Genomic DNA, 72,089 nt, shown 5'->3' with positions numbered 1-72,089 from the left:
TGGCCCATCACACAGCTGACCTACATAATCTGATAGCTACTGAACACTAAGCACTAGTCTATTTCTCCTATTTCAATGGCCACAAAATACTAAAAAGCGTGGAAAATTCCATTGCTCAAATATTACTCAGTTTCTCAGAGTGAGTACGACACAGTGTGTGGGTGGTACTTGTGCTAAGTTACCATGGGGGAGAAACAAGCCTGTATCCTAAGTAACCATGAACATTACATAAATGTGTTTCACTAGTGATCTCCAGAGCTGCAGGTCTCACTCTCCAGTCCTGGTTCTTGGGGGTGAGGGTGGGGAGGAGTAAAGTTGCTATTCAGAACAGAGTCATAATGAAGCAGTCTCTCTTGCCGTCCCTCTCTGTACTCCATTATCTCTTTCTCCCTGTTGTGGTCATTCAAGGCCAGATGGAGCCTTTAGGCTCTGCCCTGCATACAGGATCGAGAACGGTGAGTAGCTGTGTCACCCCAAGAGGCGTCCTGGGAAGGAACTGTGAGTCAGAGTCACAATTCCTCCCTTCTTGTGGGGGAAGGAATTTACTAAACCCTGGGGGGAAAGAGATGCTGCTCACTTCCCTCTCATGCCCAGCCAGCAAGGTGTGGAATCAGGAGGAAGGTGCCCAGGTTCTGCCCTCACCCTCCCTGCCCCACTCCGCCAAATAGCTTGCCAGAGGAGCAATGACTATGCAGGGTCTGTCCGCCACAGTGGACCCAGATCTGTACCCCTGAGTGCCCTCACACAATGGCACGGGAGAGTGGGGGAGCCGTATTGGTGCAAATGACAATCTAGCCCTTAAAGAACATGTGCTTTTACCCTGGTGCTTTGCTAACAGATATGGAATCTCCTACCTGGCTGCAAGTGCCTGGGGTGGATTCTAAAAACGCACAGGGACTCAGCTGCTCTTTCTGCCATTTATTCAAGACCTCAGCACCCAACAGTTCAAATATGGCTAGTTTGTGGCAGAAATGTGTAAAAGGGCACATGGGTGTGTTCAGGAACATTTAGGAGGAAATGGGTCTCATTTCCTATTTATCTCCGACACTTACATGGACTCCATGACTATAGCATCTGAAGGCTGAACAATCTTTAATGCATTTATCCTCAACACCCCTGTGAGGCAGCCCTATTATCCCCATTGTACAGAGGGGAAATGGGGCACTGAGCATCCAAGTATCTTGCTCAAGGTTACAAAGTACATTTGTGGGAGAGCAGGGATTTGAACTTGGGTCTCATAAATCTGAAGCTAAGGCCCTATCTTCTGGGTCCTTCTTCCTTTCGCTCCCCAATGTCTGCTTTCTGTCTCCCCTTTCCCACCACTCTTAACTTCCCTCTTCCTTCAGCACCAAAGTTCGACCCGCTGATTATTTAATGGTCATCACTTCCTTCCTTCCTAGAAAATGTATATGATCCACCGACCTCACTGGGTACAGCTACACAGCCAATGATGGTCAGCCTCCAAGACCAGGTCAACAGACTCAGGCTCGTTCTACTAAGCTAAAACCAGCTGTGGAGACATTGCCTTTCAGTTGTGGGTCGGGATGGAGCTCAGGCTCTGAAGCCCAATCACCTGCCCAAGCCACAACATGTACAGAGCTATTTTTTAAGCAGGGCAGCACAAGCCCCACCAGCCAGGGTCAGCTGACTCAGAGGCTCGCTGCCACAGGCGGTGTAGACGCACCCCCTAACACTTCCACTGCGATTCAGTTTCCATTTCTGTCTAGACACCAAACAATAGCAGCGGCTGCTTTAAATTGGAAACTGAATGCTGCCCTGGAATCCTTCAGCATAACATGCCACGGAGTTATGTGTCCCAGTTCTATTGAAGGGCAATGCCACGGGAGCTACATTGCCCAGCACTAGAATTTTGATTGCATTTTATTTCTTCTGCATGCCCCCCCCCACAAAAAAAGAACAAGAAGAAAGGTTTTGTGCTTAATAAAAAGCTGCCTGTCATCTCCTGTTTTGCATGGTTTCACTGGTTTATATCGCCTCTGTTATTATGTATGAATAATGAAAGATCATGTTAGAGAACACAGACAAGGTGGTAATGCAGTTTCCACCTTGTCTGTGTTCTCCAGCATGATCTTATTAGATGTTCTCTAACATGATCTTATTAGCACAGTGTGATGCTACCATATGCAAGCTTTCAGAGTTTCCTTATTTATTTATTTTTTTGGTCCAAAAGCAGAGCCAACACCTTGTCAGAGGGCAGTGTTGGAGAATTAGCCAGTGGAAGGGCAATGAGTCTGAGGGCTTGTCTACATTACCTGCTGGATTGACGGGCAGCGATCGATCCAGCGGGGGTCGACCGCCGAGCGCTCTCCCGTTGACTCCGGAACTCCACCAGAGCGAGAGGCGCAGGCGGAATCACTGGGGGAGCGTCAGCTGTCGACTTACCACAGTGAAGACACCGCGATAAGTAGATCTAAGTACGTCGACTTCAGCTACGTTATTCACATAGCTGAAGTTGCGTAACTAAGGGCTTGGCTACACTTGCACGTTATACCGCAATAAAGCCGCCCAAAGCGCTCTACCTCACTCCCCGCCCACACTGGCAAGGCACGTAGAGTGCTCGGACTCCCTGGCTGGAGCGCTGCTGGTACTCCACCTCCCCGAGAGGGATACCGTTTGCTGCTGCGTATTGGGTGAGACGCTGCAGCGTCAGGGTGAACGAGGAGTTATGTTTCAGCGCCCTGAGTGACCTCCGGAAACGTCCCATCATCCCCTTCAATCAAGCGGCCTCTCTTCTCATTGTTGTGAAATCGGCAGGAATGCGGAAGTGCCCTTTCAAAGCTCTGTTTCAGACAGCCGGCTGCTTATCTGGTCCGAGAAAAAACGAACAGTTACTGTTTGCTTTGAGTGAGTGAGAGAGGCGGGGAGTGGGGGTCTAAACTTACAAGACAGCATGCTGACACACTCTCAGCACCCCAAAAACCCACTCTCTCTCCCCCCACATACACACAACACACTCCACCCCACCCACTCCCCATTTGAAAAGCATGTTGCGGCCACTTGAACGCTGGGTAGCTGCCCATCATGCACCGCTCCCAATGCAGCTGCAAGTGCTGCAAATGTGGCCATGCCACTGTGCTGTCAGCTGTCAGTGTGGACAGACTGCAGCGCTTTCCCTACTGCGCTGTACAAAGGCTGGTTTAACCCAACACGCTCTACATCTGCAAGTGTAGCCATGCCCTTAGATCAGTAGCCCCCCCACACTGTAGACCAGGCCTGAGTGCAAGTTACAACCCTGTAAAAGTCAGGGTGTGGTTTGGTTTTGGGTTTTTTTTTTTTTATGTGCTGAAGAAATTTCCCCTGACTAAATTACTTACTGGGGACAGCCTTTTTAAAATAAAATTCCTACTAAATATATTAATCACCTCCAGCTAATATTACCAACATTATTTAACATCTCTGGATATTGTTACTAACGTTATTTATCACCAGTGGATATAACACTGCCCCTAGATTCATGTCTTCGGCCTTGGTTTATGCCGTGCCTCCTCATCACACAATGCAAATGCAATGAACTGGGAATCAAGAAATGTAGGTTGTAGTCCAGGCTCAGCTGTCACCTAGTTGTGTGAATTCAGGCCAGTCAGCACCGACAACACATGTTGAATGGCCTGTCAAAGAACACTTAACTCATGATGGACCATGGGAGATGCCTATCTACACTTAAGGGACTTTCCTGTGATGGCCTCCACTATGACTAAGCAAAACATGCATAGACATGTGACTTCATGTCACTCCAAACACCATCTTGTTCCACAGTGAGAACAATGGGTTTCCCTTCACCTGGCAGAAGCTATAAAAGGCCCTGGAAACATCTCCATTTTGCCTCTGTCCTGCTCAAACCTCTGGACTATGGACTTATATTAATAGGAGCATTCTAACCAAAGGACTGAGGACCTTCCAATGATTTGGAAGCATCCAGAGACTTAACAAGCCAGCAGTTTATTCCATCACTGCTACAATCCTGATCTAAGAACTTTGCAATTATTGTATGTATTTTATTCCTTTAAACCAATTTTAACTCTCACCTTTCTTTCTTCCTATTTATAAATAAACCTTTAGATTTTAGATACTAAAGGATTGGCAACAGTGTGGTTATTGGGTAAGATCTGAGTTGTATATTGACCTTGGTAGGTGGCTGGTCCTTTGGGATCAGAAGAACCCTTATATATGTATAAGGCAGTTTCCACGGTATACATCTGATGAAGTGAGCTGTAGCTCACGAAAGCTCATGCTCAAATAAATTGGTTAGTCTCTAAGGTGCCACAAGTCCTCCTTTTCTTTTTGCGAATACAGACTAACATGGCTGTTCCTCTAAGAACCCTTTTGTTTGATGAAATTGGTTTTAAATAACCACTCAACATTAAGTCTAGTGTCTGGGTGTTGAATCCACAACTGGAATACCTAAGGAGGCTGCATTTCTGACTTCTTGTTAGCCAGTGCAGTGAGACAGAAGTTTACTTTTGTTGCTGGGTTTGTCATATCTCATGGAAGAATAATCACCAGTTTTGGGGTGCGTCTTCCTTTTTTGTAGTAGCTTGTCCTGAATTTGGTATTCTCAGCCATGACCCATGGAGGCCTGGTGACAACATCCATAAGGCATAAACATACAGAGAGTTGATAATATCAGACAGAATCCATACATTGTATCTACGACTCCCAAACTGTCACAGGTAGGTTTTAATTTCCAAGTGCAGCAGAACTGAGTGATCTTAAGAATCAGGCTGCTACCTGAGATGCATGCAGTTGCAGAGAGGAAAGTCTCAAGCAACTCTGAAGAGGGATGTTCTCCTGGGCACAACCTTTCTCTTGCTCAATTTTTTTTAACTAGATGATTTTAGCTGCATTTGAACGGATGGCACAGTAATTGCAGCAATTTGACTATGGTCTTGTTCCGCTCATAACAGGGGATATGCCTCATTACTCTTCGGAGTGGGTTTTAGTGAGCCAGCATGCTAAGTGAGCCGTCAGAGTGAGCTTTCTGCAAAAAAGAATCTCATGAAGACAGTTCTATAGCAGTATTTGGGCCACTCTTTTCAGTGCAGCAGTATGTTACAGTGGCTCTGTCTTATCATTTCATTACAAACACATAATCCTGTCACATCAAATCTTCCCACATGCAGAGACTAACCATAACACACATGTTCCCAAGGCAGAGCTGTCTCTCTCACTCTTCTTCTGCTTTCACTGATAGCTTGACTGTATGAAGGCAGCAGAAGAGATGGCTCTTTAAAAGAGCCAGATCCAGGGAGGCTGCTGTTCTATTACAAATTCCCTAGCCATCTTTGACACATTTTTAGATGCAATAAGAATGTAACTGATTGTGGCAAGGACAATTTGACAAAAGGAATTATTTCTTGAGCTCTGATGAGTTTCCAGTGAAGTATATGAGAAAGCACAATATCTTGATCAGAACCTTTCCCTCTCAAATGTTCTTGATGTGTCTGGATATAGCCTGAAATGATGAAATACACCAAATACTCATGGTTGGTATGAAGGGATTACATAGGGATTTCCATACCAGAGGAGACCAGCAGTCCATCTAATCCAGTGGCCAATACTAGATGTTTCAAAGGAAGGTGCAAGAAATCCCATTGTGCACAATTATAAAATAGTCTGCCTACAGGGAAGTTACTTTCTAACTCCCCTAAAGATTGATTTATTCCTGACAACGTGAGGGGGTTATATTTCTTATATTCATAGATTCATAGATATTTAGGTCAGAAGGGACCATTATGATCATCTAGTCTGACCTCTTGCACAACACAGGGGGTTATATTTCTTATATTAAATGAAATGCATTTTTATAACTATGGATATTTTAATTAGTCACATAAAGAACTATTTTTTAAAATCTTACTAAGTACTGGGATTCATTGTGGCAATGAGTTCCTCAGGCTAATGATGCATTGTGTAAAATACCTTTTCTTTGTAGCCATTTTGTATTGCTGCCTGTCAGTTTCATTTCTTCCTGTTCTTTCATTATAAAAGTAAGTAAATCCATTTATTCATGTCAGAATATTGGTGGCATCACAGCAGAATTTCTGGATGTCTTCACGAGCTATCGCTAACTTCCAGTACTTATCAGCTGACCTTCCAATGATCTGCTGCACATCATCCATCCGTCTCCTCACTGGCTGTCCCCTACTGCAATGAACCCTCTAACATTGTTTCCATAATAACTTTCTCCAAGTTATTTCCATCTCTACGACGAATGTGATCAAAGTACCTAAGTTTGTGTCTCTTGATTTCTGACATCAGGGTCTGCTTCTCTCCAATAATATTTCTAACTGGCATTTGGTCCTTTTCTCCCCTTAAATACTTATTTTTTATGTAGTCAGACTGCTAACTAAATATACAAAAATAAATAAATAAATAAAAGGTGCCCAACTAATACTCAGGTGGCTTTAACACAAGTTAAGCAAAACAACTCATCAAACCTAGAATCACAGTCAACCCACCAGCAACTGCAACAAATCTATCCACCACCATAAAGATAATGCCCTCCCTCCCCGGAGACCAAATAAATAGATATTGCAGTGTTCCCTGAATGTTGAGCTACGTAGGAATGCTTCATTTAGTGTCTCAGACCCATTCATTATTTTGTACCCTTCTGTCCTCTCTCCCTCATTCATCTTCCGTCTAGACAGTCCCACTCTTTTCAGTCCTTCTGTGTGCAAATGTCGTTTTCATGCTGTGACGAAGTGGGACTGTTCTTAATGTTTCCTCTGAATAGTGTGGGGGTGCCTCAGTTTCCCCTAGGCAGTTCTTAAGTATCTAGGGGGTGGAGTAAGGGTGTATGATCATTGCAGAGCCCTAGAGGGCAGGTGTGTGCAGGAGTCTGGACACAGAGAATGGCCGACACCCTGTTTCCTGGCAACTGATGGCCTGGGCCCTTCCCCCCCTGCAAGGTGAGAGCTGAAGGGTTGGAGAACAAAGGAATCAGGTGACCTCCTGGCCCGGGAAAGGAACAAAGCCCAGAGGAGGAGGGGCTGGAGGGAGTTTCAGTTTGGGGCTGGCTGGGACATGGAGTGAAGTGCAGACGTGGTTGTCTGGCTCACTGCCCCCCAAAATGGACCCAGCTGAGGGGTCCCGTTCTCTGCACCTGCAAGCTCTGTTTTAGACCATGTTCCTGTCGTCTAATAAACCTTCTGTTTTACTGGCTGGCTGAGAGTCACGTCTGACTGCGAAGTTGGGGTGCAGGACCCTCTGGCTTCCCCAGGAGCCCCGCCTGAGCGGACTCGCTGTGGGAAGCGCACGGAGGGGCAGAGGATGCTGAATGCTCCGAGGTCAGACCCAGGAAGGTGGAAGCTGAGTGAGCTGTGTGTCCTGAAGACAGGCTGCTCACAGAAAGGCGACTGCCCCAGAGTCCTGACTGGCTTCATGGGGAGCAGTTCCAGAGCATCGCCCAGGGACTCCGTGACAACTGGTGGCAGCGGTGGGATGTACTACACCCCGTGGATGGTGCTTCCTGCAGTAAGTGACTGGGGAGCAGTAACACGAAGGGGGATTGCCGAGGACCAGGCCTGCTGATGGCTCAGAGAGGAGCGGTTTCGGGGGGCGGTTAACCCCTGGGAGTGTGTGACCAGCGAGAAGGACTGTGCAGTAACAGGGTTACAGCGAGCAGTCCAAGGGGCGGAGGAGTCTGCAGCTCGACCCTGGCAAAGAGGTGGTGACCTCGAGAAGGGCTGGCACACTAGGGGTTCTCCCTGGAAACCGTGGGGAGCTGAGAACACATGGGCCTGTGAGTCCACAACAACTTGGGAGGAGCGGAGTGATGGCCTGTCACCGTCTCCTTAAGAAGGACATTGTAACCCTGTGCAAAAAGAGAGGGTTGAGCGTTGGAAAGTTCACCAAAGCAGAGTTAATCGTGCAGCTGGAGGAGGATGACCGCTCTAAGGAACAGATTCCTGACCCCAACTGGGGCTATAGCAGGATCTGGGAGCAGCTGAAGCGGGAGCCAGGCATCGCCAAGACTCCTGTCCCCGACCAGACGAGGGTCTTCACGATGTCGAGACAGACGGGATTGGAGCTGAGTCTGAGAGAGCAAGAGGACCCTGGGAGACAGCGAGAGCCCGAGAAAGAGCTGCAGAAGCAGCAGCAGCATGAACTGGCGGTGGGGGAGCGGAGAGGCCTAGGGGACCTCCCCGGGGTGAGTGGGGATAGACCCCGGGGGGCCAGTTCCGCAGGGAACCTCGAGACTAAATTGCTGCCCCTGGTTAAGGAGGGGGGGGTGTGGATGCCCACCTCACTGCCTTTGAGCAGGCTGGCGATTTGAACCAAGGGGACCCTGCGGAAAAGCCCCGGTGTCTAGCTCCCTTGCTGGGTCCCAAGGCCATAGACTCCGTCAGCCAGATGGTTGGGGATGTGGACAGGCTCCCACTCCTGACCCCAACCTATATGTCTGTGTGGAGTTTCCTGGGGCCAGGCCCCCCGGACCTCCAGTGGGAGCAGAAGGTGATGGTCAATGGGGAGACATTCTTGGGGTGGCCAAAGGGCATGGGCTGCATAAACCTTCCCACATGAGGGCGTGAAACTGGAAGGGCCTGGTGTAACTCCTACCAAGGAATGGGAGAGATGCTGGGGCATCCATGGGAACGTTGGTGGCTTCGAACTTCCCCAGGTCACCGGCTAAAGTGACCCCGCTCAGTTCGATCTCGAAGGGGGGAGAGATGTGACGAAGTGGGACTGTTCTTAATGTTTCCTCTGAATAGTGTGGGGGTGCCTCAGTTTCCCCTAGGCAGTTCTTAAGTATCTAGGGGGTGGAGTAAGGGTGTATGATCATTGCAGAGCCCTAGAGGGCAGGTGTGTGCAGGAGTCTGGACACAGAGAATGGCCGACACCCTGTTTCCTGGCAACTGATGGCCTGGGCCCTTCCCCCCCTGCAAGGTGAGAGCTGAAGGGTTGGAGAACAAAGGAATCAGGTGACCTCCTGGCCCGGGAAAGGAACAAAGCCCAGAGGAGGAGGGGCTGGAGGGAGTTTCAGTTTGGGGCTGGCTGGGACATGGAGTGAAGTGCAGACGTGGTTGTCTGGCTCACTGCCCCCCAAAATGGACCCAGCTGAGGGGTCCCGTTCTCTGCACCTGCAAGCTCTGTTTTAGACCATGTTCCTGTCGTCTAATAAACCTTCTGTTTTACTGGCTGGCTGAGAGTCACGTCTGACTGCGAAGTTGGGGTGCAGGACCCTCTGGCTTCCCCAGGAGCCCCGCCTGAGCGGACTCGCTGTGGGAAGCGCACGGAGGGGCAGAGGATGCTGAATGCTCCGAGGTCAGACCCAGGAAGGTGGAAGCTGAGTGAGCTGTGTGTCCTGAAGACAGGCTGCTCACAGAAAGGCGACTGCCCCAGAGTCCTGACTGGCTTCATGGGGAGCAGTTCCAGAGCATCGCCCAGGGACTCCGTGACACATGCCTCAAATCATTGCTGTTGTCCATCTCTAGATTCCTGCTCTTTCTGCTATGACTTTGTAGAGCTCAGGTGACTAAACTGAACATCCAAGTGGAATCCCCAACCACCCTGCTACAGCAGCTTCCCCTCCCCTTTGTGCCACTGCAGGGTGTACGGAGGAGCCACGATGTGGCCCCTCTAAATCATCTCTGTGCTGACCCCCTGTAGCCAACTGATGGGGTACAGAGGAAGTTGCATCCAGTCTTTCTCAGTTGCAGGGTGAGTTGCCATTACTCAGGTTTCTGAGGGGAGTAGAAATGAAGAAAGGAAGAAAAAATGAGGGTATTGTGGGAAGATGAATATTCTAGAGACTTTTAAGAGGGGCGATACAGAGCAGGATACCCACAGTCATGGATACCTGAGCCCTCCCTGAGTCCTTTCCACATCTTTCCCCGGAAACTGACACCCAAAACTTTCCTAAACTTTCAAGTAACTGATTTCAGCCTTGTGCACTCACACTGTGCAAAGGGCCATAAACACCTCCAGACTATCTAACGGTTCATCTCCACAGAGGGATGGCGCAGGGGGAACCATCATCAGCTGAAATGGAGACACGGCCCAAACTTTAACAGGCAGGTAATTTCTCCCAAACCGGTGCTCTGTTCCATCAAACAATATCTTCAGTGGCTGTTTAAATACGACAGTATTGATTTGGCCAGTGCTAATCCCCCAAGTGTCTTTTGCAATTGAATATCACTTGGTAGCTCAGCAGTTCCTAGTCATTTATCAGCTTGGCAAATAATGGCTCTGGCGCGGAAGCAAGATCAAAGATACTGAATTATTCATGAATGTATTTATTTCAAGCCAACTTATTTCTGGAAATGCCCAGAGCTCCTATGAAGCAAGCCCTTCCCCTCCCCTACTCATGCCACATCCGCCTGGAAACCCATTGCAATTGTGGCATCGTTAAATGATAAATGGGCTAGACTGTTACAACCCTTACAGGGTGTTTGTTGGCGGTTCACATCCCACTCGCTCCCCTGGCTCAGAGTACAACTCCAGCCCTACTGGGGAGAGCACAGGCTGCTCACTCAATACATCCCGCTGTGAGCAAGTGAAGGAGGGAATGGGCAGATCCTTGTCTCCAAGCCCCACCCACTCATCAGTCAAATCAGCTGATGGGACATGGGGGGGATTGTAAGCTTCCATAAAAAGGAGTGAACTACTTTTTCCCCCGCCCCCAGCACTGAGCCAGGAGAAACGGAGGCAGGATTGTGGCTGAGTCATAGTGGGTTCTCTGGTTCGCTTATGGGTTGATGCAACTATACGCGGGCCCTTGCTCGGGGCAGGTTGTAAAGTTCCAGCCTAGCACTCAGTGGGCCATTTAAATCCCATGTAAATCAAACTATACTCTATAGTCTGTCTGTCTACATAGGGAAGTTATTCTGAAATAAGGGAGGGTGTGAGTTTAAAGCACTGTAGTTATTCTGAAATAAGTGTCCACCCAAGGAACTATTCTGCCATAGGTATTCTGGTCAATTTCTCCCCACAGACAAGCCCTAGCTAATCGAGTAAGATGCTACTCAGCATGATAAGACCCTCAGCATTTGGTCCATTGACGTCGCTGGATCTGCTCACAGTTGTAAGCATACCAGGCTCTGAGTGTTTACATGGATGGGAACTATTATGCCTATATTATGAATTCCTGGTTAATATTTCTTGAAAAGTTATGCATAGCATGCAGAGTAGCATACGTGCAAATCTATGCAAATGCTACCAAATCGTATTTTTCTATGCCTGCCTGGCCCCCTGAGATACAGATTTGACCCCTGCTGTATTCCAGGGGCATGCCTCTTCAAACTGGGAGCCAGATGTAGATTTCTTCGCATTCCATTCATTCCCCTTGTTGCCAAACATTTGCAAGAGAGACCTAAAACCTTCTTTCATTGTGATTTCATAGAAAACAGTGAATAAAGAATATTTTAGGCATTAATTTTAATCTCCAAATAGCATAAGGCAAGATATTCAAGTGCACTGGAGCAGTGGAGCTGTTCTCCCACATTTCCCTTCCTCAGCCCCCATCCCTAGGGCTGCCAGGAGTTGCTCGACCCACCCACTGCAATTTAGAGCAGCCCCAGGGCTGTTCTTAAACTATGCTGACTGGAAGCAGCTCCCAAGGGGCTATTACACTTGAAGAGGTTGCTAGACCATAGTATGCTGTGGTCACTCCCCATCATGTGCTCAGTAGTCCCTACACTGATGAGAGGTATAATAGGAGTGATATCATAGAGCTAACAGGCACTCTACCCTAATCAGGGAGTTGCCCAGGCTGGGGGAATCTTCAGGTGTCCATTTAAGGAAACATTAAGTCCATTTTATACCACTGGAGTAGCATAGAGGGGAATTAGTGGAGCCCACCATCAGGCCAGTAATGTTTGAAAACCATTAGCAGGGGTAATCGTGATACATTTGGATTTTTTAAAAATGGACCCCATGACAGTTTTGCTGTTTCGCAGATTGCTCTGAGTTCTGTCATTCTTTCTGCGAGCTACCAAAAAGCCATCCGTGAAGCATTCAAGCAGAACACGGAACTTTAAATTACCCTATATGAGTCTGTGTAATGTAAAAATGAATCAGCTTAATCAATCATCAGTGTTGTTGCTAGCAAAGAAGGTCAGTTTAGCTACTTACTTTGGTTCAGAAATGGCCCCCTGGCAACACTGCTGGGTTTTATATGGACTGGTTATTATGAATTCTGTCAGCATGCGTGACACATTAGGATGATTTGCAGGGCTGGCTCACTCATGCAAGCAGCTATTTAATTACATGCAACAGCCAGTAGCCACTGGAAAAAAGAGGGATTAAGAATCAGGTTTAGAAAGTGTTTCTATTTTTTTCAGTTATTGTTTTTCATTCTTTTTTTGGCCAAAACTATTTGCCAAACTCTACCTGAATTCAAGGATTGTTTCAGTTGACCCAAAACTATGAATAAATTATTTGTTTGAAAACAATTGCCCAGCTGTACTAATAACAGGCATTTGATACCATTAGAAAAGAGAGATGTCCTGCACTCCAGTGTTGGATGCTGCTTCTATCCCTAAAGGAGCCCACAGTATCTGACTTTAAAACTACGATACTTCTGTGTGCAGAAAAGCTATATTAGAGCAATTATTGAAGGTATCTAAAATGTGTAGTGAAACTCCACTGGCCGTCAGGACCCGTCAATTTCAAGGCCACAGAACTGGCTGAAGAATCTATGTCAGCTTTCATAGAAAAAGATACTAAGTTTTCAGTCATTGGAATAAAGGGGCAGATTTGGGTGTCTGGTGCATGAGAAGGGTATGTGTGTGTATCAGTAAGCGTGTATGCAGGGGATGAAGATTCTTCAGAGCATAAGAGGCTTCACCACCACCGTGGAAGGGGAGATTTCCTTTCAATCCATAGCAGTGCGCCACAGGTTAAGAACATTGAGCACACAACATTGAGCGTCATGTTTCATGGCTGCCTGGAGATGAAAATAAAAGTGCCTTTGAAAGTCACAGACAAAAACAACCAACATTCTGGCCTGACACAGATTGGCAAAAATGCAGGAAATTGACAATTCAGCCAGACACTTGATGCTTGTCTCATGTTATTGCAAAAGCGGGGTGCAGGGGGGGCGGGGGGGAATGGCTGTGGGGCTTTGTGGCTCAATGGGTTAATGCATTTCCAGCTGTGGAGATATAGGTGCAGATTATTATTTCACTTCCAGTGGTGGAAATCAGGAGTAACTCCATCATAATTAATAAGTATTACATGTAATTTAAAAGTCATTAAACCATTTTTATGGGTGGTGGGAAGAGCATGGGCTTGAATAGGGTCTGAGAGTGGCTGGCTCACTACAAAAGCAATTTGCCCTCTCTTGGTATTGACATCTTTGCATCAATTAGTGGGAATGGACCACATCCACCCTGACTGAATTGGCTTGTCAACACTGGTTCTCCACTTGTAAGGTAACTCCCTTCTCTTCATGGGCCATTATACGTATGCCTGTATTTGTAATTTTCACTCCATGCATCTGAAGAAGTGGGGTTTTTTACCCATGAAAGCTTATGCCCAGATAAATCTGTTAGTCTTTAAGGTGCCATGGGACTCCTCAGTGTAGATCTACTAAGCTTTCATATATATTTTCCTAATTTCACCCTTGCTAATTATGGTAATTGTCAAAGTCACTGATCATATTAAAAAATCATAATAATGTCTTTGGGGGTAATTTCTGTCCTCAGTTGTGTGCAACCCGAGTGAAATCAGCAGACACATGTAACTCTGGACATAATTTGGTACTCTGAACATACGTTTCTCATGCAAAGGTTACTTTCCCCTCAGTCAACAGATCCATAGCCTCTATTTTATATGACCCACAATCTTATTTCAAAGACAATTTATGTCAAACCTCAAACCAAGGTTAAGGGCATGAGTCAACCCATCTGCATACCTACTTTTCCCAGCAGTGAAGTCGTAAGGTTGAATTAGCGTCATCATCCTAGTTTTCATGACAAGAGACCGATATCAACGCAGGACTACGGGTTCATTTCAGAACCAAATACAAGATGAAACATGCTCTGTATGTGTTGGGGAGGGGAGGGACCCCTGTTATTTAACCGCTTTGAACCAACATGACTGCCACTTTGTAAACAAAGTTTCAGCACTCCAGGGAAATTACAACCCTTTGGTCCTACAAATCCCTCCAGCTAGGAGCTCCGTCCATGCCTCGACACTGCTTCTCCCGCTCGTTCCACTTTTTCTCCTGGTTACTTCCCTTCCCCCCCACCCCCCGCCTTGTCCGGTGGGGAAAATGGGGGGTGGGGGTGGGGAAAAAAACGAAACAAAACAAAAATCCAAACCCCAATTTTTTTCAGTTTTTGAAAACAAATGGAAATTTCAACATGCAGCAAAACAAAATGAAAATGTTTGTTTCGGGTGTTTTCTTTGAAAAATCTAATTGAAATCAAGCTTTTGTGTAAAAATTAAATGGTTCCCCCATTGCATGTTTAAAGGGATATTTTTTCATTCCAAAGCTCTATCCTGGCCCCATTGTATGAACAGCGCGCCATTCTAGCTTCTCCGCTGCAACCGGTGCTCTGCATGAAGTTGCAGCTGTCTTGGCTAGCGCCCTCCTCATTGCCCTTATCTGGCTACCTGGCATCTCTGCCTCTCCACCCCGTCACCGTCAGCTTCTGCTCCCTGGTCCCTGACTAAAACTCTTTGTAACCCGTCCCTTCCATGCCTTCCCAGTGCTCTGGGCCCCGACTCCTACCACTGATTCTCCCCGGTAGAGGTCTCCTCACTAGAGTCCACCTGTAACTGGTCACTCATCCTCTGCTTGTGGATTACAACTCCTATTGGTGCAACCACCCCTTCTGCCCTTGAATTCCCATCCCTGCTTCTTCTCACCCTCACCACCCAAGGAACTAGGGAGGTGAATACTACGTGCTGCAGTTAAAGCATAGAAAACAGCTCTTTACCAGCAAAGTGAATACTGTAGATTTTACATACATGTTTTCTTTTTGCAAGTTTCCCCAAAGGGAAAGTCTCCCTTTCATGCTGGTGCAGAAACTTTTGAACAATTTGTGCTTTGAAGAAAGTAAATTCATTATCTTGGGAAGGTATAACCCCCCCAACTTCAACATGTTAGTTCACATTTTCTCCAAATTTTTGTTTTTGGAGGCCTGGCTCATGATTTTTGAACATTTGGGGTTGGCAATGCTGTTATAGTCCTCCTGGCGGGGTCTCTGTGGTTTGCTTTGGAGAATTTTAACCATAGATACCCTGTCTAGAGTGTCCCACAACCATAGAGATGCAGCCTAGATAACCTCCCTCACTCTCTGAATAAGGAGATTGAAGCAAGCACACATGGTGTTAGAAGGTGCAGGGTGGAGGTGGTGGCATTGCTCCCTTAGAGCCTGCATGCTCCTGAAATGAGCCTAGCAGTCACAAGTGGAAAGCCCTGTGTCCTCCTCACTCTTGTGACTCTCATCGGAGGTCAAATGGAGGGGAAAAGGCGGTGTATCTCTTCCAAGCTCCGCCCACAAAACAAACTCCACCCATACGAGTCACCAAAATGAGACACTGCTCACCATAGACCACACAGATTGTGAATAAATTCATGCCTAGCTATGCAATGGCAGAAAAAGCCAGAAAGTGATTGCCTGCACTCAGTCACCATAAGCATGAATTGCTGCCTAGTCTGTCATTTCAACAACAGACTATTGCAATAATGTTTGTTTATAACAAAAACACATTAGATGTACTTTTTTTTCAAAGACATCTGTGGCACAAGGAGGAGGGTGGGGGGTTTCATTGAGCTGGGTTTCCACTGCCTTTTGCTTCCCTGTGCAGCAGGCAGGATTATCCCTCATAGGGTGAAAATCACCTGTATTTGCAGAGCGCCAGCATAAGTTCCATTTAAACCCACGTGCCTTCTGCTTGCTGTCTGCACAGAGGCAAATTTCACCTGTATGTGTGAGTGCATTTTTAAGAGGCATCTTTGGGCTGACTGATACCTGTAAGCTTGAAAACTGGCAACTTTGCCTTCCTTTTTACATTTCATTTCATATTGGCAGTAAAGTGAGAGTCTCAAAAAACCTTTATACATAAAGCTGCAATTTCATAGATTCTGGGCCAGAAGGGATCATTGTGATCATCTAGTTGTTCCTGTAGAAGACGGACTGTAGAACTTTCCCAAAATAATTTCTAGAGCAGAGCTTTTAGAAAAACATCCAATGTTGATTTAAAAATTGTCAGTGATGAAGAATCCACTGTGACCCTTGATAAATTTTTGCAATGGTTAATTACCCTCACTATCAAATATTTATGCCTTATTTCCAGTCCGAATTTGTTTAGCTTCAACTTCCAGCCATAGATCTAGACATATTTAAAAGAATGCAGTGTATATTATAAAGATAGTTTAATCCTATTTTTATAAAGGACCTTATCCCTCTTTTTCTTCCTGAGTGTTATAACATCATCCACCTACTCCCATCACTAAGCTGAAGTTAGATGATTTTTACTTTCTTAAGAAATCAGGGCATTTATGCTAGTTTTTTTGCTTGGAATGAACATTCAGTTGAAAAATCAAGCCCATGCATTTTCTACTAATGCAATATTAATGGAGCTACATTGCGCCTCGGTGGTTTTCTTCTAACCTTTCTTCCTTTTTAAATGCAACCCTTTACATGTCACTGATTTTGTTATTGAATCTGTACAAGAAAATCCATCAGGTTGCTCAGTTAATGTGGAGGTGTTTGGCTTATCGATTTTGATGCTGTACTACAGTAACACAAGATTTTGCTGTACATACATTCAGATGCTCAGCTGGTGTATATCAACATAGCTCCATTGAAGTCAATCACCTATTTACACCAGCTGAGGATCCAGCCCTTAGAGTACCTGTGAGTTTGGGTGAGCAATGATTCAAACCCAAACTTTTTATCAGAACTCCTCAACTTTGAGGGCTTGGATTAGACAGACTCTGGATCCAAATAACCCCTGGTTTGGTTTTGGTAGGTTTGCAAACCACAGTCCCCTCAGCTTTTAGTCATATTGAAAGCATATACATTTATCCTTTGGGATGAAAATAGTTGCGTCTGAACTGATTTTGAGCATGTCCACCCTCTTCTGTCTCCGTAAGTATTCTGGAGTCTTGTCCATGCTCATCGGTAGCTCCCCCAGCATAGCTGCAAGACTGCTAGTTCCCCCTGCTGACGTCTTTCTGGACACAATTTTAAACCTAGCAGAAGGCTTTTATTTTTTTTAAATTTTTTTTGGCAAGTGACAATCTTTCTGCAAGGCAAAGCACAACAGGAGTTCATTTGTGCAATGGCAACTAGGGCTGTCAAGCGATTAAAAAAATTAATCGCCGTTTTAATCGTGAGGTTAAATAGTGCAGTTAAACTCCTTTTAAACTCCTTTTACTGAGCGAGGTGGGCTCCCTTCAGCTGAGCAGCCCTTGTTTGCAAGGGAGGGTGGATTTTGCCTCAGGGAGCCGGCATGCGGCGGGGAGGAGAGGCTGGTGCAGAGAAGCTGAGCTCGCCAGGCCCCTGTTCTCTCCTGGGTACGCCCCAGAGCAAGGGGCCAGCCAGGGGCAATGGGGCAGAGCATGTGAGAGAGGGCAGTCCCAGGAGCAAGGGGCCGGCCGGCAGCATTGGGGCACAGTGTGTGTGTGGGGAGGTGTCGGTCCCTGGATTGAGGAGCCGGCCGGGGGCAATGGAGCATGGCACAGGGGTTGGACCCCAGAGAGACCTGCTGGAGGTGGGATGGGAGCCATTCCTTTCCTCTCCTCGCCCTCCAGTGGCGGATTGGGTTACTGCACCTGACCAGACACTCTCAGGTCCCTCTACAGTTGATTCTCCCTGCTCAGAGGTATGCGATTAACGTGTTAATTTTTGTTCAGTTAATCACAGGCATTAACTGCGATTAATTGACAGCCCTAATGGGGATGGCAGCACGGCCCTGTCTCCCTTGGGTTTTGGGAGGATAGATGCATTATAGATTGTGAAGCACGTTAAGACCTATCCCATAAACCCATTTTTAGGCAGAAGCATTTGGTTTGCTTGGGCAGTGTACTGAACACACCCGTTTTTTAACCCTAAGCCCTTTTGGTGTTCCACCACATGTGGAAGTGGGTTGAAGCACATTACAGAATACAGTACAGCATGCTGATAGTGTGTGTTTAAACACTTCACTCACCGCACAACCCACTTAAGTATCTATTTTGATTAAAGCGGGTATGGATAAAAATGTTCCATCCTGCCTGTTTTTATGGCAATAAAAGGCAGTTTTCACAGGAGGGGAAAAACACCCTCCAAAAAAGCTAATTTTGCCACAAAAATCTGTTCTCATTTGAAATATGATAAAGTTCCTCCATAAAGTCACAAAAATCCACTATGGCAAATCTGTGAAATTTCATAATTTTTTCCCAGGTATAGAGAATAATCTTTTTACATACATACAAACAAATCATAATATAGCAAAAATGGTTAGTTTCACATAGCTTGGGCTAAAAAGTCTTTCCCCCTTATTAACTTCCAGAATAACAAACTCTTATTAAAATTCTTTGGAAAACCAATGGAAAGAAAATTGTTCCCTCCCACAGGAATGAGTTCAGGCCTTATTGTCTCTTGGAAATCCAGAGTGTGAAAAACAAGCAAGTAAACAATACATCGAAAAAGAAGATCTTGCCAATACTGTGTGCTGAACCTCTGTACATGACCCCACCTAAGATATTCAGTATTTTGTTCAGTGACAGCAGAGGTGTTTTTAATCTCAGTAATGAAAAGAAACTGAGTCAAAAGGGGCAAGAATGTCAGGAAATTAGCAGTGAGATAGTGAGCCAACAGCTCGTGGGCAGTGTTACACTCAGATTCTTCTCTGAAAAATTTCTCACCAACTCTGTCTGTTTCTCACCACTGCTGATACCTGGAATGTAGCAGAAATGGTGGGGGAGCTGGCACAGATTCACCACCCGCATATTAGCCACTGTGCGGTCTAACTCTTTTCCGAGCCAATCCATGTTGTAGTAGTCAGGAATCATATTAAGCTCAAGGGACTTGAAAGAGATGCTCTTTATTCAATGACTAGTTCCATCAGCTTCTGCATAACCGACCATGGCTTCTGCAGCATCCTCCCAAGCCAGTTAAAGATACAGTTCCCTGCACCATACATTAAACACTGGCCAGCAGGTGGTGGCTACCCACAAAAAGTTTAGAAGAAAACAGAAGTTTTCATGAAAAACTTCCTTCAAAATATTTGCTTTTCTTAAATTTAAAAAAAAAATTAACATTTTGGGGGTGTTTCCGACAAATGAAATATTTCAATCTTTCCGCTGGTGGAAATTTTTTTAAAAAAATGGTTTTACAATGAAAACCCTAATAATTTCATTGAAACACATGTCCTGAAGAAATATTCTGTTTCCCCCAAAAGCCAATTTTTGTAGAAAAACCATGTCAAGTAAAGGATGTTGACCAGCTTGACCTACCACTGCTACCCACTGATGTTTGTGACAGTGGGAAATATTTTCAGAAAAAACTGCCTTTGAGTTCAATGTTTTGGATTCTGGCTTTCCTTTGTACCCTTATGATTTCCTTCTGATCTCTCTTATCCCAGTTTTGCCCAAATGTTGCTCCAGTGACTTCAGAGGAGTTACTGCTGATTTACACTGGTGTAAGTGAGAAGAGATTCGGACCCACTATGCTTATGCTAATAGAACTGTGTCCTAAAACACAGATTCTTTTCAGAGGAACCAAGAACAAGAACTTTTCTGTTTAAGAAGCAACTTCTCAGAGAAGCTTTAACATTCAATACAAATAAGAAGTTAATACCTTTTGCTATTCCAAAGAATTAAAAGCCTATTTGTTAAAATAAAAGCTATTTAATCAGTTATAACTGTGCCGAGTGCTCATTTCCTGAGACAATCCCAAAGCCAAATTGCTTCTAAAGAGACCTTTAATCTTCAGCTAATTTATCAGAAGGCAGGGCTCAAACTGTTCATTTCAGGATTCAGGCTTATGCCAGCAGATAAATACAACAGCTGGTAATTGAAGCCACTTATTCAAATTACCTGGAATCCAAAAAGGAACAGTATATCCTTTGTACACATGGGTCAGGTGTTCTCTGTGAGGGGATCTAATGGATTTTATTAACAGGGCAGTTGGCAATCGTGGACAAAAGGAAAAAAAGCAAGTTGAGAAGAGATTGAGAAGATGTGAAGCGAGTTTCTGGGAGTGTCCGATTTAAAAATCCTTGCAATACATGATTAAAGGGCTGTGGTTAGAGAACACAGTAGGAATAGCTGTGGTAAATGGTTTACTTGCATTCAGCTTTTTTTGTGAACTTTTCTGATAGTAAACTCATTTGGCAGATATTTGACCAAAGAGGGAAAAAAACAAAACAGGAAAAAAGTTTATGATTTGTAAAAACAATTTCCACCCACACCCTCAAATTTTCATCCAGAAGTAGTTGAAATTTTTCAAACTTTTCAATTTTTGAATGGAAATTTTGAATTCAGGTAAATAAATGGGGACATTTCCCACCTGCTTTCTTCCCCAGCCAGCTTTATCAATTTGCTAGAACACCATAGGAAGCAAACACAGAACAGGGGTGAACACAGCAAATTTATATGAACATTAGAATGAATATTCATGGGAATATTTGTTTCCAGTATTCACCCAGCTCAGGTTCCACCATCATATTATATCTAAACACAGGGATGGAAAAGTCCAGGGAAGTGAAAAACAGAAGGGTTTGAATATCTGGATTAAGTTAGTGCCTTCTGTAGAGTAGCTATCTGTAGTGGGGCAGTCACCCTGCAAGGGTTAAAAGCCAGCCCTTGGAGAGGGCTGGGGCTGAGAGCCAATAAGAAAAGGCTGGCAGGAAGCTAATCAAGGCCAGACTGGGCCCTACAAAAGAGCTGCTAGGCCAGAAGCAGGCAGTCTCTCTCCAGCCCTAGAGGGAGAAGGGCCTAGCTGCCTGGGAACAGAGGGTACCTGATGCAGAGCAGCGCTGGGGAAAGGCAAGAGGAGCCCCAGCCTGGGGCCTTGTTTAAGGTCTAAAGAGGTACCAGGGCTGAAGAGGTGTAGCCCGGGGACAAGCAGAGGTTGCTGGTCCAACTCCCTTGCCAATGATGAGTGGCCATTACAGACTGCAGTCTGCCCCAGTGAGAGGGGGCTAGATGACAACTGGCAGTAGCCACTGAAAAAGGTGGGTATGGAGGGTTGGGGGTTCCCCTGGGAGGAGAGATCTGGACTGTGGGGTACTGCTGTGGGCAGAACCCCAAGGGAAAGGGGCACTGGGGTCCGGGAGGGACGTGGGGCCTGTGGCAGGTGAGACACCAGCCAGCAGGAGGTGCTTGGAGTGCTGGAAAAGAGCTAATTCCCAGACAACCAGCAGGAGGCGCCATGGTGGTGATGCTGCGATCGGCTTCACTATCCTATATCTTTTTGCAGATCCAGTGTGTTAGAATTTTCTAATGGTACTAAGCTGGGTCTGAATTCAATAAGACATCTGGCTCGGCAACATCTTGTTGGTCTTGTCTGCTCACATGACCTCTCAGGAATTGCCCAAAAGCTTTGCTGAAAAATTAGAGAATACAAACATTTGTCCTTCAGAAGAACAGGCACATTTTCAGTGAGTTAAAGGGCCATTAACTTCAGGTTAACTCCCTGGAGAGCATGACTGACTTGAAAGATTTTATAAAGACACCAATATCCTAACCTCACATCTTCAAAAGCTCGTGAATGAAATAATTGCTCAAAGAAGAAACACCTCTAGCAAAGGAAAGAGCTATCATTTCACTTGTCTAAAAATGAGCCAAAGACTAAAAATATCCAGCAGCCAGTCTTCTTTCCTTGCTAAACATTGATCACTAAGTGGATAACCACAGAGTGAATAAAATCTTTACCTCTTTCATGAACTGAGATCAACTTCTTCTTCTTCTTCTTTTTATGACCATTGTGCCTAGGAACCCTGATTATGGACCATGACCAGTGATGAGCTGCCAAAAGCTGAAGAACCGGTTCCTTCAGTCACTCTGGGTCTTCGGCGGCACTGAAGGACCCGCCGCCGAAGACCCAGTGCACCGCCAGGTGAGTAAAAATTGCCTAAAGTTAATCATGTGCTTAAGCGTTTTCTTGTTACAGCATTCAAAAGCTTTCTAGTTGCCTCACAGCACACTGTCTGGTTCCTTGTATTCTTTAACAACTGGTTCTAAACCGGCTTCAAAATTTAACAACCGGTTAGTGTGAACTGGCTCCAGCTCACCACTGACCATGACCCCATTGTGCTAGATGCTGTACAAACAGAGAACAAAAGGCCTGGTTTCCTTGCCAGTTAGAGACACGCCTGGAAGGGTTTTGTATATTTTATGAGAGGTGAGAGAAGATGACGACTCTATGGATGATGTGGGCTATATCCTTAGATGCCAAAAAAGCTTCCACAAGGACTGATGATGGGATAATGATACCTCAGTGTAGAAATAGTTTTGGATTAAAATTCAAGAATATAATTAAAAGAATATAATTCCACCTGGGCAAGCAACCCAGCCCCAACTGGAGCTGGAGCCTGAGTTTGCAATTGGGCTCTTATACACCTAAACTAGAATCCGCACTGGTATTTTCCAGGGTCTCCTATTTTTTGATATGGACCAATGTATTGTCCTTAATAAAAAATATCTGTCAGAGTGCCAGGACCTTATTCTGATCTCACTTAATTGGGTGTAACGCCACTGAGCTCTATGTTACAGTCCTGGAAAGCTAGTGTAAATGAGATCATAACCACGTGTATTAACATTTTCCGTTTCACTTTGAATAATCTTAAATCCTGTATTTTGCTCTCTTGTGCAAACTTTTTTTCCCCCCTGTTCATGGAAAATGCCCACTTGCTGGGGATAGAAGGATCTTGTAGCTGCAACATCACTTGTTTTTACAAGCAATCAGTGTCTTAAATGGCTTCAATTATCCAATGTCTGACGAATGGGAAAACAGTGGAGAGCGTGACACCGACAGAATAGCAGCAACAGTCGCTGCTTGCCAGTTCAACTTTTCCCTTTTGTTTAATTGATGAGTCACTTGCAGTATCTAGCCAAAGGGCCGTTCAGAAACTATCTAGTGCTTTGGGCTCCACCTGGTGGAAAGAAGAATACTCTTGATAACCTTGTCGAGCACTGGTGCCTAGGCTCAGGGCCACACACCTTGTTGCACAAAGGCCAAGGGGCCACAGCCTACACTCTCTGGCACGTTCTGCTGCCACTCAGGCAGGACAAAGTGAGCACCCAATGGTCCTGTGCGTGGGTATGTCCCTAGCTGGCACAGAAGAGGCATATGTTGCTCTGATGGTATATTACACAGCTCCTTGGTGGTGAGGCGGGAGGAGTGCCTGGTGCACTATCTGCCGTGGCTGCCCCCAGCTGGTGTACAGTCACTTGGAGACAGCAGCTAGCCTGTGCAAGTTTGAGCAGCTCCCAGGGCTGGAGCAGAGAATCAGATTGTCTAGCTCAGCTTCTCCTGTTTCTTGGAGCTGCTCTGGGTGGCTATCTGGGGGAGGGACCCGGGGCGTGGGGGAAGCATCTTTTACTGGGCTGTCCCCAAGGCTCATGCAGAGCCAGCCAAGCTCCTGCTTCATCCACCTCGTCTCCCATAACCTGGCAGACATGTAGAAAAGTGAGTAGCCGAAGCGGCTTTCTCCTCTGCAATGCAGCAGTTCGCCAGTGGGGGTGCTGCTGAGCAGCTGCAGCACCCAAAGGAAGAGCAGTTGTGAAGTGCTTCTCTGGGGGTCCCACCAGAGCTGCTCTGGGGGAGCAGTGGGGCAGGCAGCTCCCCCACAGTGATGGGGCCAAGAATCCCAGGGGGCAGCTCAGGGAGTACATCTTCAGTTCATTCTCAAATGCACATTTCCTCTGATTAGCGTGACCATCCGTCCCGTTTTTCAAGGGACAGTTCCATTTTGGGTGGACTTTTTCTTATATTGGCACCTTTTACCCCCCACCCCCTGTGCCCTTTGTTTTCCTCAGTTGCTATCTGGTAACTCTACCTCTGATACACACCCACCCTCCAGGGACATAGTTTGCACTTCCTTGTGTAGACTATAGATCCTGTGCAATGAACACCCACCCATTACTTAGCCTAATGCTGGGTGTTCTCCCCATTTGCAGGGCGGAGGAGCACAAAGCAGAGCCTTTGGGTGCCCAGCCCCAGTGAGGTAATGCCAGCTCTGGAGCCTGCTCTCCCCTTCTCCTTACATCATGGAAGACCCACTGATTATGCCCCGCATGCTTCAGGGTCCCGGGGTTAGGAGCAGGTGATGGGGACAACCATCCCCTGTGGCCTCATCATCTGCCTCATCCCAACACCAAGGGAATTCACAGTGACTGTTAATGCCTCACTTCCCTGAGGTGGGTTATGGGGAAGCTGTCAAACAGGGCACGTAGGAGCCCTGCCAGAACAAGAAGCACTAAGTCTACACGTGGATGGTCAAATTTCTGACTGACCTAAGAAGATTCCTAGGTCTCGGTGCCACAGGAACAATGTGGTGGATGCTCTTCAGGAGTAAACTCCGGGAGTAACCTGCCCCACAGGGTGCCTTTCAGCAAGCTTGCTGGATGGAGAGAGAGTTTCTTTATGACAGACTCCTGACCCACCACATTCTGAACTCACCCTCAACTCGTTCTGTACAGTATAGGTTACGGAGCAGCCATCAGCTGACAATTGTCTTTGGCGACTACCAACAAAGGCATGATCGGAGACTGTAAAAGACTCTTGGTCTGGTTTCCAGTCCCCTAGAATGGCAAAACAACAACCTCACGACCTTCGAAGATGGTGGGCATTTAAGGCAGATGCTCGATAAAGTAGGATTCCCCCTTGGGGACAATGCTTGTAAATGACACTGTAGTAAGAATGCAGCCACCAGATGTCACAGTAGGCTAAGTTATTGAATGCCCAAGATTCAGATCACACAAACACGACTCCCCTTGTTTTGAATAGGCCCAACAACCATGTGTCCGAAGGCAATGCTGGGACCCTGTGTCTTGTTTTCATCCAGTGATGAACACAAAAGGTGGGAAAGTTGGGTCAGTGTTTAGGCCGCTGGATATTTCAGTCATGTGATTCTCTAAAATACAGATTTTGATCTAAGCCCGACTAAGGGACCAACAAAAAGAGTCGAGTTAAATGACAGAAGGAGACAAAGACAGGACGTGGCCATTCACTCTCGGTAATTGCCTATGCCAATGGGGAGTTACAGCAGGTACAGGAACTCCTCACTTAACGTTGTAGTTCTGTTCCTGAAAAATGCAACTTTAAGCGAAACGATGTTAAGCGAATCCAATTTCCCCATAAGACTTAATGTAAATGAGGGGGTTGGGTTCCAGGGAAATTTTTTTCACCAGACAAAAGACTGTTATCTATTTATCTATCTATCTATATACACACGCACACAGTATAAGTTTTAAACAAACAATTTAATACTGGTACACAGTGGTGATGATTGTGAAGCTTGGTTAAGGTGGAGGAGTCAGAGGGTGGGATATTTCCCAGGGAATGCCTTACTGCTAAATGATGAACTAGCGATTGGCTGAGCCCTCAAGGGTTAACTCTCACACTCTACAAGACAGCAGGAAAGGAGGGAGGGCAGACAGAGACACACATCCTGTGTGTGTTTGAGAGGTAGAGATGCGCATTTCCCCTTTAAGTATGAAGAGTGGGGTCAGAAGTACACTGCCTCGTTAACTAGATCAGCAAGCTGAGACCTGACCACAGCTGCCGCAGCAGCTCCCTCCATCTGTGTGTGTCCCCTGCTCTATGGGGGATGGGGTTAGCGGGGTGCGGGGGGAGGGGGACACCCTGACATTAGCCCCCCTCTTCTCCCCCCCCCCCCCCGCAAGCAGGAGTTTCGGGGGAGCAGCTCCAAGGCAGAGGGCAGGAACAGCACATGGCAGTAGGGGGAGGGACAGATGAACTGCCAGCAATTGATAGCCTTCTGAACTGCTGCCACACAGGGAACTTAGGGGAGCGGGGAGCAGATGGGGGGCTGCTGGTCCACCCTGGTTCCAAGCCCCCACCAGCTCACTGCAATGGGCTGCTCTTCCTGCAAGCAGTGGACAAAGCGGGTGGCTGCCAAACGACGTTAGAAGGGAACATTGCACAACTTTAAAGGAGCATGTTCCCTAATTGATCAGCAACGAAACAACGTTAACAGGGACGACTTTAAGTGAGGAGTTCCTGTACTTAGTTTCCTGTCCTGTGCAAATGCCTGTTTGCACAGATCAGTGTAGGGCCCCCCCCCCTCCAAAACAACAGGCAGACATACATTCTTGCTCCTGTACCCATTGCCCCAAAGCAGGAAAATTTGGCCATAAAAACCTACCCATTCACAATCACACCTTTGTGGCCATGAATCAATAACACCACCACCTCTTGGCAAGTCTTTAGGGCTTTATATTTTCAAAGTCTCTTGTCAATGTTAATAAAATAATCTTTACACCATCCCTCTGAGTGAGGTAAGCAAATATTATTGTCCCCCTTTTACAAGTTCCTGTCACATGTACTCCCATAAACACAGCCCGGCACACACCATCTCTTTCTTTCTGTTTCACAGCCACCCCCTACCCTCGCTCTTTATATAAAGGGGGAAATTCTCTACTGGGTGTTTCACAGAACTTGCAGCCCACAGGGAGGGGAACAGTAGCAGCTTTAAGGTGTCCTTGGGCCCTGGGCACCTCCAGGAATGAGGTGGCACCCAACATAATTTAGACAGCCATGGAAGTCTGTCTGAGTTATGGCAGCCCCCGGGGGAATTTACACTGGTCCAACCCTTTTAGGTGGCATAAAGGGGCCAAAGCAGGGGTAGGCAGTATCTCACTCCTACTTCCATTCACACTACTGCTGAGGATTATGGTGGTTCACTTTCTGCTCCCAAGAAATGGTTTCTCCAGTAACGTACACACCAATTTCATTATATAATATATTTAAGTGCTAAGTAGAAATGTTTTAGCATCTCTCCCTTGTCAGGGTTGTTTTAGCTTGACCTGGACTTCCTTCTCTGTGTCAATTTGCTCCATTCTTTATAAGATGTTTAGCGATCTTATAAGTGATTTTTCTCCATTATTTCTGATTCTTTTGCTTGGGTTGAAACCTGTTAACAAGCAGGATGTCAGGCAAAGGGGCATTCGTTATTGTTGTTCATGCCCAATTATGCAAACGAGCAGTGGATTATCATTATAGACCTGTCCAGCTGTCATGTCAGATAATTTCTTCTACCTTTTTGGGGATTTCAGTAATGATATTACCATGCAAGGAGAAACAGCCCTGGCACACTGGTGCGTTTTCTTATTGCAACCTTATTATTGTTAGACACTGACTTTTGGTCATTCCAGTAAATCATTATATTTGGGGGTGGGATGGCAGATGGTGCCCTGCCTAACCCACTGACGGTAAATCTATTTTAGTCTATGCTTACCATTTACCCAGACATTGTTTATGGCGAGTCTGAGAGATGCTCCAATTTGGTCCTGATTTGCAATCCATTGTATTAGCTCTTCTACACAAAACGTAGATGAAATGGCAAAGATTTTTTTCCCAACCGAATTTTTTCTTCCCGAGCCCCTCCCCAATTTCATAAAATCTCTCTTCCTTTTGCGCATCAGAGGACACTGCTCTTCCAAAAGCTGGACCAGAAGGCTTGAAAAAAAAGTCCTTATAGAATCTGATCTTTACCTGCTGTATACTGAAGTCAATGAAGTGGTGCCAAGATGTACCAGTGAAGGGTCTGTGTCCTTTGAACTCCAAATCCGCACCTGCAATTTTGTGCACATATAGTTTTATGCCTGGAATCAGGGAGTCAGTCATGCACCTTCCTGGTTGGCAAGTGTACACTGGTGTGCTCAAATACAAGATTTCATCTGCATTTAAAATTTTAGGTGCCAATTTTGAATTTGGGTTAAATTCTCTTTTAAAATGCAGTGCACACGGTGAACTAAATTTTACTGAAAGTACCAGTGTCACTTATTCAATGCACAGAACCTTCTCCTTTTGTGGTTGATTTTTGAACGCAGTTTAAATTTACAGTGGAACCCCATTTATCTGATCTAATTGGGACCGGGCTCTGAATCCTGGCTGGTAGGTCTCGGGCTGTCAGCCCTGGGCAGCTGGTGGTCTGGTTAATACAGAGAGCCGGATAATGGAAGCTCAGATAAATGAGGTTCTAGTGTATTTCAATAAAGCATTGTCTTCAACTGATACTATATATATAGGGAAACTAAAGTTCAGCATTTAATTTTAATCATGGAAAAAACATGGATTTTATGTTTTTTATCAAAGATTTTTTTTTAAATCACAGAAAAGTAGGATCCCTGCTTATATCTACTCTCCCAGACACAAGAAACTGCCTGGAGCTGCCTTCATCAATCCCAAATGGTCACACTCACCACCATCACTCTTCATTCTGCAAACATCCCATGAGGAACCGTTACCATCTTCAAAAGAAGTGTTTTCACTAGCCAGTCAGCTGCTGCCAACAGCTTCTACTTTGTCAGACGGGTACCAGCAATTCTGTCAGACATATCTGTTGTAATCCCCAAGTGGCACCAGTTTTAATGGAATGTCAGCACACATCTGCCACACGGGATTTCCTAAGATTGACCTAGCAATGACAGGTCTTTTGATATGTTGTGGTTTATGTTATCAGGAGATTGTATGACGTTTTCACCCCTTCTTGCTGGGAGTTCCTCCTGCAATTGAGCATCATCACTTGCCAATGGGAAATGATCACAGCTTGTTCTGAACTTTGACAGAAGTCATACAACATCTCACAACAGTCAAGGAATGAATACATGTTCTCTCTATACCTATCTGGACAGCCTCAGAGTTGACCAGTTCCTTTAATGGTCTTGCCTTTAGGAGTAAAGTAGAGCCATCCTAGAGCATATACAATATGTTGTAGATATAATGCCGAGTAGGTGGTTTTTGGTTTATAATTCTATGTTAGAAGAAGCTTATTAGGGTTGTAAAGTCAAAAAGTTAGGAAACGACAGGATTAAGGTTGCCTGTATACCCTTAATTTAGCCTCCAGGTGTGTATACATTATGATACATTCTGGAGTTACATGATCACATACAATGTTTGCCACAGTGTGTTCTAGTAGACTTGAACCTTAGCCCAGGGCACTCACCTAGAGTGTAGTAGACCATCAGCTATTCTGAAGTTGGGGGTGTCTCTCTCTCTCACACACACACTTTAGGTTTTGTTTCTACCAATTGAAAAGAAATATCAAGACCTCAATTTTTTACAAAACTGAATTCTTGTTTTCCAGCCAACTGTAACTAGGACTAGGTTGGATGTAGGAGTCACTGCACTGGGGTGTGTGTAATACTCAGGCAGCCAGACCCACCAGCCAGGCTGCACTGCAGTATTGATCGTTGTCTTTGCTCACAAGTATTTTGTCAGTGTCTGCACTTTCTGACACCTGGTGATTCTTTCTGCTCTTCAGAGAAATCACAGGTGTCATATAATTGTTAGATGGATACTACAGCGATGGATGCTGTAGTAAATTCTAACACAGACTGATCTTAATGGAGTGATGGTGAGATACACCAGATGAAGATCTGGCCTTTAGTTTCTATTCACCCAGTGGGGGTTTCTCCTGCTGCGTGACTGACAGATTCTCCAAGCGCATGACTTTCACGGCTAGAGGTCAGAATCCAAAGCAATTAATACTTATCAACTCTTTAGCATCTTTCTTTCTCTGATCTCTGTAACCCTTTCACATTGACTGCAGAATGGTTTCTCCAAAATGAAGAAATCATTTTTTTCTATAGGGATTGTTTTCTTGTGTAGAAGGGACGTGTGAGTGCTGGGGAAATATATGGCTGGACCACTTTGCAATCCCCCCGCCCCGCCTGCATGTGCGGAGATAAAACTGCTGCCATGAACTGCTTTTCTCTCCTGATTTGTTCACAACATCAGGCAGGCTCTGGCTTGTAATTACTTTGTCATAATTATATCACTTGAGTGGCACAAAAGCGTGCTTGTATCTGATAGGATAAAATAGTTCAATTAATTTTTAACAGAGGGAAACGCTGGTAAATGCTTGTCATAGCCCTACCAAAGACAAAGAAATCTGTTACTGTTAGATTATTGATTTCCTGCTCACTCCTGGCTTTATTAATTTTAATTCCTGCATTACAACAATCATTTTTCATGCGGTTTGGAGCTTCTAACCCAGGGCAGTGCAGAAAAAAGGCTTTAGTGGATTATCAGTGGCAGGGTAAGACGGACCTAATGGCAAGAGGTGCAAAGTGTGGGCCCAACTCCTGAGCTGGTGGAAATCAGACCAGATCATAGAATCATAGAATATCAGGGTTGGAAGGGACCTCAGGAGGTCATCTAGCTCAACCCCCTGCTCAAAGCAGGACCAATCCCCCATTTTTGCCTCAGATCCCTAAATGGCCCCCTCAAGGATTGAACTCAGAACCCTGGGTTGAGCAGGCCAATGCTATCCCTCCCCTCTCAGATCTGCTGAGATCAGTGATGCTATGGAGATTTACATCAGCGGAGGATTTGGACCTCTGTACTAATGGAAGTAAAAGGTTGGTGGGTGAGAGTGGACAGGGAATGGGTTGTTGCTATCTCCTTCTAGGCATTTCTTCTTTACAAATCTAAACGGGTTGCTGCAAAACTAAAATTTATATGTGAGGCAAGGGAACCCTAGAGTGAAATAGAATGTAAGTGCTGCAGAACAGTCTTTTAATGACAACGGTTCTCAATTTTCCAGTTCAACACTTTTCATCATTTGTTTTCCTTCGGTTTATTTCTATCAAGTTCTCAAGGGGAAAATCCCACATTGTGTGTCACGATGGTTCTTCCTTGAGTGACCTCAGTATTTGGTGTGTTCTGTGCTTCTAGATAATTCACTGCCCTCGGAAATCTCAAAGAAAGGTGGATGACTAACAAGGTTGGGGGTAAGTTAATTTCTTTGTCATCAGAAAACTTTCCACTGTGTTACCATGGATACAAGGCATTTCACTATACCAGAGTGGTAATTGGTCAAAATTTTCCATAACTGATCTGAAACAGTTTAATGAAGAGTGGGGGATAAAGGTTAGAGATTAAGATTAGTAGCTAAATTTAGGGCCAAAGCATCTCCTGTTCTAAAATCATATGAAATGTAAAATATAGCATTAAAACAGAGCCATTTTGAGATCATCAGCAACCATCGGCTCTCAGGGTATTTCTTCATTGCAGAGTTTACCCAGGTTAGCAAAGGCTGGGTGAGAGCATCCACAGTGCTATGTGATGCTCAAGTCATACCCATCAAGCTCTGGCACTGCAGTAGGAGCTAGGATTTCTAATAGTCCCTAGCACTTCACTTGGTAGAAAGTCAGGCATATATGTCCCCACAAAGGATTGTGGGAAAGCACTGGAAGACTATCCACACCCATGCTCTGCAATCCAGTTTACAGCCTGCATCCACACTGCAAAGGAGGTGGATTAAAGCCTGTGTTAAAGTGAAATCTGGGCTCTAGACTGTATCCCCAGCTGGGCAAACAAGCCCAGATTTAAAGCACATATAAACATGGGTAAAGGCTTGTGTGTGTGGACGTTAAGGGGGCTTGGGTAAAATCTAGATAAGAGCTTAACTCTTCGGTGAAGACATACCCTCAGGGCATGTTTGATTAATCATAGTTAGGATGCATGACTAGTGATGGAGAGACATCAAAATATTCAGCGATGCTGTTTGATTAGGTGTCCCAAAGATCTCATGAAGGTATGTTTTCTAGATTCTCAGGATGTGATCTAAAACCCATTGAAGTCAATGGAAAGATGGTCACCATCAGGTCCTACAAAGGTGGGCAATTTGGGCAGCCATTATGTCCACCTCTGTGTGTGTGTGTGTACACCTCCTAGCACAATGATCTCTGAGAACTACTATAGGCAAGATTTTGAGGACTTCTTTTGTTCCGGCAGCGCACAAGAACGGCTTTTCAGCATTCTATCTTAGGTACTTATTCGGCCCCGAGTAACACAGCACCTCACAATCGCTAACGTACGTATCCTCACACCACCTCTGCGGGTAAGAAAGTGCGATGAGCCCATCTTAGAGAAAGGAACTGAGGCACGGGGAGACTAAGGGCTGGATTCACATTTAGGCATCTCTGGCATTCACAAAAGTACCACTCAGCTGCTACCTAACCCTGCAGGTGCCTAATGACCCGAGCCACCTGTTTCTGCCAGTGAACATGCAGAAAGCTGCCTAAGTTCTGATGGCACTGAACAGCTCCACACCTAACTCCTTCCTAGCTAGGTTTTGTCACATATACCTCTAGGCCTGGGTACAATTGGGCAGTGTATACAAATAGGATTTACAAAAAATTGTGAATCTCCACCACAGATTGGGCTGAAGTTTGACATGGAAGTTAAAGGGGTTATGAGAGAGGCTTATCTAAGCCACTTCTCCCAGTCCTTTCAAGTAGCAGAGCAATATGGTATGCAATTTTATGCTCGCTGGTAATAACTCCACACAACTATTTCCTTGGGGGGGAAAGAATGACATATGGAAGGGTCAGCAACCCGCCTTGTTGCCAGATTGTGAACAAGCAGTTTGGGGCTGCCAGGAAGTTAGCATATGCATTATTTTAATAGAAATGTCATTCTTCTTCCTTGTGTATCTACGTCCCAGTGTTAACAAGCATTTCTAATGGTTGGTAAAGATTCTGGTGCGTGCATAATATGATCGAAAAATTGCAGATGCTCCATAAATATTAGCATGTGCAATTATCCCCACGTGAACTGGTTTTCCATAAAGGTAGAAAATGGCTAATGCTCATTCAGGTTATTTGTTAACCACGTTGAAGGTAGACACCTAGGAGCAGGAATTGCCTTTGTGAAATCCAATAGGGTGATGAATATCAACAACATGATCTGCTCTGGTAGCTCTTCAAGAATTCTATGCCAGCCAGAAGTTAAAACAGAACATAAGGTTATGGTCACCTTTCTGTGTAAGATAGGGTACCCAGAATCGAACACTACTTCAGTAAAGGCCAGACTGTGCTGTGGCATGGTAGGGTACTTTCTAATGCCAGCTACCTGTACCCCTGATAGCAGCTTGGGGAGGAATGCAGCCCCCATGGGGTTGCTGTCTCCCACCCACTATACAGAGGGCAGGATAGGGCATTATGTAGCTCCAGCCCCCAATGCCTCAGCTAGTCTAGCTCTGCCAGCATGCCAGGGGAAGTATGCTCTGTCATGTGTAGGCTGCCTCGGGGAAACCAGGAGGCATATGGTGGCTGTCAAAGTCACAGTCTGCCTTGTGGTGTGCTCTATGGGCAAGCACAACAATGTGCCACCCTTTGCTTGAGGCACCCTAAAGCAGCAGAGCACCCCTCTGTTAGATGTGGTTAGGGCCTGGATTCAGCAAAGCTCGTAAGTACCTGCTTTCTGTCTTTTGCTGAATCAGGGTCTAGCTGACCAACACTGAATCGCTCAGCTTTTTTGTATTACTTTCTACTTCATTATTTTTCTCCTCTTTTTTTTTTTTTCATTCAGTGTGTGCAACATGAAAAGTTGTTTGTTTGTTTGAAATGCAATTCTTATCCTTCCACTATGGTTGACATGCATCTTTGGGTTCTGGATTTACTGACTCCTTTTGCAAGGAACACTTCTTGCCACAGCTGTTGCCGACGTCGGTGGTTGAGATTATCAGCTTCTCAGTGATGACTCTAATGCTTAGTAAAACAAAGACTTTGCAATCTGCTTTACCCATTTCTAGAGTGATAGGGAAGAAACTGGTAAGACCTGACAGCAGCAAAAGGTAAACTTGAAATGAACTTTGATTGGGTCTGTATTTATGAGTCTATCCAGTACAATTATCGCATTATGCCTGACTGCTTGATGAATTATAAGACTGGGTTCCCAAACATGGTTGATGACTTTTGATAGTGTTCTGGTTGCTGGGAGTCGGACTGTATTGATCTGATATGTAATTTTATTTGTTGCGCTCATAAAGGCTCCTTATAAATGAGAGAGAAAAGCCTAATATGAAGATACAGCTATAAACCTTTCCAGAAATGCAACAAAATTCAGGTCAGGCTGGGGTTTTTTGCCTTTTAGTTTGACTTGTAAAACATCTTGGTCGTACTTTTAGTTGCTAGGCACAAATTCTATGGGATTGTGTTGGACTAATACAGTATTTGTTAACTGATTAATTGCACTGTAATGACGATGTAATAGCTGAAGGATAATTATATATTTTTGCAGTAAGGGTCATGTATTTATTGCATGCCTAATTTATGCATGCAGGGCTTAATCCTGCAGTCATTGAAGCATTGAAGTCAAGCTGCTGTTGAATATAGTGGTGCAAGATCAGGCCCGTAATTTCCCAAAATATGTGCACAAATCAGGTACTTGTACATTACACAGGAAGTTAGAGTGTTAGTTTTGGGGGTGAGGGTGAGGAGTGCCTTTAATTGTGCTGTACAAGGACAGTGCTAACAAAATTCTAAACAATAGGAAGATTTTGTCCTTTGAAAGTTAAAGTTTCCCAAAGTGATCCTCCCACTCTGATTAAACTTGAACTAAAGAATGGGAAAGAAATTTGAACTGCATTTTTGAGTCAGCCTAGCGGGATTGTCAGTATAATCCGTACTCTAACCAACTCAAAAGCAGCCCTGAGCCTTGTCCAGAAAATAAACAGAAAACAAAGTTGCAAGGAAACAAAAAAACAGAAAAAGTTTTCCTAGTTCCCTCAAGCTGCCTTTTTGCTGGGTGATTGCCAAGAGTGTGTCAATGCGCATTTGCATATTGTTTGGGATCTGCAAGTTTCAGCACTAAAACTAAAAGCAAGGGAAGCTTCCAATGCATTTGAAGATTAAATTCTGCTTGTGGACTTCCGCTTTGCTCCGATTATGTGAAATTAATTACTACCCTGACAGCTGTGAGGCAATTAATCCCCTCAGACTTTCAAGAGCTATCCTGTTTCCCTCCCACACCCCCATTATCTCTTTCTCACTAATTAGAAACACGCTGCAGGGTGAAAACTGGCCATGGTGCACTTATACCACTTTGTCATCAAAACCTCATCCGCCTCAAACTACTCACTGAGGCATCAGTATCTTCACCAGCATAGACATCCAGGCCATCTCTGGATGGAATGTAACCATAGGCTGATGAACCTCTGTCTCTGTTTTGTGTACTGACTCTCACCATGTTTCCCCCCCAGGCATCTACCTAAAGACACATCACAGTTCATTCATGGAAGGAACTGCTACTTCACTTATATGACCTTTCAGATTTCTAGGCTGAGTAATAAAAACATGCAGAAGAGCTTTTCAAAAATGTCTAAGTGAGTTGGGTGTCTAACTTACTTAGGAACTTTTGAAAATCTCACTCATGAGGCCTGATCCCCCACTGCTCTGCACATTGCGGGTCATTTACATCCGGGGAAAGTGCACGTGAAACACGCCCCAATCAGAATGGTGGCTGTACACACTCACTTTACACAACTGCAAACAGCTCCACAAGGTGGAAGACAGTGAAATATCAGGGGGCCCCTAGTGTTTTTTCCTCTCAACTGGAATGGGTCTTCATGTACATATGGCTAGGTAGAGCTGAGCAAAATTCAAAATTTCTAACCTTTGGAAATACTGATTATTTTTTTTCAACACTTATTTTCATCCCAAATTGGGACATAAAGTTGAAATCCCCCCCCCAAGGAATGGAATAGTCTGAAAAAAAATCAGTTTGGAAACAGATGTTTCATTTTGACATTTTCAATCAAAACGAAACATTTCAACATTCCAAATCACAATGTTTCATTTCATGTTGTTGAACTGACCCACAATGTTTCATTTCAATATGAAACTGCATTTCCCCATTATGGCACATTGTCTCATGGGAGTTGTCATTTGGGAGCCTGATACCCCCATTCTCCCTTATGGACCTGGCTGGCTGGCTGGCTATTTCCCATGGTGTACCATGCAGCTCAATGAGAGGGGAGTCCACATTGCATTATGGAACTCGTCCAATAGGAGAGAATGGGGGCCCTGAACTACAACTGCCATGAGGAAATGCCCAGTAGGGAAATATAGTTTAATGTTTTTTTGAACTGATTAAAAATGAAACATTTTGGGTCAGTTCAACAAAATCTAATATACTATTTTGGGTCAAACCTACCAAAACCAAAATGACAGGTTTCAGAGTAGCAACCGTGTTAGTCCGTATCCGCAAAAAGAAAAGGAGGACTTGTGGCACCTTAAAAACTAAAAAGAAAAGGAGTACTTCTTTTTGCGAATACAGACTAACACGGCTGTTCCTCTGAAACCTTAAAAACTAACAAATTTATTTGAGCATAAGCTTTCGTGAGCTGATGCATCCAATGAAGTGGGCTGTAGCTCACGAAAGCTTAGGCTCAAATAAATTTGTTAGTCTCTAAGGTGCCACAAGTCCTCCTGTTCTTTTTGCAAAAACAAAATGTCACTTCAATTTTTCCACTGTAATCATTTTATATATACGCAAAATTGAAATTGTCCCATCAAAAATTTCAATTTTGTGGAAACCGTTTTCTGTGAAAATTCCTCACCAGCTCTGTTGGTAGGAACCTATTCTGACACCTACATTTTTGCTTTGTTGCGATGCCTTATGTAAACATGATTTTATATATTAAAGACAGAGAAAAGTAAAGAGTATTCCAAAAATGGTTAAGATAAATCACAATTGGCTTTCATTGAGACAACTTGTGTGGGATCACATGCACAAGGTCTGAATTCAAACACTGCTTTTCTTAAACATATAAGGTCAGATCCTGGCTCCCTTCTGCAGCCCATTGGTGCTTGCTTGGATTTTGCAAAGGGGCAACAAAGTTGAGTATGGGAGAATTGCTGGGTGATGTAGAGCTGCAACGTCAGCTCTCTGCTACCCACCTCACAACCCACAGTATAGGGGCTGTGCTGGGGCCATAGGGGAGTGGCCAGAGCTGTGTGCCATCTTTGGTTACCCTCTGGGCTTTACTGCAGAAGAAGACTGAGTCCTTACATTATAAGTCATTACAGGCACAGCCTCACTGTGTGCAACCTTACTGCGCTTAGCAGAACTGAATTTAAGGACAGACTCTATTCCCAATAGCTTTTTCTGAACTTCTGGAATTCAGTTAATGATTTGTCTGTAAATTAGATTTGCAAATGGCAATTTCCTGTGGTAATGAAGTTAGAGTGTTCTTTATGGTTTATTAGGGCACTAATAAACCACACTCAGCGTGCGATAATGCCACACAGTTAAATTAAAAACTTACTGATGCCGTATAAAATATTTTGCACAATATTTCTTCAGTATTCTTTGGTGTTGTACCCTCTTATTACAAGGCTGATCTTGCTCCGTTCTCTTTAGATATAATTCTGTCTATATAGTTTCTCTATTTGTCTCCCCACATGTTGCAAAAGTAATAGAGCTGGTCAAATACTAGCAAAAAACCTTAATTTGCATTTGGAACTCTGAGCCTAAATTCAGTTTACTGTTGTTTATAGAGTCTTATTTATCATGTACAAGTATCTAGAAAACCACCAGCTATTCAGGAAATGTTAGCAAATCCTGAAATTTCCACAGATTTTAGCGTAAAAGGTCATTTGTCCCAGCCCCCAATACACACATGCACACACAGAGGAAATCCCTTATTTGTTAGGCATTGTTTATTTGTTGTCTATTTACAAACATTCAGATAGCCAATCAGGGAGCAGAAACAAAGCCATGTGCCTTACATGACTAATGCAAATAATGAATAGCTGATCAGATTTTCAGGAGGATTTTGCCCTGCTGAAAATTCTGATTTTTTGTTGAAAATTTTTTTCAACAAAAACTTGACCTTTTCAACGGAAAAACAACACTTTCTGTGAAAATTTAAGTTAGTCAAAAATCCAATTTTCCATCTAGAAACAGTTTTTTGGAAAGTTTTCTAATCAGGCCTAATGAATATCGGTCAGGAAATGCATGCAGTTTGTGAACAACCCATAGCCTGAAAATTACTTACCCAAAACAATCTGGCAATTACCGGGATGAATATATACAGTGAAATCTAGGATTGGCTCACAAAAAAAGGGGTTAAATTTGTAACAAATATGAATTACAAAGAATAATTCAACCAGTACAAATTTCTATCCATTTTGGATGAAAAATGGATCTTAGCTTCTTTAGATTTTATCCTTTTCAAACTCAACTTTAACTGACAACTTGAGCTGTGCGAAATGTTCATCTCAGACCCAGCAACAATGTGAACTCTCTTTGTTTCCGTTCAGTTTACTGAAGGGCTTTCAAAGGTTCCTGAACCTTGAAACTCTGGGCTATTGAGGGCTTCACATCTAAAGCAGGTGATCTTCAGTGCTGTGACATGAGTTGCATTGATCTGCCCTTAGACTGCCTTCTCAATACACCTGAGCTGGACAAACCTCATCTAGATGTTGCCGGCACCCAGTTCCGAGAGGCAAAACAACATCAGGGGTTCGTTACCCGGTGTGCTTCACTCAATAATCACAATGGGGTGGAGAAGCAGGAAAGTTTATTTGAAGCTTCAAAAAGGTACAGGGAGATTAGAATCTCAAATCCTGTACACAGAGCAGGAAGTTACACAGGCTTTTATACATCCTTTCTTCAGCATACTTATCCAATAGCATGCTGCCCTAAGTATCCATATAGCCAGCCAATCCAGTTACCAGCTAGTTCCCTTGTTTTTTGTATCATTTGTTAAACTATACATAAAGCTTCTTTATTCAGCATTGTTTTTCCATATCTGCCCTGTTTGGCCTTGTTTAGTTTCTGGCAGTCTGACTCTGCAACATATTGTTGCAGATCCTCAGCATAACTGCTGCGAGTGCCTCCAGGCGGGGGGGGGGGGGGGGGGGGCAAGGACATTTGGGCCTAGTACGCATAGCTGCTGCGAGTGCCTCCAGGTCGGGGGCGGGGGGCAAGGATACTTGGGCCTAGTGCGAGGGGGCTTCATCGACACTTGTGGTCTTCCATCCCCTTGAGTTACCTAGTGGCCATGCCCAGTGTCCCCAACATAGATGTGAGACATATATTATTTCAGTCTCCATGCCCTTTCAGTCCTTAGTCTTTTAGCTGAGATGGCCATTGGTGCTAATGGATACCAACTGGGGGGGAATTCCGTGTGCAATCTATTTTCATTAGAAAGCTGGGAAGGGAACTGAGATCACTATCTTGATTAGGTTGGCTCCTGACAGAGCTTTATTACAGTCCTGGCCAGTTAATATTCCTCCTGTCCTGTAGGAAGGGAGTGAGTTTTATTTGACAGGAACTCCGTGTTCAACAATTGAATTCACCCTGCAGGAGAACAGGCTATCTGATGAAGTCATTCCAGGGATTTTTTAGAAAATGGTGTTACCAACAAAGTGTTAAAATGTTCGTACCAACCTGGACTTCTCTCCCTCTGCAGGAAGCAAAGGCAGCACATTCAGTGGGAGTTATTTTCTCTCGTTCCTCTGTTTTCATTTTTCTGTAGCCATTGTTTTTCCTCCCCACTCCCAATTCACTCTGTTTACCACCCCCCCCCCCCCTTAAATTATGGAATGGATTCATTCATAAAAGCAACACAGAAAACCACATCTTGGGGTAGATACGGACTAACATGGCTGCTACTCTGGAACCTGAATCTTGGGGTTCTATATGTATTTCCCTCCGTAAGTCTCCTATCAAATCTGCTCAATATAAGATTTTTCTATGCATCAGGCTGAACCTGGGGATAACAGAGAAAACAATTCTTCCTTTCTTCTACTCTTTGTCTGTCTTGCCTAAGACATTCAGGGAAGAAGAGACTATCTCCTATTAAAACTGGTGTGAGATTAAAATCAGGGCATGTGTGTTAGAATGATCATGTAGGTTATTTGGATGTTTTCCCCTGGGTTAGCTGGAATGCTTGTGTAACTCATTGGTCAGTGTGTGTTACCCATACACCTCTGTGTCTGATCCACAAACATTGTAAGTCTGTTACAGGCACTTTAATACATGGGGCTCTCATGCTGTTTAGACTAATGCTTAGCTCTGGAGTCCCCTGGTTCAATTTCTGGTGTTGGCCAAAATGTTATCTATCATACTTATTTGTACTCTTTTTAGTGTGAGGACTCATTGGGTCCCATGAAATTTTACATCTCAGACACACACATTTATTTAATGCAGCCACAATTGTTGATTCCAGGTTCACGGAGAGGAGACATGGAGGAAAGAAATCCTTGCAGCACCCTTAAACTGCAAAGCCTCTTTATTTTGTAGCCAGTGAGAATATATATCAGGTATATTCAAGATAGAGGTATGAAATAAGTATTGATTAATACTGTATAGCAAGGCCTTCAGGCCTCAGACCTAAAGATAGGCTGACAGGAGTAGCCAGCCCACAGGGTTACCATGGGTTGGTATTTGACAGACCTGGCTGTTTTTTTTTTGTGTGGATTTGCTAGTTGCTGGGAAAAAAAATAATCTGCCCTTTTTTCTTTTATGTATGTCTAAAGATTTGCATTACTATCTCAATACACTGCGAAATCTAATGTTAACAGCTTGTGTCTAGCTAAAGATGTTGCAGTGTTCCCACTTCCACAGTTTTAGTAAAAAATGTTATCAATCTTATCTATGGGTGTTCTCTCTCTCTAAGTGGCTGTTGAAGTGGGAGGTGGGGTTGCGGAGTTGCCTCGTGGTTGGGGTTGCAATGGACTTGCCTTGTGGAGGGGATGCCATGGATTTGTGGTTTTTTTGCTTTTCAAAGGTGGTAAGCCTACTAGCCAATGAGTGACCCTATGTCACAAGATGAGACAGTTACACTAATAGATCGTATCAGACGGGTCGCTGTGTTAGTCTGGATCCAGAGTGTCCTGTGGCACCTTATAGACTAACAGACGTATTGGAGCATAAGCTTTTGTGGGTGAATACCCACTTCATCAGATGCATGCATTCACCCACGAAAGCTTATGCTCCAATACGTCTGTGAGTGTATAAGGTGCCACAGGACTCTTTGCCACTAATAGATAGGTTAACTGCCGATATTCAGGACATATCAATTGTATTGTACCAGATAAAGTCGGTTAGAATATTTGGGGGATTTTTGCAAACATAGGGTGTCAGCAATGTGCTAACCATGAGCTATTATGGAGAATGAGTGATGTAAATATTAATAAGTACATGGGGAGCTAACAAGTTAGCCTATGAAAACGGGGCACCGCAAATTATAGTGTGGTGTGGAAATACATATAAGGAAAAGGGGCTGAAACCTTCAGAAATGTGTATGACCCACCGCTAAAAGGTGCACAGTGTAGCTGCTGTTTGTTGGCAGGAGAGAGCTCTCCTGCCAGCAAAAAAACTTCCACCCACTATGAGTGGCAGTGGCTTTGTCAGCAGGAATGTGCACCTGCTGACAAAGCGTTGTCCACACCGGCGCTTTTCATCGGTAGAACTTCTGTCGCTCGGGGCGGTGGTTTTTTAACACCCCTGAACGACAAATGTTTTGCCAATGAAATGCCAGTGTAGACAAGTCTATGTGGAATCTGCTGTATCTAAGCTTGTCATTATACGGAGACGTGCTTCTTACACTAGGCAACTTCCTTTTCCCCCAGGCTATTGCAGACGTTCTCTCCTTGGCTTGATTGAAGGTTATACAGAGTGGACCTAACAGAAAACAGAGATGGCTCAGCAAACACTGTCTCATGCTCTCCTGGAAAGACTGACTCAGCATCATCCAGGAGCCTTGCAAAAGAAACCCTCGCTCCCTCCAGAGGTCTGTGAAAATCTTACTCATTTTAAGACTTACTTCCATTAAGGGACTTGGGGCCTCTTCAGGTCTCAAGGTTAACAGGCTCTTAGGACAGCCAGTGCTTCCTAGTCATCTCTGAAGTTGCTCTTCCAGTGGGATGCAGAACTCTTCCCTTCCCTGTGCTTATGCATTGTTTTCGACACACTGCAGGATTTTTGCAAGCAAGCAAGCACGCTTTACAGGCTTTGCTGAAGTTGGACATTTTCTTTAGTGAATGGATAAGTCAGCAGGAAATGGAGAGCCGGCTGCCATGTCCTGCTACCACAAGGCAGCTTCTCCTGGTCAGGCACCACCATGCCTAGCTTCAGAATTCTGCTCCAGAGCTGCCCATTAATTACAGAGCCCTCCTCAGCTGGAATCTGCATAGCAGGGGTTGGCTGGGCCAGAGAGATGCAGCTTATCAGGAATTCTCATGTCCTCAGTAGGGAATACTTTAGCCCCCCGCCCCAAGATGGCAGGGCTCAGGCTTCGGTCCCCTCTCCTGGGGTCATATAGTAATTTTTGTGCAATGAAGTTCGAGAACTCCTGATCTAGGAGGTTTCAGCTTCACCTCCCTTAAAAAAAAACCAACAACCTTTCTGAAACAGCCCAAGAAATAGCCTCACAGGAAAAGCGGCATCTAGGACTAGCTTACATGGGGAAACAGTTTGCTAAAACATGGAACGCAGATTGGAACAGTATTTCCAGTCCTGCAGGTTGCCTTTCATCTCCGGCAGGTTTACAGTCTAGTCACACGTTTTCCCTAAGAGCTACAGACAACGGTGTTTTCCTGCTGTTCTTAGAGCCAGCTATGACTTTCCAGCAAAGGTAATTTAACCAGACACAAATCTTCTGGAGATTTTAGTAGCAGAACTAGGTGTAGATTTATGACTTCATCTGCCAGTGAAAGTGTTAGCGTTGAACAGTCTGAGTGGCTGCCGAATGATGGATAATCTAATCAGCACTCATTGTTTTTTGGGTTGCTCCTTTCCCATTCTTCTGGTAACAATCTAATCAGGTGACAGTAAAACAATATATGTTTAACAGCATGTTAGGTTCTAGGACACTGCTTGAAAACACAGCGTAAATTCTACTGACTCATCCTGGAAACCATTCTAGATGGGTCTATTAGCTCCAACACAAGATAGAAAATGGCTTGAGTGCCTATAGGTGGAATAACAGAGGAGTCCAGCAAGGAGAAATCCAAGAATCAGCCAAGCCCAGGAGCAAACTCCATCAGGAACTGTGCTCTTGTTGCTGTTTAAGTTAACGATAAAGGGGAACTGCAGGAAATTTAAGTTTGGACTCTATCCTGTGTTAGGAACATGCTGCAAACCCCATCTGCTTATAGTGGATTAGACTCTCAAGATAGGTTACAGCCCCTTTATGCCACTCAGGTGATGCAAAGGGTTTTGATTATCCAGCTGCAAACAGGAAGCAGAAAATTCCTGTCAGAGGACTGCCCCTGGCCCATCCCTTCTCACTGCAGAGGGTACACTGGGGGCATGGAGGGAGTATGGTGATGTTCCATTAGGCTGGGGCTACCTCAGATGACACCAGGTCCACTATAGATCCTATGCTATAATGGCAGAACTTATAGCTTCCCAAGAGCAGCTGTCAGCATTATCAGGATGGCTGTGAGAATCAGGGATCATAGAATCATAGAATATCGGAGTTGGAAGGGACTTCAGGAGGTCATCTAGTCCAACCCCCTGCTCAAAGCAGGACCAATCCCCCAACTAAATCATCCCAGCCAGGGCTTTGTCAAGCCTGACCTTAAAAACCAAAAAGGAAGGAGATTCCACCACCTCCCTAGGTAACGTATTCCAATGCTTCACCACCCTCCTAGTGAAAAAGTTTTTCCTAATATCCAACCTAAACCTCCCCCACTGCCACTTGAGACCATTACTCCTTGTTCTGTCATCTGCTACCACTGAGAACAGTCTAGATTCATCCTCTTTGGAACCCCCTATCAGGTAGTTGAAAGCAGCTATCAAATCCCCCCTCACTCTTCTCTTCTGCAGACTAAACAATCCCAGTTCCCTCAGCCTCTCCTCATAAGTCGGATCCCTCACCCTCTCCCTGTGGAGCACTGGTGCAAGAGAGAATCTGCCCCCAGTGTGGCTTTCTGACCTCTGAGTAGGCTATACAGTGTCATGGCTACATGGGTAAATTAACATCCCTTCCCCATGGCCAAAGCAGAGCAATTTGGAGGGATATTTTTACCTCTCTCAGAGTTGTAATTGTTCCCACCTTTTTTCTCTCAGCTGAACTCCAGTTTCCTGAGTGACCCTGCAGGGCCCAAGGAAGTGTAAATGGAATATGAGAAAGATGCAGTTCAAAACGGTGGCCAACCACTTAAAAAAATCAGAAGTATTTGGTCACTCTCCAAGCTGCGGAAGCAGCTTCATATATACAATCTGCAGCACCATGGCTGAATGATCTGAGCTGACCGAGGTGCTGGACTGAACCCAAGAATCATTTGAGCCATGTGGAACATTTAGACCTCTCTTAATGGTGCAAACAGACTTCAATCTTCCAGGAGGCCTCATGGTCAGCCCTTGTTAGCACCTAGGAGCTGCTGATTGATGCATGAACAGTCTGTCAGCAAGCATCGCTAAACAGGAACTTTAAGAAAGAAAAACATTGTGGAGATAAATCAATATTTTTCATATCATGAGTCGTATGTGCTTATGCAGGTTCTTTTTGCCATGAGCAGAGATTCAATTATGTATAGTTTAGGGGGGTACTTGTGTGTCCCTTGCCAACATTCAAAGGGAGTAGGACCGGGAGGAGAGAGAGAGAATATCTTGGAAGTGACCTTTCTGTCTCCAAGCAACTGAGACTCTGTTAACGACAGCTGGGCTAACCTAAGATTGTAAATCAATTTTTGATTACCTTCACCTGTGAAAGTATTACTGCTTAGGCTAGTGCAAGTGATAAAGTAGCTTAACAACTGGCCTGGACAAAGCAAGTGATTTTAATAGATGCAATGCTATCTTCTTCAAAGGGTGATAATAAGGTGATATCACCGAGCCTGTTGAGTGTGAGGGCATCTATCTGCCTAGCACTGATATACGCAGTCCTATCTGAATTTCTCCAAGGGCTAGAAATAACATGAACTTTTCTTGCTGCTCTTCCCCACCCCCCATTGCTTTCCGAACATCCCAATAGCTACATCTGCTGGCCCTTTAGTTGTGGTTTGTTTGTTCCCCTAGAGCTGGACATTTTAACCTTGCTGCTTATGAAGAGCCATGTTGGTATCTGAAAGAATGTTGACACCCTACTGATGATTCATTGCCCAAGCTGACACAAATTGATGGAAATTGCAGGTTAGCGCACTCCCACCATATGAAATTGCTTTATCAAAGCACAAACCAGTGCAGGAAAAAAAAAATATATATTTATGTATCTTCCTCCACCAAGTTCCTCCCAGACAGATCTTTACTCCGAGGTTTAAAGTGTTAAGTACGCCTGAAGGTAATCACTGCTGAGTGTGAAGTCAATGAAAGGAAGTACTGAACAATCCTGACTTGACTTTCAAACGTGCTGAACAACTGCCACTTCCCTGGGTGTCAGTGGGATTTCTAAGGGATCAGCACTTCAAATAGCCACTGTTGAACATATTAACTACACAAATAGCTTAGGTGAAAAAGTTGTTCTGAACCAAACAGGTTCTAGCACTCCTGGGACCTGAAATGAGATTGCAGCTTTATCCTGTGCTCTGTATCACAGTGGTGCTGATAATACATAACTCAGAATTAGGCAGGGTTTGGGTGGCCTGGGGGTGGGGAGATTGGTACTGGGATGAAGCATTTCAAATCCTACTGAGGTTGGTAGCAACCCAAAATGCATATTATACCCATATTTGCTGGGTATAACAGGTATGACCAATTTATCCATCTTTAATCTTATCTCATGTGTATTTATTGATGATTTTAAGGTGGTAGCTTCTATTAATCTGTAACTCCAGGCCTACACTCTTGAATACATGTCTGAACTATTCATGTCAAGCTGTGATTGAAATGCTGATTGAGTCTCCTTCCAGAAAGATGTTACTTAGATCTTTAACAATGCAAGAGACTAGCTAATGGAAATATATGCAAATACTTGTCCATCTATATAATCTGACGTGTCAACATATTTATACAGCCCTGTCACCATAGCTTCTGAGTGCCTTTTGTTTAATTTAGCTCTAGCCCAGTAAAGAGAGGGTTAATCAGTACACTTGTGGAGGATTTGTTGTGCTGTACATCACGGTGACGCTCTCTCTGGTGTTCTTTATAACCAGGAGGACAAGATCCAATGGGATCTCTCGCCCTTCTTTGCTTGCTCCCATGGCATTGAAAATGGGGTTTCATCTGCTATGCCTAGAAACCACTCCCTCAGGGTATTGGTTAGATGGGTGACCACATGTTGCTACTGAGTCCACTGTAACTACTAACGTATACAAACAGACCTGTCTCTATGTCACTTTGACCTCCCACCCCATTGGTCTCTTTACTCCTCTCTTGATTATGGTCTAAGCCCTTCCCCACCCTATCTGACCTCAGAACCTACCATCCCTGACTTGCTAATCTTGGTCTTCCAGTCTTGGCCTCTCACCTGGCATTCTGCAGCTAAGAGCCACTCTCTCACTTTTGCTCCCTCATCAATCAGAGACATGCTGTGTGGCAAAGGCACTGAGGCCGTTCTTCTCTTTAAAATTCACATGCAAAAGTTTGTTTTCTCTTTAGCTTGTGCCTGAGTTTCTCTTTCGAGTATTTGAGAGCCTTTGTAGGAAGGGGAATATAGATAAATTGCATGATACTGCACTGATGCACCCTCTTCATTCTTCTGTGGAGTCTCTTAAAACAACATACACATCATTCAGCAACCCCCCGAGGCTCCCTTCTCAGAACCCATTCGTTCAAACTGTTCTTGAGCTGATGTCCTCTGTCACCTGGGCATGTGTGTGCTGGAACTTAAGACCTCAGAACTGGATTTGCATCCTAGAGTGCATCTTCCGATCCATCCCAGCAGTGACTCCATGCTCAGAATATGGGTGGGTGATGCTGAAAGAAAAATGGACTGACAAGTGGAGTGTGTATTCAATTTTTCTTCTCTTTCTGGCCTCTTAATATTATGGAATGGATGAATAGGACTCATTGACTGTAAAGGCCAAGAGCAGAGACTGTGTGTATTAGCTCTAAGCACAGGAGTGATTCATCAAACCATTTTGTTTGAAGGTCAGACCCTGATTCATGCTTCTGCAATAGACTTAATCCCTGTGGACCAGATCCTGGGAAGTTCGGAGCACCTGAAAGTTCCCTTGATGTCAGTGGGACCTGAAGGTGCTCATTAGTTGCTCTGTACATTGCAGACTTTGCATGTGGTCTTGTCAGACAATCAACTTCCCAGCAACCTTTTTGGGAAAAAACCCTAATTCTTAACTTCAGTTCCCATAAATGCAATCAGAGATGAGTCTGTACCTGTTAATGAGGGAGGAACTTCATTAACTTGCCCTTTCTGTACTGAACTGCACCTTTTTGAAGTCTCTAAATCTGTTTGGTCTGCAAAATTGGCTGGAGATCTCATGAGAACCAGCTCTATCATGAGATTTCTGGTAAGCCCTGCTTCCAGTCAAGCCTGAAATACTGTCAGAGCAACCTGTTTCATGCCTGCAACCAGGAAATGCAGAGGCAGGTGAAAATGAGATGAAAAAAGAAGGACTTCTCATTTGATCTGGCCCTGTTCATCTTTCCCTGTTGTCAATATAGGTCATGTAGTAGCAATGGTACCTCTGAACTCCATGGGTAAGTCCCATCTTGGGATGCAATCAGTGGACTGCTGGAGGGAGAAGGTGCTGAAGTCAGGGCCGGCTTTGAAGGCCTCCGAATCTCGTGACTGCAAGTCTGCTAATATTTTGGTGGATTGCCCACTTTTGCGTCCTGCAATGCTGATGCTGTTGATAGGGCATCGTAGAGTCTTTTGCAGGAGGCAGCTTTTAACTAGGTGCAGAGGTGGTGTTTCTGCTATGCTACATAATGCAATATCTGCTTGTTTCTTAGAGACAGCTGATCCACTCCGATACATAACAGGGGCAGGTCACAAGCAGGCAGTGAATGGAGTCAGAATCTGGGGGAAGTGGGAACGAGGATGCTGTCCTGTCTCTGCTACAGTGCAGATGAGCAAATAGTGTCTTTTCTCCAGCTAGCTGGCCTGCCACTCTGGTTCAGAAGTTTCTGCTCTCAGGATAAAGAGAGGCCTTTTCAGCTAACGGGAACTACATATCCCAGAAGCCTTTGAGAACAGCCCTGAAGGTTCTGTATTCATTGTTTTTGTGGATTTTGAGCCACATTCATATCTATTGATAATGCTAAATTCTTGACTGTCATCACCAAACAAAGATATCCTTTTGGAGGAGGCCAATGAACCCCAGGATTGCTTTGACTTTTGTTGTTGTGGATGGTTTTAGCACGATCATCTCTGCTTCTTAAACAAGAACTCTTTAAAATTATTTTTCTACCATATTGTGTCTGGATGATGTACCCTGGAGGCTGCTGTTTGCATCTGAAGAAATACTCTCAAAATGAGTTTGACAGCCATGCTACTCACAGGGAAAAAAAGTCACCCATGCAAAATTACTGCTGCTCATTGATGTTGATCTGTCAGGAGATACTGAGCCCCAATCCAGTGTTTGAATATGCTCATGGGTCCCTGCAGCTGGAACACACATTTGCGAGCAGTTTTAGAGTGCCCTCTTCTCATCTCGACCTACCTGGCATGGAATTCTAACAATCAAGTAAGTAATTAACACCAGTACTAACACTGTTTAATGCTTTTCTCATACCTGACATCTCAAAGTGCCTGAGTGCTTTACAAAACATATACAATGTGACACCAATGACATGCAGCCACCTCTGGGGTAAATGGTATCTGCTAACTAGTGCATTGCTTGCTGCACAACAACAATAGAGAAGGGGAAATTTTAGCGAGGAGTAGGGAACTGTGACATGGGATCTTTAAATACCTATGGAGAACAGACATGATCTAGTATTCTAACATCTTATTGAGAAGCCTCCCACACAGTAAACCACTTGGTACTTTGTTTATCTACTGCAAGGATATAGGACTGAGTCAACGCTGTCAGGATTTTTACTACTGGAGGCTATTATAATCCTAACATAGATCTTCCAAGCCCTATTGTTCTCAACAACAAGAAATAATAGCTTGTATATTTAGAATCATAGAATATCAGGGTTGGAAGGGACCTCAGGAGGTCATCTAGTCCAACCCCCTGCTCAAAGCAGGACCAATCCCCAACTAAATCATCCTAGCCATTTCCTATACAGTAGTAGCAAAGAAATGCTTTGGCCTTTAATCAGAATCTGAATGAAAGCCAATCATCTTCCTTCAGACTCCTGCTGTCTCGCATCTCCAATGACAAAGGGTTAACTCATGATCCGAGGTATTTATACACATGTCAAACATGTTGCTGAACTATCAGAGGTTATTCGGAGCCAAACATATTTCTAAAGTGCAGTGTGGAGGAGATAATAAAGAAAGGAAGTGACCCAGATCAATTAGAAGTTCTTCACTGAAAGCCATGAAGCAGCTTCATGACATGTCCTCACACACACACACACACACACACACACGCACAGAAAGTTATATGAAAACTGCAGTTTGCAACATTGCCTGCAGCTGCTTTTCTCAGCACAACAAATTTACCCCCTTAAAAAAGATAAAAGAAAAAAATTTCCAACCAATTATATCTCAGCCTGCATTTCCATGTTTTCTCCTCTAGATGACACTGTCTCTACTTGGAATCCAGAGCTGGAATACCAGGCGTCATTCAATATTAGCAAAGTCATGTGGGAGAAAATTGCATAGCACCTGCATGCGCTATTCTTGTTTCCAGCCATTTCCACACAGTTCAGAGACTCACTTATTTGAGGACTAAAATTCTCTGAATCTCAGTGATCTCAATAAATAGAATTTAAGATGTGAGCAAAAATGTACAGATGTTATTTTTTAAAATAATCTTTTGAGTTATCTAGCACTTTTTTCAAGTATCATGGGGCTGAATTCTGCTCAGTAACTTACAACCCTGGGGCAAACCAAATTATTTCAATTAAGTTGCCGGGGGATGTAAGTCAATCTAAAATTGGGCTAATGTTGCTTACAAGTTAGAAAAATAAAACAAACCCAAACTAGATGTTCACAGAAGAAGTGTGTTCTATTTAGATTTTAAAACAAGAGAGTCAATTCACCGGGTCTCTCTGGGGACATAGAATTCAACCAACAAAGGATCTGAAACTCAGATCTGATTCTGATCTCACTGGAACTCATTTGATTTCACCAAAGTTACAGCAACATAAAGTAAACGGGATCAGAATCAGTCTCTTGGTATGTGGAATATGCAAATGGTATGAATGGATTAATTAGCAATAAATCATGACACAAGAAACAGGATCTCACTGGGGAATAAACAAATGTAGCTCCTTTTAATGAACATCTTACCAGTCAGCAACAGAACTTTAAAGCCTCTTTTTCTTTTCATGGGTAAGCAGCTTAAGGGCCAAATTTTGTTCTCCATTTCATTGGTAACAGTAGAATTTGATCCATTGGATTTCAATGGAATTGCTCCAGGATAACAGAGAAGAATTTATACCTGGAAGATAGAGAGGCTAATTCAATGCACTTTAAAGCTATTGGGTGTCTTTCCACTGACATCAGTGGACTTTGAATGAGCACGATGGTCTGGAATTGTCTGTAAAGATGGGAGGGAGTCATGACGCTGTTGAATAATTGAAATGTGAGCTAGTCAATCTGTGGATCTAAATTTCAGTGGTGGAAAGGGTTAAACATTTGTAGACATACACGTGGATGGGTGTGATGGAGAAGCTTAGTCTTGGAGAAGACTCCCAGGTGAGGTGCCGCATTACTAGGAAATACAGTAAAAATTAGCCATAAGAAAATTTCTCAATTTCTCATGCGTGTCTGGGGCGGGGGGGGGGGGGGGGTATTTGTTGCTCATTCCCTCCTGTGCACTGCAACTTCTGCATTGCAGTGTCATAAGGCCAATATCGGCCCAGGTGTCTACAAACTGCTCATAATTTTGCTCTGTGTAATGAACAAACTTTTCCTCCCTGAAATGGAATTCATTTGGCTTTATTTACCTAGATATACATATTGCAGATGTTTGGATTTCATTCAGTTTTCACAGTCAGAGTAACTGGGTCAGTTTAGTTTCTAGCTTATGTTCATGCAGGCAGAATTCTGAGTGATTACAGCAGATTTTTTGTAACTGGGTGCAATGGGATGAAGAACAATTCAGGGTGAATATTGGGGTGCAGGAGGGGGGAGAGCAGGAGTTACCCAAGAGTGAGGTCTAACGAAAGTGTGTGCAACAATCTTCATAGCAATGTGTTCGAAGACCTATAGCTTAAGCTATTTAGAACTGGACTAGACAAAACCCTTGAGACTTCACTCTGGGAGCAGTCCTGCAGCCATAGCATCTTTCCATGATTCTGGGAAAGAAAAAAAAAGTAGAAAGAAAGTGGCAGTGGATAAAAGAGGAAGAAAGCACCTCCCTTTTGGAGACTCAGTTGAAACTAACTCAACCATCTTCAGGAGATGCTTTGTCTCTCTAAACTGAAGCTTTGGGGAAAGGCCACAGAGCTGTCTCTTCCCACAAAGAACTGAAAATTGAGGGGAGCAGCCTAGGAAAATATTGGAGATGGCTAAGCTGCATCTGCGGGTCCTGTGGTGACTGTTCCTGCCCAGACAAGCACAAACTCAAGAGCAAATGGTGCCCATGGTTATACATATGATACACAACAATGCAGAATTTGTCACCCTGGGTCAAATTCATACCTGATCTGTCTCCGTTGACGTCACTGACATCATCCCAGGGATGGATTTTGCCCCTACATATATATCTCATAGGAACAAAAATATGCTCCTTCCTTTCTTTTCAATGGTTGATGTATTCCTTCCTTTTCTCAAGGTTTTTATTCTCTCAAATTATGCCCTTTCAAATTCTCTGGTTTGAAGGTGAGTAATAAGCCTGCAGTCTCTCCTATCAGCATGCTATCCACCCCTATAAATACTCTTGACTAGCTTGCATGTGTCAAAGAAGTGCTGGCTCTTATCCCATTACCGTACATCCTCTCAGTCTCCAGATGGATTCACAGGAGCATCCACAATTCTACAGTAACTTGGAAGAGAAAAACACCAGTGTTACATTCTGAAGACATTCTCTTCCCCTTGTGGGAGGGGATATTGTGGGTGTTTGAGTAAAACAACAAGGATGTCCCCTCACTTCTCTCCCCACAAGTTATTTTTTGAAGCTGCCATGTGTACTGCCAGGTCTGGATTCACAATGTATTGCTGAATCTGCAGTAAGGAAGGGATTTGGGAGAAGTTGTGGGAGAATCTGGGGCGATGGTCTCTTGCAAGCCCCCTGTGACGCTGCACCCCATATTCTTCATAAGCATATTATTATAATAGAATCATAGATATAATTATGATATAATTATAGCATAATTATGATGCATTTTGTACAAGACGGGTCATGTGAGGTGTCATTGGAAAAGTTATGATTTGCTGAATATGATTATCCTATTTGTATGCATGTATAATTTATGTATCTAAAGTTTTTAATATTGACTCTGTATCTTTACAGAACTGTACTGGGGGAAGTGCTAGACCCAGGCTAAAGGGATTTCTAGCCTGTGTATGAAGACCTGAGAAACCCACGCTGTAAAGCTAATGCAGCTTGTGCCTTAAGAATCTACAAGTCTACCTGTACCATCAGCTAGGGTGAGAATCTGCTATTCATATCCAATCTATCTAGTATATTAAGCTTAGGTTGCATTTTCTTTATTTGCTAGGTAATCTGCTTTGATCCGTTTGCTATCACTTATAATCACTTAAAATCTATCATTTGTAGTTAATAAACTTGTTTTGCTTTATCTGAACCAGTGAGCTCGGAGTGAAGTGTGTGGGAATCTTAGCTCAGAGGGGCTGTTGCATATTCCTCTCCACATTGAGGGGGAGGTGAACTGGACAATAAATTCATACTGGTTGGGGTTTGGACCAGGGCAGGATGGAGCGCTGTGGGGTCCTAGGCTGGTCAGAGAGCCTGCATGTAACTGCAGCTGTGTTTGTCCACCTGCTGGATGGAAGTGTAAGACCAGAAGTGTGTCTGCAGCTTGTCACAGCAGCACAGTGTGAGAGGAAGCCCAGGCAGGTGAGTCAAAGGGCTCAGCGGTACCCCAGTTTCAGGTGGCACCCCAGGGGGAACCCGTCATGCTCCGGTCAGAATTCTTCCTTTAGCTTGCAGTTCACATAAGCCTAGCTCTCACTGATCCTAGTCTCCCCAGCAATGTGTCCCCTTGCTGTTCAATATACATACAGGAAACAAATGGCTTCCTGCTGTATTTGCTTATAATGAGACAGATCGGCTTGAGTTTTCTTCTTTCAGGGCTTTCTCCCCCTGCTCACAAATTCCATCCTAAGCATTTCAATTCTGTCTCTACACCAACCTAATATTTCCCTGTTCAGTGAAGTTGACATGTTGGCCTGGAGACACTCAAGGCCTCTTCCGTCAGCACGGAAGCATTTAACTCCGAACTCTGTGCAGAAGGCTTATTAAAATGTTTGATCCATCTGTTCTGGGAGGCTCAGTGAAGCTACAGCCAGTATCTTTCTCTTCTGGATTCCTGCCACACCAGACTGCTGGACCAAAGCTTTTAATTTCAGAAATACATAGAAATGGTGTTTCCATCCCACAGCAAGGGGCAGGCACCTACCGCTGTCTGTCACCTGTGTATACAAGCAGAGAAAACCAGTTTGGCAGACTTTCTTACTTGGGCTTTTACAGAACAGACGGGGCACTAAGATGCTGGGCCAATACTACCATGTGGTACCCAAAAGAGCAAGGAAAACTCACCTTTACTTAAATGTTGTTGCTCTTAATTACACAGGAAATCTGAAGCTTTGTTTCATAGAATCATAGAATATCAGGATTGGAAGGACCTCAGGAGATCATGTAGTCCAACCCCCTGCTCAAAGCAGGACCAGTCCCCCAACTAAATCATCCCAGCCAGGGCTTTGTCAAGCCTGACCTTAAAAACCAAAAAGGAAGGAGATTCCACCACCTCCCTAGGTAACGCATTCCAGTGCTTCACCACCGTCCTAGTGAAAAAGTTTTTCCTAATATCCAACCTAAACCTCCCCCACTGCAACTTGAGACCATTACTCCTCGTTCTGTCATCTGACCTCCCCCGATCGCCAAGAGTTTTCAAAGATAATGTCCAATGGCTCTGCAATCACATCTGCCAACTCCTTTAGCACTCTCGGATGCAGTGCATCTGGCCCCATGGACTTGTGCTCGTCAAGCTTTTCTAAATAGTCCCGAACCACTTCTTTCTCCACAGAGGGCTGGTCACCTCCTCCCCATGCTGTGCTGCCCAGTGCAGCAGTCTGGGAGCTGACCCTGTTCGTGAAGAGAGAGGCAAAAAAAGCATTGAGTACATTAGCTTTTTCCACATCCTCTGTCACTAGGTTGCCTCCCTCATTCAGTAAGGGGCCCACACTTTCCTTGACTTTCTTCTTGTTGCTAACATACCTGAAGAAACCCTTCTTGTTACTCTTAACATCTCTTGCTAGCTGCACCTCCACATGTGATTTGGCCTTCCTGATTTCACTCCTGCATGCCCGAGCAATATTTTTATACTCTTCCCTGGTCATTTGTCCAATCTTCCACTTCTTGTAAGCTTCTTTTTTGTGTTTAAGATCAGCAAGGATTTCACTGATAAGCAAGCTGGTCGCTTGCCATATTTACTATTCTTTCAAGACATCGGGATGGTTTGTCCCTGTAACCTCAATAAGGATTCTTTAAAATACAGCCAGCTCTCCTGGACTCCTTTCCCTCTCATGTTATTCTCCCAGAGGATCCTGCCCATCAGTTCCCTGAGGTTGTCAAAGTCTGCTTTTCTGACGTCCAGGGTCCATATTCTGCTGCTCTCCTTTCTTCCCTGTGTCAGGATCCTGAACTCGACCATCTCATGGTCACTGCCTCCCAGGTTCCCCTCCACTTTTGCTTCCCCTTCTAATTCTTCCTGGTTTGTGAGCAGCAGGTCAAGAAGAACTCTGCCCCTAGTTGGTTCCTCCAGCACTTGCACCAGGAAATTGTCCCCTACACTTTCCAAAAACTTCCTGGATTGTCTGTGCACCACTGTATTGCTCTCCCAGCAGATATCAGGGTGATTGAAGTCTCCCATAAGAACCAGAGCCTGTGATCTAGTAACTTCCATTAGTTGCCAGAAGAAAACCTCGTCCTCCTCATCCCCCTGATCCGGTGGTCTATAGCAGACTCCCACCATGATATCACCCCTGTTGCTCACGTTTCTAAACTTAATCCAGAGTCTCTCAGGTTTTTCTGCAGGTTCATATCGGAGGGCTGAGCAGTCATACTGCTCTCTTTCATACAATGCAACTCCCCCACCTTTTCTGCCCTGCCTGTCCTTCCTGAACAGCTTATATCCATCCATGACAGTACTCCAGTCATGTGAGTTATCCCACCAAGTCTGTGTTTCCCATAATGCCTCCCCTTTTCTCCTTTTATTATGAGAGATTCATAGCAGGATGCTTCCGAGAGAGCCAACACAGTGGAATGAATCTCCTCTGTGTGTGCCTTAAAGGGACCCTGGACAGCTGTTCCCTTTCCATCAGCCCTGTGAAGATAGAGTGTGTCTGCATGCAAGAGAGAGAGAGAGAGATGCAAGTGAGGTGGCTGGAGGCCTGGAGAGGGAATGGTTTATTACTTTAAATGGACACTGGAGATGGACCTGTCTCATTAAGCTGAGGTCCAGGATCAGATCCACATCCAATTTCTCTGTGTCAATCTGAGGTCCCAGTTGAGCTTATTATGGAGTAAGACCAGAGTCATCTTCACGATTGCTGCTGTTAATTGCTGACTGTCAAAAAAACAACAAACAAACAAACAAAAAGGTCTGAGGGCTGTACAGGTAATAAATAGACAGTCTGTCACCTTGAGGACCTCACAGCTTAATGGGAAGATAGAGAAGATAAAGCTCCGAGTTGGAGTGCTCTCTAAGACAGGGGTGGGTGGGACAAGAGATGAATAAGGCTTAAGCAACACAGCTCACACAGAGCTGCCAAAGGTTGGAACTCATGGATGATATAATGATAGCCACAAACACAAGCATCCTGGTGCCACTGACCCAACCCAGGTCATCCGAAAGCTACACGCAGGTGACAGTGCCTGGGACTCAAATCTCCTATTGTCCAATTATCAGTCTCTGGACAATGGCGTAATTGACTCTGTTTAGCTTTGATCTCCTCCACTGCCCCTGCCTTCCTGTCACCATTGTGTCCTTTCATTCTCTCTCAGCCTCTATGTGGTACTGCCTGTTCCTCCTGCCTGTTGCTGGGTGACCACTGAGGTTTCCTGCTGGAGCTGTGCATGGTAGTGATTTTGCAGTAGATATAGTGGCCAGCATTTGACCATGCTCTTCTCCTCTACTCAAGTTGTCCCTGAGCTGTCTTCGCAGCCACTATTTTTAGTGCTTTCCAGGGACAGGTGACATACCGAGGGCTCAACTTCCTGGGTAGATTAATTTTATTGCATTTTCCTCCAAATGTTTATTTAATTGCAGTTGGGGTGCAAGTTAGCCAAAAATCAATCACTGCAAAGATCACTGTTCATTTGATTAGGTGTCCGGTTAACACAATGCAACAAGGAATCAGACATTTTGGGGTTATAAGATACTCCATTGTGATACTGACAGAGTGTGAAAATTCATACCAAATGGGATGTGCTTCCATAAAAGCAGCATCTCCAGAAGTGTTGTGTGTTGCACACACAATTATTCCTCAAAAAAAGTTTCCAAATTTCTGATCAATAAAATCCTCCAAAGCGACTGCTTCTATACTCCCCTCTACAGGTAGGGAAAAGACACATCTTGCTAATACAAGTTTCATAGATTCCAAGCCAGAAGGGACCATTATGATCTAATCTGGCCTCCTGTAGAACGCAGGCCATAGAACCTCTACAGAATCATTCCTAGAGCAGAGCTTTTAGAAAAACATCCAATCTTGATTTTAAAATGTCAGTGATGGAGACTCCACCGTAAGCCTCGGGAAGTTCTTCCAAGGGTTAGTTAAAACTGTTAACTCTCACTGTTAAAAAATTTACATCTTATTTCCAGTCTGAATTTGTCTAGCTTCAACTTCCAGCCATTGGATCATGTTAGACCTTTCTCTGCTAGACTGAAGAGCCCATTATCAAATATTTGTTCCCCATGTAAATACTTACAGACTGTAATCAAGTCACCCCTTAACCTTCTCTTTGTTAAGCTAAATAGATTGAGCTCCTTGAGTCTATCACTATAAGGCAGGTTTTCTAGTCTTTTAATCATACTCATGCATCCCTTCTGAACCCTCTCCAATTTATTAACATTCTTTTTGAACAGTGGACATCAGAACTGGACACAGTATTCCAGCAGAAGTTGCACCAGTGCCAAATACAGAGGTGAAATAACCTCTTTACTCCTACTTGAGATTCCTCTGTTAATGCATCCAAGGATTGCATTAGCCCTTTTGGCCAGACTGTTGCACTGAGAGCTCATGTTCAATTGATTATCCACCAGGACTTCCAAATATTTTTCAGAGTCACTGCTTCCCAGCACAGAGTCCCTCCAGCCTACATTTTTTGTTTCTAGCCGTATTATTATTAGCTGTCAGATTTAGCTGTATTAAAACACATTTTATTTGCTTGCATCCAGCTGACCAAACGACCTGGATTGATCTGTATCAGTGACCTGCCCTCTTCAGTATTTACCACTCCCCCAGTTTTTGTGTCATTTGCAAACCTCATCAGTGATGGTTTTATGTTTTCTTCCAGGTCATTGACAGAAGTGCTAAATAGCGTAGATCCAAGAATTGATCCCTGAGGGACCCCACTTGAACCATACACGCTTGATGATTGCCCTTTTACAATTACATTTTGAGATCTATCAGTTAAACAGTTTTTAATCCATGTAATGTGTGCCATGTTAATTTTATATCATTCTATTTTTTAAAATCAAAATGTACCAAGTCAAATATCTTACAGAAGTCTAAGTATGTTACATCAACAGTATTCCTTTGTCAACCAAACTTGTAATCTCATCAAAAAAGATATCAAGTTAATTCTTGTCAAACTATTTTCCATAAACCCATGTTGATCAGCGTTACCCTCATTCTATTCTTTATTAATTGAGTAACATATCAGCCACTCCATTATCTTGCCCAGAATCAGTGTCAGACTGATAGACCTACAATTGCCCAGGTTATCCTGTTTACCCTTTTTATATATTGGTACACCATTAGCTTTCCTGAGTATAACCCTGGTTTTTTGATTCCCTGAATCTTCATGAAGCCCTTTACAAAAGTATTTTTTCCCTAGTGAATTGCATGCTACTTACAGGTGCTGGACTCATGATATTTAGAAGTGAAATCTTCTGTTTTTCTTCAGGCAGTAACAGTGTCATCTTCCCCCTTGCTGACTTGCCAATGTGACTATTCACTGATACAGATGGACCGTATCTAGGGATGAGAACGTAATTCAAGCTCCATGACCATTTGGCCTATGGCCTTGGATAAAACTGCCAACGTGGAGTCCCATTGGTGCTAAGTGTGGTGGGTTTGAGGTGGAGAATGTGGGACGGGATAAGATTTTTTGGGGTGTTGAAATTTCCCTTGGAAATTGGACTAAGACCATCAACTTATTTCATAAAGGCCACAAGACAGCAAAGAAGAGGTTGCCAACCTGGCCTAGATACAACTAAGAACACAGATGTGAAAGACTCTGTATCCTCTTCCCTCTGAGATATCCATTCCCTCTTACTCGAGACATATCAAACTGTGATGCTTCATCTCAAGGATAAACAGCAAACCAGAATACCTTTGAGAAACCTGTCTGGACAGCGTAAACCCACTGAAGCATCTTTCAGAGAGGAAGCTTAACATGACAAGACTCCACATGATTGTCCCAGATGATGCAACTGGCCGATCCTGTTTAAAGTCCTGATTGCATGGAGTGAAAAATACTTATTGCTCTAACACACCGGCTATATGAGTTTATCTGCTTGATGATGGTAGAATTTGCTCCCCTAACTGGACTTTGGAAATTATTGAGACATTAAGGAAAATACTGTGTTGTTCAATTGTATTTCTCTCCCAGAAAGTGTCAGTGTGTTGTAGTTCTTGGTGGCATTTAGGACAAGGGAACCTCTTTCTCACTCTCTATTTGTGTGTGTGTGTGTTTATTATTGCCTAAATGAGAGCAAGGAAAAATCTCAATACTGCTATGTAAATTATGAGGCAATATTTAAGTATACCATCTAACACCTCCTTTAAATGGGGACTTAACATTACAGTTCAAGCATATACACAGAGACAGAGGCTTCTGTTGCCCGAGATATATTTGTTTGTTTGTTTTAGGGGTAAAAGAATGGTATGTTTTACAGATACAGCTATTAACGATCAAGATTGCCCAAAGGCAGCAGCAGGTTCATTTAAAATGCAAATAAGCTTCCACAGCATTCAGTTGTTTAGATTCTACAGGCTTCTGTTATGTGGAATCAGTGGAGATTTTACATGGCATAGCTGTATAACTAACAACATTTCCTGCTCAGTTCAGTTATGATCAATTGGGAATGTTCACCCTTGGGGTCTGAGAGCCTCTGTCCAGACTGGAGCTTCTGTTTTGTCATACAAGGGGGTAATTAATAGGGAGGAGGGATAACTCAGTGGTTTGAGCATTGGCCTGCTAAACCCAGGGTTGTGAGTTCAATCCTTGAAGGGGCCATTTAGGGATCTGGGGCAAAAATTGGGGATTGGTCCTGCTTTGAGCAGGGGGTTGGACTAGATGACCTCCTGAGGTCCCTTCCAACCCTGATATTCTATGACTGTGATGGGCTGGCCTCACTGGCAACATTGCCTAGTGGTTAGGTCACTTGGTTCCTCACTTGCCTCCGGTGTTTCTCACTGGCAATTAGTACTCCCATTACAGTCCACCTTCGGTGGGTGGTGACTCGGCCCTCCCGCCAGGTCACCAATTTAGTCCAGCTCCTCTCCAGGGTAACAGAGTCCCAGGGAATAGATAGCATTCTATACCCTCCACATTGGAAGGGGCCCTCAATCCATCCACTGCCTCATTTGGGTGGCCCGTCCCAGCTGCTGTTTTCAGAATGTAAGCCCCCTCCTTAACAAGGTGACCTACAATCTTGGACATCCTGAGAAAGAGTCACAACAGGATCAGCTCCCTGTGAAATACCAGCTAATGTTATAAGTAGCAAGAATGCATAAGTGCATAGCCTTGGTCCGGAAAGAAAGGCTATTATCTTGAATTACCAATGAGCATAACTATCAGTTACAGATCAGAATATACCTTTAAATGATATTGGACAGACCAAATCCTATACCCCATATGTATGCAAAAGACGGAGATATTTACACAATCCCTATGATTATATTTGGTCTAGAGAGGGAGGTCTAGCAGGCGCAATGGTATGCAGGACAGCTGGCCTACACTTATAATTGGCACCTGATGCTGCAGTGACTACAGGACTTGATCATAGGAGGTTCTGAGCATCTTGAGAGTCTGATCTCACAATAGAGAACACCACTGGTTTCCATGGAGATTCGCCTGACCTACACTGGTGTGATGGACAGCAGAAACAGGTCCGTGGGACTTTAATGGGGCCCAGCACATTACAAGATGGAACACCCAGTGAGATTTGTCGTCATAATGATGGATCAGGTTCAACACAGAGGATGTGTGGACACAGAGAAGAGGAGATAAAGGTAAGTAAGCAAAACGGGTTCTTCTCACCAGCTTAGTTCACTTGTTTGGAGATTTCTGGTTCATAAAATGAAACAGGGTCCCCCTTCTCCTTTCACAGAAAAGGGAAAATAAATGTATGTTTGATGGAAATTGAACTTGTGGTGTGGAACCTGACAATTACTCCTGCTGGAGTGGGAATGAAGAGGTCACTCCTCTGCACAGCCAGAGATAGTTAAATGTTACCTGTCAGTCTTCCAGGCAGTGCCAGTCATCCATTTGTCAGCCCTAATAACAATAATTTCCTTGTCAGCACACTGGCCTTTGAAAGCAATAGAGTCAGATGTAACAGCCTTTCAGCAGGTTTCCTACAGGTTTCCTCACAGAATCAGCTAGTGAGATTGGAGCAAGGATCTTTCTTTGAACACATCAACTGAGGTATCCAGTGTGCAGAGGGAGAATCATAGAATCATAGAATCATAGAATATAAGGGTTGGAAGGGACCCCAGAAGGTCATCTAGTCCAACCCCCTGCTCAAAGCAGGACCAATTCCCAGTTAAATCATCCCAGCCAGGGCTTTGTCAAGCCTGACCTTAAAAACCTCTAAGGAAGGAGATTCTACCACCTCCCTAGGTAACGCATTCCAGTGTTTCACCACCCTCATAGTGAAAAAGTTTTTCCTAATATCCAATCTAAACCTCCCCCACTGTAACTTGAGACCATTACTCCTCGTTCTGTCATCTGATACCATTGAGAACAGTCTAGAGCCATCCTCTTTGGAACCCCCTTTCAGGTAGTTGAAAACAGCTATCAAATCCCCCCTCATTCTTCTCTTCTGCAGGCTAAACAATCCCAGCTCCCTCAGCCTCTCCTCATAACTCATATGTTCCAGACCCCTAATCACTTTTGTTGCCCTTCGCTGGACTCTCTCCAATTTATCCACATCCTTCTTGAAGTGTGGGGCCCAAAACTGGACACAGTACTCCAGATGAGGCCTCACCAATGTCGAATAGAGGGGAACGATCACGTCCCTCGATCTGCTCGCTATGCCCCTACTTATACATCCCAAAATGCCATTGGCCTTCTTGGCAACAAGGGCACACTGCTGACTCATATCCAGCTTCTCGTCCACTGTCACCCCTAGGTCCTTTTCTGCAGAACTGCTGCCTAGCCATTCGGTCCCTAGTCTGTAGCTGTGCATTGGGTTCTTCCGTCCTAAGTGCAGGACCCTGCACTTATCCTTATTGAACCTCATCAGATTTCTTTTGGCCCAATCCTCCAATTTGTCTAGGTCCCTCTGTATCCTATCCCTCCCCTCCAGCGTATCTACCACTCCTCCCAGTTTAGTATCATCCGCAAATTTGCTGAGAGTGCAATCCACACCATCCTCCAGATCATTTATGAAGATATTGAACAAAACCGGCCCCAGGACCGACCCTTGGGGCACACCACTTGATACCGGCTGCCAACTAGACATGGAGCCATTGATCACTACCCGTTGAGCCCGACAATCTAGCCAGCTTTCTACCCACCTTGTAGTGCATTCATCCAGCCCATACTTCCTTAACTTGCTGACAAGAATACTGTGGGAGACCGTGTCAAAAGCTTTGCTAAAGTCAAGAAACAATACATCCACTGCTTTCCCTTCATCCACAGAACCAGTAATCTCATCATAGAAGGCGATTAGATTAGTCAGGCATGACCTTCCCTTGGTGAATCCATGCTGGCTGTTCCTGATCACTTTCCTCTCATGCAAGTGCTTCAGGATTGATTCTTTGAGGACCTGCTCCATGATTTTTCCAGGGACTGAAGTGAGGCTCACTGGCCTGTAGTTCCCAGGATCCTCCTTCTTCCCTTTTTTAAAGATTGGCACTACATTAGCCTTTTTCCAGTCATCCTGGACTTCCCCGGTTCGCCACGAGTTTTCAAAGATAATGGCCAATGGCTCTGCAATCACAGCCGCCAGTTCCTTCAGCACTCTCGGATGCAACTCGTCCGGCCCCATGGACTTGTGCACGTCCAGCTTTTCTAAAAAGTCCCTAACCACCTCTATCTCCACAGAGGGCTGGCCATCTCTTCCCCATTTTGTGATGCCCAGCGTAGCAGTCTGGGAGCTGACCTTGTTAGTGAAAACAGAGGCAAAAAAAGCATTGAGTACATTAGCTTTTTCCACATCCTCTGTCACTAGTTTGCCTCCCTCATTCAGTAAGGGGCCCACACATTCCTTGGCTTTCTTCTTGTTGCCAACATACCTGAAGAAACCCTTCTTGTTACTCTTGACATCTCTGGCTAGCTGCAGCTCCAGGTGCGATTTGGCCCTCCTGATAACATTCCTACATGCCCTAGCAATATTTTTATACTCTTCCCTGGTCATATGTCCAACCTTCCACTTCTTGTAAGCTTCTTTTTTATGTTTAAGATCCGCTAAGATTTCACCATTAAGCCAAGCTGGTCGCCTGCCATATTTACTATTCTTTCGACTCATCGGGATGGTTTGTCCCTGTAACCTCAACAGGGATTCCTTGAAATACAGCCAGCTCTCCTGGACTCCTTTCCCCTTCAAGTTAGTCCCCCAGGGGATCCTGGCCATCCGTTCCCTGAGGGAGTCGAAGTCTGCTTTCCTGAAGTCCAGGGTCCGTATCGTGCTGCTTACCTTTCTTCCCTGTGTCAGGATCCTGAACTCAACCAACTCATGGTCACTGCCCCCCAGATTCCCATCCACTTTTGCTTCCCCCACTAATTCTACCCGGTTTGTGAGCAGCAGGTCAAGAAAAGCGCCCCCCCTAGTTGGCTCCTCGAGCACTTGCGCCAGGAAATTGTCCCCTACGCTTTCCAAAAACTTCCTGGATTGTCTATGCACCGCTGTATTGCTCTCCCAGCAGATATCAGGAAAATTAAAGTCACCCATGAGAATCAGGGCATGCGATCCAGTAGCTTCCGTGAGCTGCCGGAAGAAAGCCTCATCTACCTCATCCCCCTGGTCCGGTGGTCTATAGCAGACTCCCACCACTACATCACTCTTGTTGCACACACTTCTAAACTTAATCCAGAGACACTCAGGTTTTTCTGCAGTTTCGTACCGGAGCTCTGAGCAGTCATACTGCTCCCTTACATAGGTGGGGGTCCACACTAAATCTTGGTTCCCCAGTGGAGATACACAAGATTTTGACCTATATTTGCATAAATGGGTGGTGATTTTGGGCACCTCCAGATGCCCATCCTCAGATTCCTTAAAGGGGCCTGATTTTCACAAGGTAGCTGCTCTGCACTAATTTTGGGCATAGAACAATGGAGGCACTCAAAATCGCTACTTGCTTTTGAATATGTAGGCCTTCACCTGTGGGTGATGTGTATAATCATCCTCACAGAGTTACTAGAGAGAGACTGTGGATGGCCTCTGGTCACAGCTGTAGCAGAAATGCAATATCTGCTCACTTTCCCGCTTATTTGCTTTAAGAGTAGGGCCCGAGCCTCAATATTTCTGGATTCAAACTTTCCCAACATTTCTCAAAAGGGAAGTCTGGGTTTGTTACCGATCCTCATTTAATGCATTATCCCCATTTCTATGGGGCCCGAGTTCTGATCTGGCATTTAATATCCCAAACGTTCAGGAGATGCCTGGTTCAGGTCTGTTGTGGTTATATTGATTTTAAGTTAATTTGTTCATTTTTAATAACCCAAATTCTGAGAGGCAGGACAGTCCAGTGGTTAGAGAACTAGCCTAGAACTCAAAACACCTAAGTTCAGTTCTCGACTCCACGACAGATTCCTCTGTGACTTTGGGCAAGTCTCTTATCCCCATGTTCCCCAGTTGCCTCTCTATAAAATGGGGATATCATCACAACACTACCTGGCAGGGGCGTGTGAGGGTAAATACATTAAAGATGGTTAGGTGCTTGGATCCTATTGTGATAGGGGCCAGGTAGATAATAATTTCACCAGTCTCCAATACAAATTTTTTTTATTGAAGAATTGGACAAATCTAGTATTTGCCATGCATTCCAGAAGGGAGAAGCTATATCTCATGACATTTAAGATGCAATTTACCATGAGCTGAGAATGCTGAGGGAAGACTCCTGCTTACGTTGCTCTATCGTACCATCGCTATTGCTCTTGCTGTTGGGCGTTCCAGCCATACTAATGTAGAATTCATTTAATTAGTTAGATGTTTGTTAGGACTATAGTAGTGAAAACTTGTTCACGTCACAAAATAATGACACAATTCAGCAAGATTGGAGAAAAGAATGGTTTGCGGGTGTCAGAGAGAGGGAAATGGGCAGAGGAGGTGGACTGGACAGAAAAGCCAGTGGCAAAAGGAGAGATTAGGGCCCTGACATCAGGTCGAAAGACACTGGGCCTTGTATAGCTGCAAGATCTCCTGTGGCAGAGAGATGGAAGCTTGGAGACACAGAGAACGGGAGAGGTGACCTTGAAGAGAAAAATGCTAAAGTTTAAAGTGTTTTGCTTTGGGATCCAACCCGGGCAGTTCACCCAAAGGGGCTGGCAGTGTCTGATTATATCAGCCTTGTGAAATTTGACTTGCCTACTTCCCCAGGGTAAGAAATCTTCTTGACAGGTGAGTAAAACATTTTTTTTCCTGGTAAAGTGGCTGAGCAAATTTTGTGCATAGGCAGGGAAATGTTCTTGACAATTTTTTAAGGCTGGAGTGTGTGTGTTTGTTCATTCCAGAAGATGAAATCATAGATCTACTGAGGGAGGGAACATATTTTATTGCATGATGAATAACTTTTTATAATGGTTAAAGAATTCTAAAATATTTCTCTCCTATCCCTTTTTTTTTTTTTTTTTTGGTTAAGATGCTAAACTTTTTACACTGTCTGAAAACCGTTTCAAGATTAATTCTCCTACCCAAAAGGCTGGTTGCTTTTTATAAACAATTGTTTATATGCATCCAAAGGTCTAGAATGACACAGTTCAACAAATCAAAAGAGAAATAGTAAAGAAGAGTATAATTTCTGTTTCTGTACCAACCCATTTCCTCAATATATTATGGGTTGCATTCTATCCCTTCATTGAGAGTTGCTTGCTCCTGTTACGCATAACCAAGAAGGTGGGTGGAAGACATTTCCACATGTCTGAAAAAGAAATCCTTATTTGCATGTAATTAAACTAACATAGAAAAAACCTAAGCTGTGACTCTCCCAACAATCTTCCAAACACTTTATCCAAAAGGAACTCAGTCTGCTCAGTCTGTCGTCTTAAATGAAAAAAGACTCTGATTTGTTTTTGTTTTTTAATGATAAATCTTTTCCTGGAATGCAGCCCGACCTTTAGAAAAAATAAGAAAATGCAAGATGGGTTAGAAAAATAAGTTTGCTTCTCTTATAGTGAAAGATTTTGAGGGCAGGAGAGAAGGGGCATTTGCTTTTGTGATTTACTAATATATTGATTAAGCTATGTGCATTGCCTTGGCAAGGTCTGCAGCATACATTTTAAAAGGCTTGGGCTGCCTTTTTAGAAGGTCTGTGATGAATGTAGATCCTGAAGATAGATACGTTGCTTTCCCTCCCCTCTTCATCCTAACCTACTTTACTGATTTCATGTATTACAGTGAATCTGGTATTTTGGTGTATTTATTGTATTTGGAAAAAAAAATAAAGAAAAGCTATACCAAAATTAGAACGCTGGTAGGGACTGGGCAATTTTTATTGGATGGAGGGTGTTGTTAAAGTTTATTGGAACTACACAAGCACCCGTTCAATGATAAATGATTTACTCTTGCCAAGGCCTCCTGAGCAAAAGACAGAATTCTAGAATTCTATCTAAGCACAGTACATTTATTTTCCATTATGGGGAAAAAAAAGTAAAGGGTACGTCAGTCCTGCCTGCAGCAATAGATATGATCTCCGAACACTGGCCTTGGGATTGAGTGTGTCATTGTCAGTGCTTGATATCTTTGCTTTAAGGACTTCTTCAATGAAACAAAATGTAATATAACAAGCGCTTAGGAACAATGATTGTAGTAAAACAAAATATGTGAAAAATGGTAACAAGCTTTGAAAGAGGTGAGTGTTAACAAGAGCTGTGCACAGCTTTCAGAATGAAACTCTAAATCCTCGCCAAAACTCACCCAGTTCCTGAGTTTATTGTGAAGCGCAAATTTGGCCCATCTTCACTGAAAAGGCTCCTGAACTTAAACCTGGTCAAGTCTCGCAGACCCAGAAGAAGTTCATGTCTCTTGATACTGATGGGCTTCCTCTAACCTGCTCTTCTAGGACAAGGGTATCATACTGGACTACATGTAATGGAAAAATGGGAACAACAGAAAGACCATGCCACATCTCAAACCAACATCCCAGGCTTACCCACCGGGCTTGGAAATACATGTGTGCAACATGGTGTTAGGGGGCTTATTCCTTCACCCACTTACTTCCCTGGTCCTTCTCGCATGAACAGAGAGCAACAATACCCGAAGTCCAAGGTGCAAACAATTAGATGTTTATTGGGGTGAACTTCCAGCAAGCATGATTTCAGTTTCCTTCCTTAGTGTCCCCCTTCCCAGCTCTGACACCACAGAGCCTTACACCTGTGTCCCTGTTCCCATTCCTGCCCTTAGCCAAACATGATTCCAATTTCCCAACCCCCATTCCCTGTTCCCATTCCCACCACCACTCACTTCCTGACTACTGCAGAGTATATAGTAAAACTTGAGTTCTGCTTACCTATACCTTAACCAATCATTTTACTGAAATTTAACAAACCAATCCTAACATATTGTAACATGATTATGTAACCAATTATATCCCACCACCTTAATTAGTTTACACCCAGCAAAATTAATTATACAGCAGACAGGAACAATCACAGAACCAGACAGAGATTATACAGACAAACAATGGCAAAGTGGGAACTATAATGACAAAACAATACAGAAGTGAGGATTTCACATCCCAGCTATTGATAAGTGAGTTCTTGCCAGACAGGATGCTATCAAACTAAGTTTCCTTTTACATTTTCTAGGCACTTCCCTTTCTCTGGAGGCGATAGGCATTATCAGGACAGGACTGTATTCCTAACAGCCCAATAGCACCTTATTTCAATGTGACTAGTTTGGAATGTGAGGAGATGACCGGTCGCTTCCCAGCTTATGGCTGCCTCTGTTGCTTAGCCAAAGGCCTTAGCCTAAGAACAGGGCCTCAGACTGTGACAGTAAGAGAAGGACCTTACACCGGCAGACAGTGATTTTGATTCTTTCTTTTATACCTCTATAACTAGCCAAATGATAAGAATACACCTAAATTCTTAGAGTATAGGCCTTTACAGACAAGCCTGAATATCTATATCCTAACACATGGCAGAGTCTGTCAGGCTAGAATAGGCCTCATCAGCCATCAGCGACCCCACAGATAACTTGAAATAGACAATCCATGAAAGAATCCTCCTCGATTCTGAGAGCTCACCTTTGACAATGATTACTGAGGAAATGGGCATGAGGCAACTTTAGTATCATCTGAACAATTCAGATCTCCTTGAATCCTGTGAATTTGGTTTTCTACCTAAGTATGGAGTGGAGACTTCACGGTCCCTGTTAGATGGTCCCTCCTCCTAGCGATGAAGAATCAGATGACTGCGCTGTTTCTATCTGCATCCTCTCATATTCATAGGATTAAGTTAACCTGACGGAGCAGGAAGGATTGCCAGTAGTTAAAGGCACTGAACTGGGGCTCAGGAGAATTGGGTTCAGGCCCTGGTTCTGTCACAATGTCCCTTTATGACCTAGAGAAAACCAATCTCTCCTTAAAAGAAAAGGAGTACTTGTGGCACCTTAGAGACTAACCAATTTATTTGAACATAAGCTTTCGTGAGCTACAGCTCACTTCATTGGATGCATTCAGTGGAAAATACAGTGAGGAGATTTATATACACACAGAACATGAAAAAAATGGGTGTTACCATACACACTGTAAGGAGAGTGATCACTTAAGATGAGCTATTACCAGCAGGAGAGTGGGGGGGCTGGGGGGGAGAAAATCCTTTGTAGTGATAATCAAGGTGGGCCATTTCCAGCAGTTAACAAGAACTACATCTTGTTAACTGCTGGAAATGGCCCACCTTCCCCCACTCTCCTGCTGGTAATAGCTCATCTTAAGTGATCACTCTCCTTACATGCATGATAAACACCCATTTTTTCATGTTCTGTGTGTATATAAATCTCCTCACTGTATTTTCCACTGAATGCATCCAATGAAGTGAGCTGTTGCTCACGAAAGCTTATGCTCAAATAAATTGGTTAGTCTCTAAGATGCCACAAGTACTCCTTTTCTTTTTGCGAATACAGACTAACATGGCTGCTACTCTGAAACCAATCTCTCCTTAATTAATGTTTGTAAAGGGGGCTTAGAGCTTCTGACGAAAAGAGCTGTTGATATATAATTATAATGACATGTAGAGCCAAGTTCTGCTCACATTTGTCTTTGCACAACTCCAGTGAAGTCACAGGTTTCCAGAGAATACAAATCAACACCCTGTATTTGGTCCCATGATTAAACTTCTCGGAAGAGTGTTTTAATGAACATATTTTGTATTTTCTCTCTTTTCTGTTCAGGTTGAATGCTCTAAATTAGTCTTTACTGTAGCATTATTGAGACTCACTATTATAAATAGTCTTGCAAATTCTGTTTGTTTAGGCAGCTAAATCTTGGAAATAGGCTATTGTTAGTTGCAACCAGTTCCTTTTCTAAAGCTGTACTTAGAAACAGTAAAAGTTTGTTGAGGGAAATACATTTCTTAGATTCAGAGCAACTGCCCACAGATTATACTCCCTGAAGCAAGCAAAAGCATTACATTGCGCCAATAAATCAGTTATATTCAATAATCAACTTTTATTGTTCCCTTTTGCTTCATTTCCTTTGTAACCCAGATTTGCTAGAATATATGGAGAAGTCCTAGAACCCTTATTCACACTGGGCAAAAATCTAATTGATTTCTATTACAGTTTTGCTTTGATAAGGACAACGTACAAACTGAATTAGGGTTTTAAGTCCACAGTGCATTTAACCTGCTGCCCCACTGCTGGCTTACCCTGGCTGTATTATATTTAGGCTTGGAAGGATTTGATTTTTATCTGCGTATGTCAGTAAACATCGATTTCACCATGCACATACAAACCAACAAAAAGTATTTCCATTGATAATAATCTAAATGTCCAGCTAGGTCAAGGAAGGAAACAGCTGTTTGAGAATGGAGTCCCACCTTCTGGGGTATAAACACGTTGTAATGCCAGAATTAGTGGAGCTAGAGCAGGGGCTCCATTTAGGTAGCTTTAATTTTTGGAATCTCAACATCAACTGTCGTTAAATAATTGTCTGAGCCCCTCTCCCCCACACTTTCCAGCAACGGCGAAAATTTAAATGGATAAAAATCTAAATACAATGCTTAAACAAACATCAATATTATCCATCAAAATTATATAAAACATTGGATTCTGCCATGCCTCATTACATTGCTATTGCTTCTCAACTCTTCTAGTTGGAAGAAAAGGTTTGCTCTGCAAATGAAAACTGGAGGGGTTGATTTCCAAGTAGGTTAAGCACAAGGTGCAAACAAAAGTGCATTTTTTTTCTCCTAGACTATTATTGTAACTTACACTGTAAGTGAGAAGTAGCTTCACTGAGGAACTGGCTCCTTACAAAAGAAACTGAAGTTGTGCCTGGAAGCTGATTTAAAAAAAAAAAAAACAGATTTAGCCCTTTATCAGGGATCTGGGGCTTTAGTCACTGCTGGATGGATCTGGGTCTTGGTTAAAGCTCATCCCTTTTATTTACAGATTTCAACAAGGGTATCCTACTGACTCCCCTAGGACCACAGCCTTTGATTTTCAGCCTTGCCAGAGCCCCCTGGTTTCAAATTTACCCTTCCTCTCCTTTTCCTTTAAACCCAAATCTCCAAACCTCAGAGCCATACAATATTGCGATAAAATCCTTTAAATCATCTACATGCTATTTCATACCCCATCACTCCAGCCAAGCTGGCATGTTTTTAACAGCTTAATGAAAAAAAATTCCTTTCCATGGAGGTTCAGCTATGCAAAATACCTTCCCTTCTCTGGCTGTCCATTGCCTGATGGCAGCTATACATCACAGGCCTCAAGGAAATGAGCCCTCTTCCTAGGAGGCTGCTTGCTGCTGGTGCCATGGTTAACCTTTAAAATCTTCCAAACGATACTGAACAGCATGTAATAGGCACTTAGTGCTTCTTCATTTCCATTCAAAGCCTGAAACATATATCTCCTTATGCAAAGAGAAGTCCTGCCAAGGTGTTGTCTGAGGTTATCTATCAGAATAGATGAAATGTACAGGCATCGGGATCTGCGGTGAGGGGACCATTGCACCTCTGTAACTAACACTTGTCATTAAGCAAAGTTTCCCAGCAGACTGTAAAGGTCCATTGAGTAATAATAATTACATTGCAACTGCCCTGGCTCAGGGTTTACAGCTTTACCAAACGATAATTCTTGTGTTGGATTTGTCTCAGGCACTGACTTTATTTGCTGGGGGTCCGAGCAAGAGAAAATTAGAGAAGATTTAATGTGATAATATGAGGCTATTTACTGTGTCAGCATCGGGAGGAAAGCAAATATTGGTTTCCCTTTCCTCCACATCCAGTGTGGCTTGCTCTCTCCCCTAAGGAAAGATGAGCAATGGTTACCTGATGTTCTGCTACCTGCAGTGTTTGTTTTAGCTCTTTATACAGTCTATTCTGTTTCTCAAGCTGTCATGCAGCTGAGTTCAAATAGTGATCTGCATCCATTCATGGTGATCCTTATGCTTTCGCTTTCTCTCACTGTCTTGGCCCTGAGACACCTGACTTAGTACCCCTCACTCAGTAAGCTACAATACGCCTAGTACTGAGTCTTTCAGAGATAGATTATTAGCTGAGTTTGGTTCCATACTATTCTCCGTACAGCTCCCCAAGGCAAGACAAAAGATGGAGTTGGTTAGGTTAGCTCACCCCATATACTGCTCATATGTGTTCTCCTCCTCTTTCCGCCATGCCTCCCTGCTGAGCCTTTCCTCTCCTCTGGGACCTGTTCATGTCTGAAACACGTCCTGATAGAAACCAGGAGATTTGGTACCAATAAGGATCTAAAGCTTTTCTGAACTGTCCAAACTTCAATCTTGGCCTAGAAATCTCAGAATTTTTCATAAGATACTTGAAATTTCTGTTCTTAGTGAGAAATGGGAAGTGAAAAGGATTTTACTTGAATGCTTTAAGACATAGTTCAATTTACCTTTATAAATGGGTTCAGCTTGAGGTGTAGGGGAGGGGACATTTCTTATTCTTGCCTCAGAGGTCCCTAGTTTTAATTAATTTCTGAAGAGAGCAGAGAAATAAATTGTAATGCCCCTTTATTCATTAAAATTCTATACCACAAGTTAAATCCTATCTGGCCGCTTTCTCCCTGTGATGAATCTTTCTCAGTGTTGGTCACACCTCATTACACTGGGCATCACACCTTAACAAAGTGACATGACAAATATGAGAGACACAAATAGAACAAAACAAGTAACGTCAACCCAAAACATTT

General features: G+C 44.0%; 1 long non-coding RNA gene across 1 annotated transcript; it reads left to right on the top strand.

Moving 5' to 3' along the window:
* The first annotated feature begins 47,961 nt into the window (after nt 1-47,961).
* Nucleotides 47,962-58,969, top strand: LOC142073069 (uncharacterized). Its single transcript, XR_012669758.1, has 3 exons — nt 47,962-48,484; nt 52,373-52,509; nt 58,232-58,969. It is a non-coding gene; the product is annotated as an uncharacterized LOC142073069 (long non-coding RNA).
* Nucleotides 58,970-72,089: the final 13,120 nt, after the last annotated feature.

This window comes from Caretta caretta, chromosome 8 (assembly GCF_965140235.1).
Source record: "Caretta caretta isolate rCarCar2 chromosome 8, rCarCar1.hap1, whole genome shotgun sequence".
Classification (NCBI taxonomy): Eukaryota; Metazoa; Chordata; order Testudines; family Cheloniidae; genus Caretta; species Caretta caretta.
Note: the sequence above shows the minus strand (reverse complement) of the source record. Positions and strands in the feature narration are given on the sequence as shown.